General features: G+C 42.9%; 1 protein-coding gene across 1 annotated transcript; it reads right to left on the bottom strand.

The window, feature by feature from the left end:
* Positions 1 to 26,725: 26,725 nt before the first annotated feature.
* LOC126215211 (probable cytochrome P450 304a1) lies at positions 26,726 to 65,134 on the bottom strand. Its single transcript, XM_049941875.1, has 9 exons — positions 64,991 to 65,134; positions 54,972 to 55,220; positions 50,831 to 50,994; positions 44,027 to 44,320; positions 41,752 to 41,869; positions 36,205 to 36,385; positions 33,505 to 33,622; positions 30,758 to 30,899; positions 26,726 to 27,148 (listed from the first exon to the last, which is right to left on the bottom strand). Exons 1-9 carry the CDS (start codon positions 65,088 to 65,090, stop codon positions 26,973 to 26,975), a joined length of 1,542 nt encoding a protein of 513 aa, XP_049797832.1. The 5' UTR covers positions 65,091 to 65,134; the 3' UTR covers positions 26,726 to 26,972.
* Positions 65,135 to 72,089: the final 6,955 nt, after the last annotated feature.

Here is a 72,089-nt window from a genome sequence, read left to right as displayed (position 1 = left end):
TTCTGTGTTAATTCGTCAATGTGAAGGTCTGAGGGATACAGTAAAGAAGAAATAGTGCATCGGAAAGGAGATACTCGACCCCAAAAGAAAATCCTGTCGTTTCCATAGAAACGTTCCTAGATTGGGAAACAGAAGGCATGGAACCCAGAGTAACTCATTGCGACGCCATTTCTGTGTTAATTCGTCAATGTGAAGGTCTGAGGGATACAGTAAAGAAGAAATAGTGCATCGGAAAGGAGATACTCGACCCCAAAAGAAAATCCTGTCGTTTCCATAGAAACGTTCCTAGATTGGGAAACAGAAGGCATGGAACCCAGAGTATTTCATTGCGACGCAATTTCTGTGTTAATTCGTCAATGTGAGTGTCTGAGAGATACAGTAAGGAAGAAATAGTGCATCGATAAGGAGACACTCGACCCCAAAAGAAAATCCTGTCGTTTCCATAGAAACGTTCCTAGATTGGGAAACAGAAGGCATGGAACCCAGAGTATTTCATTGCGACGCAATTTCTGTGTTAATTCGTCAATGTGAGTGTCTGAGGGATACAGTAAGGAAGAAATAGTGCATCGATAAGGAGACACTCGACCCCAAAAGAAAATCCTGTCGTTTCCATAGAAACGTTCCTAGATTGGGAAACAGAAGGCATGGAACCCAGAGTAACTCATTGCGACGCCATTTCTGTGTTAATTCGTCAATGTGAAGGTCTGAGGGATACAGTAAAGAAGAAATAGTGCATCGGAAAGGAGATACTCGACCCCAAAAGAAAATCGTGTAGTTTCCATAGAAACGTTCCTAGATTGGGAAACAGAAGGCATGGAACCCAGAGTAACTCATTGCGACGCCATTTCTGTGTTAATTCGTCAATGTGAGGGTCTGAGGGATACAGTAAAGAAGAAATAGTGCATCGATAAGGAGACACTCGACCCCAAAAGAAAATCCTGTCGTTTCCATAGAAACGTTCCTAGATTGGGAAACAGAAGGCATGGAACCCAGAGTAACTCATTGCGACGCCATTTCTGTGTTAATTCATCAATGTGAGGGTCTGAGGGATACAGTAAGGAAGAAATAGTGCATCGGAAAGGAGATACTCGACCCCAAAAGAAAATCCTGTCGTTTCCATAGAAACGTTCCTAGATTGGGAAACAGAAGGCATGGAACCCAGAGTATTTCATTGCGACGCCATTTCTGTGTTAATTTGTCAATGTGAGGGTCTGAGGGATACAGTAAAGAAGAAATAGTGCATCGGAAAGGAGATACTCGACCCCAAAAGAAAATCCTGTCGTTTCCATAGAAACGTTCCTAGATTGGGAAACAGAAGGCATGGAACCCAGAGTAACTCATTGCGACGCCATTTCTGTGTTAATTCGTCAATGTGAAGGTCTGAGGGATACAGTAAAGAAGAAATAGTGCATCGGAAAGGAGATACTCGACCCCAAAAGAAAATCCTGTCGTTTCCATAGAAACGTTCCTAGATTGGGAAACAGAAGGCATGGAACCCAGAGTAACTCATTGCGACGCCATTTCTGTGTTAATTCGTCAATGTGAAGGTCTGAGGGATACAGTAAAGAAGAAATAGTGCATCGGAAAGGAGATACTCGACCCCAAAAGAAAATCCTGTCGTTTCCATAGAAACGTTCCTAGATTGGGAAACAGAAGGCATGGAACCCAGAGTAACTCATTGCGACGCCATTTCTGTGTTAATTCGTCAATGTGAGGGTCTGAGGGATACAGTAAAGAAGAAATAGTGCATCGGAAAGGAGATACTCGACCCCAAAAGAAAATCCTGTCGTTTCCATAGAAACGTTCCTAGATTGGGAAACAGAAGGCATGGAACCCAGAGTATTTCATTGCGACACAATTTCTGTGTTAATTTGTCAATGTGAGGGTCTGAGGGATACAGTAAAGAAGAAATAGTGCATCGGAAAGGAGATACTCGACCCCAAAAGAAAATCCTGTCGTTTCCATAGAAACGTTCCTAGATTGGGAAACAGAAGGCATGGAACCCAGAGTAACTCATTGCGACGCCATTTCTGTGTTAATTCGTCAATGTGAAGGTCTGAGGGATACAGTAAAGAAGAAATAGTGCATCGGAAAGGAGATACTCGACCCCAAAAGAAAATCCTGTCGTTTCCATAGAAACGTTCCTAGATTGGGAAACAGAAGGCATGGAACCCAGAGTAACTCATTGCGACGCCATTTCTGTGTTAATTCGTCAATGTGAGGGTCTGAGGGATACAGTAAAGAAGAAATAGTGCATCGGAAAGGAGATACTCGACCCCAAAAGAAAATCCTGTCGTTTCCATAGAAACGTTCCTAGATTGGGAAACAGAAGGCATGGAACCCAGAGTATTTCATTGCGACGCAATTTCTGTGTTAATTTGTCAATGTGAGGGTCTGAGGGATACAGTAAAGAAGAAATAGTGCATCGGAAAGGAGATACTCGACCCCAAAAGAAAATCCTGTCGTTTCCATAGAAACGTTCCTAGATTGGGAAACAGAAGGCATGGAACCCAGAGTAACTCATTGCGACGCCATTTCTGTGTTAATTCGTCAATGTGAAGGTCTGAGGGATACAGTAAAGAAGAAATAGTGCATCGGAAAGGAGATACTCGACCCCAATAGAAAATCCTGTCGTTTCCATAGAAACGTTCCTAGATTGGGAAACAGAAGGCATGGAACCCAGAGTAACTCATTGCGACGCCATTTCTGTGTTAATTCGTCAATGTGAAGGTCTGAGGGATACAGTAAAGAAGAAATAGTGCATCGGAAAGGAGATACTCGACCCCAAAAGAAAATCCTGTCGTTTCCATAGAAACGTTCCTAGATTGGGAAACAGAAGGCATGGAACCCAGAGTAACTCATTGCGACGCCATTTCTGTGTTAATTCGTCAATGTGAGGGTCTGAGGGATACAGTAAAGAAGAAATAGTGCATCGGAAAGGAGATACTCGACCCCAAAAGAAAGTCCTGTCGTTTCCATAGAAACGTTCCTAGATTGGGAAAGAGAAGGCATGGAACCCAGAGTAACTCATTGCGACGCCATTTCTGTGTTAATTCGTCAATGTGAGGGTCTGAGGGATACAGTAAAGAAGAAATAGTGCATCGGAAAGGAGATACTCGACCCCAAAAGAAAATCCTGTCGTTTCCATAGAAACGTTCCTAGATTGGGAAACAGAAGGCATGGAACCCAGAGTAACTCATTGCGACGCCATTTCTGTGTTAATTCGTCAATGTGAAGGTCTGAGGGATACAGTAAAGAAGAAATAGTGCATCGGAAAGGAGATACTCGACCCCAAAAGAAAATCCTGTCGTTTCCATAGAAACGTTCCTAGATTGGGAAAGCGAAGGCATGGAACCCAGAGTAACTCATTGCGACGCCATTTCTGTGTTAATTCGTCAATGTGAAGGTCTGAGGGATACAGTAAAGAAGAAATAGTGCATCGGAAAGGAGATACTCGACCCCAAAAGAAAATCCTGTCGTTTCCATAGAAACGTTCCTAGATTGGGAAACAGAAGGCATGGAACCCAGAGTAACTCATTGCGACGCCATTCCTGTGTTAATTCGTCAATGTGAGGGTCTGAGGGATACAGTAAAGAAGAAATAGTGCATCGGAAAGGAGATACTCGACCCCAAAAGAAAATCCTGTCGTTTCCATAGAAACGTTCCTAGATTGGGAAACAGAAGGCATGGAACCCAGAGTAACTCATTGCGACGCCATTTCTGTGTTAATTCGTCAATGTGAAGGTCTGAGGGATACAGTAAAGAAGAAATAGTGCATCGGAAAGGAGATACTCGACCCCAAAAGAAAATCCTGTCGTTTCCATAGAAACGTTCCTAGATTGGGAAACAGAAGGCATGGAACCCAGAGTATTTCATTGCGACGCAATTTCTGTGTTAATTCGTCAATGTGAGTGTCTGAGAGATACAGTAAGGAAGAAATAGTGCATCGATAAGGAGACACTCGACCCCAAAAGAAAATCCTGTCGTTTCCATAGAAACGTTCCTAGATTGGGAAACAGAAGGCATGGAACCCAGAGTAACTCATTGCGACGCCATTTCTGTGTTAATTCGTCAATGTGAGTGTCTGAGGGATACAGTAAGGAAGAAATAGTGCATCGATAAGGAGACACTCGACCCCAAAAGAAAATCCTGTCGTTTCCATAGAAACGTTCCTAGATTGGGAAACAGAAGGCATGGAACCCAGAGTAACTCATTGCGACGCCATTTCTGTGTTAATTCGTCAATGTGAAGGTCTGAGGGATACAGTAAAGAAGAAATAGTGCATCGGAAAGGAGATACTCGACCCCAAAAGAAAATCCTGTAGTTTCCATAGAAACGTTCCTAGATTGGGAAACAGAAGGCATGGAACCCAGAGTAACTCATTGCGACGCCATTTCTGTGTTAATTCGTCAATGTGAGGGTCTGAGGGATACAGTAAAGAAGAAATAGTGCATCGGAAAGGAGATACTCGACCCCAAAAGAAAATCCTGTCGTTTCCATAGAAACGTTCCTAGATTGGGAAACAGAAGGCATGGAACCCAGAGTATTTCATTGCGACGCAATTTCTGTGTTAATTCGTCAATGTAAGGGTCTGAGGGATACAGTAAAGAAGAAATAGTGCATCGATAAGGAGACACTCGACCCCAAAAGAAAATCCTGTCGTTTCCATAGAAACGTTCCTAGATTGGGAAACAGAAGGCATGGAACCCAGAGTAACTCATTGCGACGCCATTTCTGTGTTAATTCGTCAATGTGAGGGTCTGAGGGATACAGTAAAGAAGAAATAGTGCATCGATAAGGAGACACTCGACCCCAAAAGAAAATCCTGTCGTTTCCATAGAAACGTTCCTAGATTGGGAAACAGAAGGCATGGAACCCAGAGTAACTCATTGCGACGCCATTTCTGTGTTAATTCATCAATGTGAGGGTCTGAGGGATACAGTAAGGAAGAAATAGTGCATCGGAAAGGAGATACTCGACCCCAAAAGAAAATCCTGTCGTTTCCATAGAAACGTTCCTAGATTGGGAAACAGAAGGCATGGAACCCAGAGTATTTCATTGCGACGCAATTTCTGTGTTAATTCGTCAATGTGAGTGTCTGAGGGATACAGTAAAGAAGAAATAGTGCATCGATAAGGAGACACTCGACCCCAAAAGAAAATCCTGTCGTTTCCATAGAAACGTTCCTAGATTGGGAAACAGAAGGCATGGAACCCAGAGTAACTCATTGCGACGCCATTTCTGTGTTAATTCGTCAATGTGAGGGTCTGAGGGATACAGTAAAGAAGAAATAGTGCATCGATAAGGAGATACTCGACCCCAAAAGAAAATCCTGTCGTTTCCATAGAAACGTTCCTAGATTGGGAAACAGAAGGCATGGAACCCAGAGTAACTCATAGCGACGCCATTTCTGTGTTAATTCGTCAATGTGAGGGTCTGAGGGATACAGTAAAGAAGAAATAGTGCATCGATAAGGAGACACTCGACCCCAAAAGAAAATCCTGTCGTTTCCATAGAAACGTTCCTAGATTGGGAAACAGAAGGCATGGAACCCAGAGTAACTCATTGCGACGCCATTTCTGTGTTAATTCGTCAATGTGAGGGTCTGAGGGATACAGTAAAGAAGAAATAGTGCATCGATAAGGAGACACTCGACCCCAAAAGAAAATCCTGTCGTTTCCATAGAAACGTTCCTAGATTGGGAAACAGAAAGCATGGAACCCAGAGTATTTCATTGCGACGCAATTTCTGTGTTAATTCGTCAATGTGAGTGTCTGAGGGATACAGTAAAGAGGAAATAGTGCATCGATAAGGAGACACTCGACCCCAAAAGAAAATCCTGTCGTTTCCATAGAAACGTTCCTAGATTGGGAAACAGAAGGCATGGAACCCAGAGTAACTCATTGCGACGCAATTTCTGTGTTAATTCGTCAATGTGAGGGTCTGAGGGATACAGTAAAGAAGAAATAGTGCATCGGAAAGGAGATACTCGACCCCAAAAGAAAATCCTGTCGTTTCCATAGAAACGTTCCTAGATTGGGAAACAGAAGGCATGGAACCCAGAGTAACTCATTGCGACGCCTTTTCTGTGTTAATTCGTCAATGTGAGGGTCTGAGGGATACAGTAAAGAAGAAATAGTGCATCGATAAGGAGACACTCGACCCCAAAAGAAAATCCTGTCGTTTCCATAAAAACGTTCCTAGATTGGGAAACAGAAGGCATGGAACCCAGAGTATTTCATTGCGACGCAATTTCTGTGTTAATTCGTCAATGTGAGTGTCTGAGGGATACAGTAAAGAAGAAATAGTGCATCGATAAGGAGATACTCGACCCCAAAAGAAAATCCTGTCGTTTCCATAGAAACGTTCCTAGATTGGGAAACAGAAGGCATGGAACCCAGAGTAACTCATTGCGACGCCATTTCTGTGTTAATTCGTCAATGTGAGGGTCTGAGGGATACAGTAAAGAAGAAATAGTGCATCGGAAAGGAGATACTCGACCCCAAAAGAAAATCCTGTCGTTTCCATAGAAACGTTCGTAGATTGGGAAACAGAAGGCATGGAACCCAGAGTATTTCATTGCGACGCAATTTCTGTGTTAATTCGTCAATGTGAGTGTCTGAGGGATACAGTAAGGAAGAAATAGTGCATCGATAAGGAGACACTCGACCCCAAAAGAAAATCCTGTCGTTCCCATAGAAACGTTCCCAGATTGGGAAACAGAAGGCATGGAACCCAGAGTAACTCATTGCGACGCAATTTCTGTGTTAATTCGTCAATGTGAGGGTCTGAGGGATACAGTAAAGAAGAAATAGTGCATCGGAAAGGAGATACTCGACCCCAAAAGAAAATCCTGTCGTTTCCATAGAAACGTTCCTAGATTGGGAAACAGAAGGCATGGAACCCAGAGTAACTCATTGCGACGCCTTTTCTGTGTTAATTCGTCAATGTGAGGGTCTGAGGGATACAGTAAAGAAGAAATAGTGCATCGATAAGGAGACACTCGACCCCAAAAGAAAATCCTGTCGTTTCCATAAAAACGTTCCTAGATTGGGAAACAGAAGGCATGGAACCCAGAGTATTTCATTGCGACGCAATTTCTGTGTTAATTCGTCAATGTGAGTGTCTGAGGGATACAGTAAAGCAGAAATAGTGCATCGATAAGGAGATACTCGACCCCAAAAGAAAATCCTGTCGTTTCCATAGAAACGTTCCTAGATTGGGAAACAGAAGGCATGGAACCCAGAGTAACTCATTGCGACGCCATTTCTGTGTTAATTCGTCAATGTGAGGGTCTGAGGGATACAGTAAAGAAGAAATAGTGCATCGGAAAGGAGATACTCGACCCCAAAAGAAAATCCTGTCGTTTCCATAGAAACGTTCCTAGATTGGGAAACAGAAGGCATGGAACCCAGAGTATTTCATTGCGACGCAATTTCTGTGTTAATTCGTCAATGTGAGTGTCTGAGGGATACAGTAAGGAAGAAATAGTGCATCGATAAGGAGACACTCGACCCCAAAAGAAAATCCTGTCGTTCCCATAGAAACGTTCCCAGATTGGGAAACAGAAGGCATGGAACCCAGAGTAACTCATAGCGACGCCATTTCTGTGTTAATTCGTCAATGTGAGGGTCTGAGGGATACAGTAAAGAAGAAATAGTGCATCGGAAAGGAGATACTCGACCCCAAAAGAAAATCCTGTCGTTTCCATAGAAACGTTCCTAGATTGGGAAACAGAAGGCATGGAACCCAGAGTATTTCATTGCGACGCAATTTCTGTGTTAATTTGTCAATGTGAGGGTCTGAGGGATACAGTAAAGAAGAAATAGTGCATCGGAAAGGAGATACTCGACCCCAAAAGAAAATCCTGTCGTTTCCATAGAAACGTTCCTAGATTGGGAAACAGAAGGCATGGAACCCAGAGTATTTCATTGCGACGCAATTTCTGTGTTAATTTGTCAATGTGAGGGTCTGAGGGATACAGTAAAGAAGAAATAGTGCATCGGAAAGGAGATATTCGACCCCAAAAGAAAATCCTGTCGTTTCCATAGAAACGTTCCTAGATTGGGAAAGAGAAGGCATGGAACCCAGAGTAACTCATAGCGACGCCATTTCTGTGTTAATTCGTCAATGTGAGGGTCTGAGGGATACAGTAAAGAAGAAATAGTGCATCGATAAGGAGACACTCGACCCCAAAAGAAAATCCTGTCGTTTCCATAGAAACGTTCCTAGATTGGGAAACAGAAGGCATGGAACCCAGAGTAACTCATTGCGACGCCATTTCTGTGTTAATTCGTCAATGTGAGGGTCTGAGGGATACAGTAAAGAAGAAATAGTGCATCGATAAGGAGACACTCGACCCCAAAAGAAAATCCTGTCGTTTCCATAGAAACGTTCCTAGATTGGGAAAGAGAAGGCATGGAACCCAGAGTAACTCATAGCGACGCCATTTCTGTGTTAATTCGTCAATGTGAGGGTCTGAGGGATACAGTAAAGAAGAAATAGCGCATCGATAAGGAGACACTCGACCCCAAAAGAAAATCCTGTCGTTTCCATAGAAACGTTCCTAGATTGGGAAACAGAAGGCATGGAACCCAGAGTATTTCATTGCGACGCAATTTCTGTGTTAATTCGTCAATGTGAGGGTCTGAGGGATACAGTAAAGAAGAAATAGTGCATCGATAAGGAGACACTCGACCCCAAAAGAAAATCCTGTCGTTTCCATAGAAACGTTCCTAGATTGGGAAACAGAAGGCATGGAACCCAGAGTAACTCATTGCGACGCAATTTCTGTGTTAATTCGTCAATGTGAGGGTCTGAGGGATACAGTAAAGAAGAAATAGTGCATCGATAAGGAGACACTCGACCCCAAAAGAAAATCCTGTCGTTTCCATAGAAACGTTCCTAGATTGGGAAACAGAAGGCATGGAACCCAGAGTAACTCATTGCGACGCAATTTCTGTGTTAATTCGTCAATGTGAGGGTCTGAGGGATACAGTAAAGAAGAAATAGTGCATCGATAAGGAGACACTCGACCCCAAAAGAAAATCCTGTCGTTTCCATAGAAACGTTCCTAGATTGGGAAACAGAAGGCATGGAACCCAGAGTAACTCATTGCGACGCCATTTCTGTGTTAATTCGTCAATGTGAGGGTCTGAGGGATACAGTAAAGAAGAAATAGTGCATCGATAAGGAGACACTCGACCCCAAAAGAAAATCCTGTCGTTTCCATAGAAACGTTCCTAGAATGGGAAACAGAAGGCATGGAACCCAGAGTAACTCATAGCGACGCCATTTCTGTGTTAATTCGTCAATGTGAGGGTCTGAGGGATGCAGTAAAGAAGAAATAGTGCATCGATAAGGAGACACTCGACCCCAAAAGAAAATCCTGTCGTTTCCATAGAAACGTTCCTAGATTGGGAAACAGAAGGCATGGAACCCAGAGCAACTCATTGCGACGCAATTTCTGTGTTAATTCGTCAATGTGAGGGTCTGAGGGATACAGTAAAGAAGAAATAGTGCATCGATAAGGAGACACTCGACCCCAAAAGAAAATCCTGTCGTTTCCAAAGAAACGTTCCTAGATTGGGAAACAGAAGGCATGGAACCCAGAGTAACTCATTGCGACGCCATTTCTGTGTTAATTCGTCAATGTGAGGGTCTGAGGGATACAGTAAAGAAGAAATAGTGCATCGATAAGGAGACACTCGACCCCAAAAGAAAATCCTGTCGTTTCCATAGAAACGTTCCTAGATTGGGAAACAGAAGGCATGGGATCCAGGGTAACTCATTGCGACGCCATTTCTGTGTTAATTCGTCAATGTGAGGGTCTGAGGGATACAGTAAAGAAGAAATAGTGCATCGATAAGGAGACACTCGACCCCAAAAGAAAATCCTGTCGTTTCCATAGAAACGTTCCTAGATTGGGAAACAGAAGGCATGGAACCCAGGGTAACTCATTGCGACGCCATTTCTGTGTTATTTCGTCAATGTGAGGGTCTGAGGGATACAGTAAAGAAGAAATAGTGCATCGATAAGGAGACACTCGACCCCAAAAGAAAATCCTGTCGTTTCCATAGAAACGTTCCTAGATTGGGAAACAGAAGGCATGGAACCCAGAGTAACTCATTGCGACGCCATTTCTGTGTTAATTCGTCAATGTGAGGGTCTGAGGGATACAGTAAAGAGGAAATAGTGCATCGGAAAGGAGATACTCGACCCCAAAAGAAAATCCTGTCGTTTCCATAGAAACGTTCCTAGATTGGGAAACAGAAGGCATGGAACCCAGAGTATTTCATTGCGACGCAATTTCTGTGTTAATTTGTCAATGTGAGGGTCTGAGGGATACAGTAAAGAAGAAATAGTGCATCGGAAAGGAGATACTCGACCCCAAAAGAAAATCCTGTCGTTTCCATAGAAACGTTCCTAGATTGGGAAAGAGAAGGCATGGAACCCAGAGTAACTCATTGCGACGCAATTTCTGTGTTAATTCGTCAATGTGAGGGTCTGAGGGATACAGTAAAGAAGAAATAGTGCATCGATAAGGAGACACTCGACCCCAAAGGAAAATCCTGTCGTTTCCATAGAAACGTTCCTAGATTGGGAAACAGAAGGCATGGAACCCAGAGTAACTCATTGCGACGCCATTTCTGCGTTAATTCGTCAATGTGAGGGTCTGAGGGATACAGTAAAGAAGAAATAGTGCATCGGAAAGGAGATACTCGACCCCAAAAGAAAATCCTGTCGTTTCCATAGAAACGTTCCTAGATTGTGAAACAGAAGGCATGGAACCCAGAGTATTTCATTGCGACGCAATTTCTGTGTTAATTTGTCAATGTGAGGGTCTGAGGGATACAGTAAAGAAGAAATAGTGCATCGGAAAGGAGATACTCGACCCCAAAAGAAAATCCTGTCGTTTCCATAGAAACGTTCCTAGATTGGGAAAGAGAAGGCATGGAACAAAGAGTACCTCATTGCGACGCAATTTCTGCGTTAATTCGTCAATGTGAGTGACTGAGGGATACAGTAAAGAAGAAATAGTGCATCGGAAATGAGATACTCAACCCCAAAAGAAAATCCTGTCGTTTCCATAGAAACGTTCCTAGATTGGGAAACAGAAGGCATGGAACACAGAGTATCTCTTTGCGACGTAATTTCTGTGTTAATTCGTCAATGTGAGTGTCTGAGGGATACGTTAAAGAAGAAATAGTGCATCGGAAAGGAGATACTCGACCCCAAAAGAAATTCCTGTCGTTCCCATAGAAACGTTCCTAGATTGGGAAACAGAAGGCATGGAACCCAGAGTATCTCATTGTGACGCAATTTCTGTGTTAATTTGTCAATGTGAGGGTCTGAGGGATACAATGAAAAAGAAATAGTGCATCGGAAAGGAGGTACTAGACCCCAAAAGAAAATCCTGTCGTTTCCATAGAAACGTTCCTAGATTTTGAAAGAGAAGTCATGCAACCCAGAGTATCTCATTGCCACGTAATTTCTGTGTTAATTCGTCAATGTGAGTGTCTGAGGGATACAGTAAAGAAGAAATAGTGCATCGGAAAGGAGATATTCGACCCCAAAAGAAAATCCTGTCGTTTCCATAGAAACGTTCCTAGATTGGGAAACAGAAGGCATGGAACCCAGAGTATTTCATTGCGACGCAATTTCTGTGTTAATTTGTCAATGTGAGTGTCTGAGGGATACAGTAAAGAAGAAATAGTGCATCGATAAGGAGATACTCGACCCCAGAAGGGAATCCTGTCGTTTCCATAGAAACGTTCCTAGATTGGGAAAGAGAAGGCATGGAACCCAGAGTATCTCATTGCGACGCAATTTCTGTGTTAATTCGTCAATGTGAGTGTCTGAGGGATACAGTAAAGAAGAAATAGTGCATCGGAAAGGAGATACTCGACCCCAAAAGAAAATCCTGTCGTTTCCATAGAAACGTTCCTAGATTCGGAAACAGAAGGCATGGAACCCAGAGTGTCTCATTGTGACGCAATTTCTGTGTTAATTCGTCAATGTGAGGGTCTGAGGGATACAGTAAAGAAGAAATAGTGCATCGGAAAGGAGATACTCGACCCCAAAAGAAAATCCTGTCGTTTCCATAGAAACGTTCCTAGATTGGGAAACAGAAGGCATGGAACCCAGAGTATCTCATTGCGACGCAATTTCTGCGTTAATTCGTCAATGTGAGTGTCTGAGGGATACAGTAAAGAAGAAATAGAGCATCGGAAAGGAGATACTCAACCCCAAAAGAAAATCCTTTCGTTTCCATAGAAACGTTGCTAGATTGGGAAAGAGAAGGCATGGAACCCAGAGTAACTCATTGCGACGCAATTTCTGCGTTAATTCGTCAATGTGAGTGTCTGAGGGATACAGTAAAGAAGAAATAGTGCATCGGAAAGGAGATACTCGACCCCAAAAGATAATCCTGTCGTTTCCATAGAAACGGTCCTAGATTGTGAAAGAGAAGGCATGTATAATGGGATTTATCCTGTAAGTGATGAATGTATGTGAATGCAGCTTGCCGCTAACTTGGTGTAATGTCTCTCACACATGAACCTGTACAGCAAAGTAAGGGCCTCCTGTTTCTATCTTTAGGCTGATCCGTGATAAGACAGACAAAGAATTATATTAATGGAGGATTCTGTGTATTTTCTCTAATTTCATTCACTCCCTCTCTCTCTCTGTCCTTTATCTATATACAGATTTAAATATATTATTTAATTACGCGAACTCAGCCCAATAGAATCTCTGGTGGAGCCCTTCGTCTTAATATTCAGCGGCTGGCTTGCTGTAAAAGATCTTTATATCTATTATTTTTGTTAAGCGCTGCATTCAGTTGGTAAAATCGATCGTTTGAACAATTCGTTCATTTTACGACAGATTTAGAGTTTCAGATGTGTCCGAAGCCTTTTTGGACGATTTTATAAAATAGCGGTGTTTGCAGGCTCTCTTCGTCACAACTGAAACTTCCCCACTAATTACAGGGCCAAGACAATCATCAATGATTCAGACAGAGAACTCATTCGTCATTCACTCTAGAATAAAAGGGTCACAAACCTTATTTCTGAGGAAAAATTGTATATTCAATCCATCTCCAGTACATGTTCCGTTTTCTGTTGATTCCAAGTCTTACTTAATTTGCGTTTACAGTTTTTCTCTCTCTTCAAATAACCCGCTAGTGGCACAAACGTTAATAGCTCGCTTTAGCGAGAAGAAGAGCAAATATGTCTCTTTTAGCAGCCCGACAATCTTCCAACAGATACTTCCGAAGCTATTCCAGTTATACCTCCCTAACAACCATGGAGAATACATATATGTATCTCTGTTCTTCCAAAGAATAAACGTACTAGAAAAATACCTTGGCGTCGACGAGCTGTCGGCGCGTATATTGCTAGAAAATCCGATCAGATACTTTCCAAAAGTGAATAAATGTGGATGATTTGATTGATAATTATTAATTATTGCTTGGTAGAGGGTAATTTTCCGTGGGGAGATTACAACGCCCCTCGCAGCGAGCGAAGTTTGTGAGTTCAATTTTTATTTGCCGAACACACTTCGCGAGCTATCTATTAGTGTGGATAACCCGGAAGTGATAATTGTCAGTCCTCCGACTGAAAAAGAATATTATACTTAAGACAGACGAAGAAAAGAAATATTGAAAACAGAAGAAATGAAGAGACAGGTACCGCGGCTGTATTGCTTTTACGTGCATCAAGGTGTTATGTCTGCTGTGCACAACCAAGGAAGATGATCTTTCATGAAACTGTTATCAGGGTCTACCCATTCGGGAACTTTCTTAAGCAGGGAAACCTTGGAAAACCTCTTAAGCCTAGACCCATAGCTTACGGTACATAGAAGATAGGAAAGCCTGTAGAAGAAAAAAATAATAATTTTGGAAATAGATCTCTAAAGGAAGGATAGTGATCGATTTATATAACGCTTTGGAAAAGAGTGATTTGTGCCTCTAGCAAAAAAAAAAAAAAACATTTTACAATAAATAACGTAAGCTTTCGTTTTACAATCTTGTTCCTAGGACAATCTCTTGCGGTGCTAAAACTCCCCCCGGGTCTTGCATGTCCCCGACGTCCACATTTGTAGTCGGTCTTCCACGCGGCCCACTTTGTAGTCGGTCTTCTACGTGGTCCCCAATGGGAAGAGTAGAAGGAACAGGGATACCCGATTTCACATGCAACATTCATTCCGAAAGAATTAGCAATGACCAAAGGTGAAACTCTTCCTGTAAGAGAACTGGTTAGGTTGCACCGTCCAAGATTCTCCTTTTTGAAAGCAAAATCCTTATGGCTTCATGCATCCTTTTTTTTACGACGTACTTCAAGGAATTTCACCATTAACTAATGCTGTTGCCAAAACATCCTCATATTTATTCTAGTTTGAATACTCTTTCGGACTTTGCATCCCCACTGGTGCTTATAAGTCCGAAAATTCTGACACATTTCTGTCAGTGATTTGTTCTTCGTAATTTAAAGGATTCATGCAACTTACAGTAGATTTTGGATTCAAATCATCGAATAATGGAAAGTGTGGTTCATTTTATACAAAGACATAATCCCTCATTTCCTTGAAAGTCATATAATTTATCTATACTCAAAAACTTTTTATCTTAAATACACATATTTCTCCAATTGATTGTTGAAATGTAAAAGTTATTAGCATTGAGGAATGCGGATTCACTTCTTTCATTTATTCTCTGATTCATACGGCGTTCACACATGCACATGTATGGAAATGGATTTTTTCTCTTTCAAACAAAAATTCCAAACGAACACGATCCATTAAATAACTACTAATTCTATGAATATTACTTTCTTTAAACATTCAATAACAAATTAAAAACTCTTAACTTCTAATTATAACACCTTTTCCTTTTAAAGTTCAACATGAATCAGTTTACCCTCGCGTTTGGTGCGAGTCTCTTACAAAGCATATCTGTGTCGTCTATATCGATTCTAACTCTCGCGCCGACGTCAACTGTTTTGCGCGGGAAATTATCTTTGCGGCGTTAACCGTCACTCATGATTCACTGCCTTAACACATCCCTTCACACGTTTACACATCTAAGTGTGCACTTGAAATTATATATGAACCTTCACTCGGAACCTCTTTTGATTATTCAGCGTCATTTACGGGGAACATTTCATTGTTCTTGAAGGTCAGTTAGATCCTTTATAAATCTTGATGACATTAGCAATGCTAAAGTTCCATGTTCACCCAAACACAGGTGAAGCCTATCTTCACTATCTTCTTTGCAACACTCGATAGTAATAGTTAGTCACTATTTCTATAGTCTATGTCACTGATTAATTATTTCAATTTAAAGTTTTCTAACACTACACACACAGTTTATTGTTATGTTTTTTACGAGCGTTCATCTCTGTCACTCGCAACACCATTCCTCCCTATCTTCTAATCTTCATTAAATTTTTTCAAGTCGTTATGGGAAAATAACCCTTTTATTTTGTTCGATCCCGGGTATGCTAATAGATAAGCCCCAGGATTCGTAATTTGTAGGATAATGTATGGGCCAGTATATAGCAACTCCCATTTCTTTATACTTTTCTTTATTAAGGATGATTTGGTATGTCTTTTGACTAGTACCTTTTCTCCGACCCAGTATGTCTGTACCCTCTTGATTAATTTGTCAAATTGTTGTTTTCTCTGATCAGCTTTTTTCGTCATATTTATGATGGCTTGTCTTATTTTTTCTTCCCAAGGCATCTCAGATTCCTGAGTTTTAGGCATATGGTCAGTCCAGAAGTTTTCCTCTTTTGCTTCGAACATCAATTCGTGAGGTGTATATCCAGTTGAGGAGTGGGGCATGTTATTGTATATCTGCTCAAACTCTTCCACATAATTTGCCCACGCAGTCTGCTTATTATGGCAATACGTCCTCATAAATCGATTGAACTTATAAAATAAATAAAAATAAAATGGAATAAAATATTAATGATTAATTATTCTGTATGTATGATGATTGGTTGTAATTGGTATTTGCTTATCTGGAACGTGGACGTTTAATTATTCGGTATCAGACGCTTGACAATGGCTATTTGGAAAAGGCAATGTAACTCGTAGTTGACCATGAAAGAAAACTGAAATAATCGGACTTCGTAATTCAAAAATGGTTCAAATGGCTCTGAGCACTATGGGACTCAACTGCTGTGGTCATAAGTCCCCTAGAACTTAGAACTACTTAAACCTAACTAACCTAAGGACATCACACACATCCATGCCCGAGACAGGATTCGAACCTGCGACTGTAGAGGTCGTGCGGTTCCAGACTGTAGCGCCTTTAACCGCTCGGCCACTGCGGCCGGCGGACTTCGTAATTAAATCGTTTCCAAAGACTGCTGCGGTAGGTACGGACTCATGATCTAATCTCAATATTACAATGATTTGCCAGCCATGCCAATACGTCGTACAGAGGTGATTGTCTACTAAACATAAAAAAGTTACACAGTTAGTTAAATCAGATATATTCAATGAAATAGCCTACAGTTCATAATCCTACTTACTTTTATAAATATAAATTCATTACAGAATCGAGTGCCTAGTGTGGTTGCAACTCGCAGTATTCTTCTATAACATGAAAATATGGCGGTGTGCCAGACAATAAAATAAAATACGTGCTTCTCGCACCACTTCTACCTGAGCTCTCTCTTCTCTTAAACAGACATAAGAGTAACGTAATTATTCTTTTGTCTTTATCAGCGACACAGCGCTGCAGTTGTGTGCCATAGGCTTTATTTATTAGTCACTGATTATTTATTTAATTAATATTTCGCGTTTCCGCAGAAACTCACGCTTGGCATGCAAATGTGCCTTTATAAACTCTCTAAAAATTCTCTCAACCAAATTGCCTTGTGGGTGGTAAAATGATGTTAGTATGTGTTTCACACTGACTTGAGACAAAGTCTGTTTCCATCGGAGTCCCGTGAATATCTTGGCATTGTCTGTTATGATCGCTTTAGGGGTACCAACATGTGGAAGATAATCCCTTATCAATCTTAATACAATTACTTTGGCTGTAGCCGCCTTTATCGGGTATAGCTTTACGTGTTTCGTACACACATCGCGAAAAGCCAACACATATCTAACACCACCTCTTGAAGTAGGTAACGGTCCACACAGATCGCACGAAATTAATTCTTTTGGTTCTTGGACTAATATAGAGCATAATGGGTGCTTACTCCCTTTTGAATCCGGCTTTGTTTTTTGACAGATTATGCATTTCTTTAAAACCTCATGCACTCTGCGCTTTATGTTGGGAAAATAACAGTACCCACTTATCTTGTTTGCTCATTTTGTCGCACCGAAATGTCCCCAGGTTAAATGGGTGAACCATACAAGTTTCTCTATTTGCGCCTCAGGTATACAAACACACCAACGGACTTTGTTTGGCCTTCCACAGCGGAAAAATAATACGCCATTTACCAGTTTGTAATAATTTGCCATCTGATCCGAAGGTTGGTGTAGTAACCTTTGAATGACACTTCCCCATTGAGCATCTCTTTTCTGCAACTGGGCCATATGCGCACACAAATTAACGTAGTACGTCTTAAATGGATTTTCCTGCAGCAGCAATACAGGGAGTTCTGAGTTATTATTTACTTCAATCTCTTTTGTTAAACCCTGCGGTGACCTTGATAGAGCGTCAGCAATAATGTTTTGTTGTCCTGAGACATGCACGATCTTAAATTGGTATTGTTGCAAAGCGAGAGTCCATCTAGCCAGTCTGGGGTGCAACAGTTTACACGTTTGTAAAAACGTTAATGATTGATGATCGCAATATACGATAGTCTTTGACCCATATAGATAATAATGAAATTTTTTAAAACCCCAGACGACCGCAAGAGCCTCTAATTCTGTCGTCGTGTAAGTTCGTTCACAGTTGGACAAAACACGACTGGCAAACGCAATAGGACAGAAGGTGAGTTGTCCATTTATCTTGCGTACTTGGAAAAGGCACGCTCCAAGACCCACATTCGACGAATCTGTTGACAAGTAAAATTCTTCTTGCATGTCCGGATGGTACAAAAGTGGTGCATTTACTAATTGCTTCTTTATCTCCTCGAATGCTTCTTGACACTCTAATGTCCAGAGCCAGGGCACATCCTTCTTCAGCAAACTATTTAGAGCTGCTGCATTCATGGCCTGATTTGTTATAAATCTTCTAAAAAATGAGGCAAGACCCATAAACCCTTTTAATTGCCTCCTATTTCTGGGTGTTGGAAACTTACTAATCGCAATTAGCTTCTCCTTGGTTGGTAAAATTCCCTTTGCGTCAATTATATGCCCCAGGAACTTGATTCTGTTTACTGCAAAATGGGATTTCTGTAGGTTAGCAGTTATTCCCATGGTTTTGAACACGTCTAACACCCGACTCAGTAAGGTAATATGCTCTTCCCAAGTCTTCGATGCAATAAGCAAATCATCAACAAACACTGTTATCCTGGTTCTTAGTTCTGGGCCTAGTGCATAATCTAGAGCTGCTATAAAGATTCCGGCACTAATGTTGAGTCCGAAAGGAACTACAGTAAATTGGTAACTTCTTCCAGAATAAATGAAAGCCGTATATTTCCTTGATGACTCATCCAGCTTGACTTGCCAATAAGAACTCCGCAAATCAATGCTTGTCAAATATTGGACATCCTGGAACCGTTGTATAAGTTCGTCTATGATTTCCGGATGTGTTCTCACTGGAATTATAATTTTATTTATTTCTCTGGCGTCGAGTACCAGTCTCACAGTCCCATTTGCTTTTGGCACGACCAACAATGGGGAGCAGTATGGGCTTGTAGAGGGTTCGATCAAACCCCATTTCAACATGCGATCTATTTCTTTCTGAACTTGAGCCTTTAACCTCCAGGGAACAGGATAGAAAGTTTTACAATACGTTTCGTGCGGCTTAACGTAGAGATGGCATATGTATCCCTTAATAACTCCTGGCCTTTCATCAAACACGTTTTTATACGCTAATAATAATTCTTTTAGCTGCTTCTTCTGATCTCCAGTAATGCAGTCGGATTCATTTAACTTCTCGTACACTAATTGACCGAAATCTCCTTTGACTTGGAACTCACTAATTACATGCTGTTTAGAATTTTGTGCCGTCCTGATTACTTGCACACTGATCCCACAATCATATTTTCTCGTAAGGCTTTCTTTTTTCAACAACTCCAACTCAATTTTTTGTTTATTAACATTCAACCAAATTTTTCCTGTTTTAAAATCTATTCTGCATCCGTATTGACGTAGGCTGTCGACTCCGATAATGCAATCTACCACCAAATTTTTCACAACAAGGAATGTGCTTAATATTGCTACATTTCCGACTTCTACACTAAGTAGTGACTGCACTTTTACATTAGCCGATCTAGCCCCAACGGCGCCTATTATTCTGCAATTTTGAACTGGAAAAATTGGTACTCGTCTTAAAAAAAAATGGTTCAAATGGCTCTGAGCACTATGGGACTCAACTGCTGAGGTCATTAGTCCCCTAGAACTTAGAACTAGTTAAACCTAACTAACCTAAGGACATCACAAACATCCATGCCCGAGGCAGGATTCGAACCTGCGACCGTAGCGGTCTTGCGGTTCCAGACTGCAGCGCCTTTAACCGCACGGCCACTTCGGCCGGCTGGGTAGTACTCGTCTTATATTTCTGATCTTGTTGAATAGTGCCTCCGAAATAACATTTGTGGTTGCAGCTGTGTCTAAAACTGCCACTATAGGTACAGTCTCCAAAATGACTTGCACTTCGGCTACTGCCACCTGTTCCTTATCCTCATCCTGTGGTTCCAAGTCCTCGGTCAGTTCATCTGCCAGTAATCGTCCATCATTATACGTTAGCATGGGTACACATATCCTGTTGCCCCTCAACCAATTGTTGACCGCTCCTCTGGGGCACGAGTGGGTCCTTACAAGTTGGATTTTGATTTACCTGCTGGTTGACATCATCCGTCACTTCGGTAATTACCGGTTGATTCGTAGATGTCCGTCGCCACTGATGTTGGTTATTTGAGTTCATTCCCCCCGGTTGATTCCACTTTCTATTACTGTTATTATTCCAGGCTTGAGGTCTGAAATTCCTTTCGTTCCCCGACACAGGATTGTATCTTTTCCCATTCCTGTTGTTCCTTGGATAGCCCCTCGCAAGACTATTGCCGGTATTACTATTGAGATTTTGAGGGGTTTCTCCACTATTCAACGATCTCTGTCCATTCCCTTGCCTACCGTTTGGCGGAGGTTCTATCTCCCTATATTGGAATCTGTTATTACGGGCTTTCTGGTTGTTCTCTTCAATAATATCTATATGGTCTAACGTCGTGAGGAACGACTCCAAGTCTTTATCATTGCCGAAAATCAATTGATTCCGGATGCTAATTGGTAGTCTTGCCTTAAGTATGTTTATTATGTCTGGCAATGGCATAGGTCTGTCCCAGTATCTAGTTTTATTTATATATTTTTCAAAATACTTCCTAAGGCTTCCTTTTGAAAAGGAGAAAGACTCTGGGTAGAGCACCTCCTGCCTTAGGCGTTCCTGTACCCCTTCTGACCAGAACTTTGCTAAAAACGCCTTCTCAAAATCGTCATACGTCGAGCAAACAGAAGTCATGTCCGAGGCCCAAATCGCCCCCGAACCTTGTATATATCCTGTAACGAAACTGATCTTCTGTCACTCCGACCAAGTTCTGGGTAGCACTCCTCTGAAACTTCGAATAAAAACAATTGGATGGACCCCCTTTTGTCCGTGTTAAAAATCTGGAATTGCCGATGCTTTATCATTTTTTCTTCGGCATGGCAAAGGCTTTCGTAATCTCCGTTAGATAAGACTTCACGCGAACAACTAGCTCGAGGCAATTTCATGTTTGAGTTACTTGCACAAGTCGGTATCGTGTGCGAATGTGCAGTAACTGGCTCTATAGTCGCTGCCAACTTCTGCTGCTGGCCTGTATTCATTTGTTCTGAGCCTTGTGAAACGCGTATCGACTCTTCTATCGTTTGTTTCCAATGCTCGAAATCAGCACCTAACTGCTGTCGCACTTCCTCAAGTCCTTTCGCAAACAAATTCTCTTCCTGTTTGCCAGATAGACTCTGGAATGCTGCCTTAACATTTTGCTCAACGTTTTCACACATTAGCCTTTTGTTTTCTAATGTGATTTCGGATAATTTACCCGTTAATACATTAATTTGGTGGTCTATAACATCTTGACGCTCTGTCAGATGTTCAGCACTTTCCTTTAGGTTAGTCTGCGTACGTGCCAATTCAGGAAGTGGCGCAATTGCACATGACATGGCATCTTGCTTTTGTACTAATTGCGGAACCATTTCCACCTGTTCCCGTACGGTATCTATCTTATAGCCACATACTCCTTCATTTCTACACGTGCGCGGCGAGTAGATTCCTCACATTGAGCTTTCACCAATTCTATTTGTGCAGTTAATTTTCGTTCCGTCTCTTCGGCCTGATCTTTAAGTTCCTCTGTCTTCGCCTCTATCCGCTGCTCTAATTCGGAAAAACTGTCTTGTAACTGCTGCTTAATCTCAGTTTTCAAATTTTCCTGCCCTTCCGTAACTGAGGCTAATTTCGCGTTAATGTCGGTTTTCAGATTTTCCTGCCCTTCAGTAAGTGAGGCTAATTTTGTATTCATATTATTCATGCTCTCGGTTATCATCTGCATCTGTCTCATGATAATGACCAATGGATCTAACCCATGTTGCCTACTTGCCGTTTCATCTCCAGCCGTATCTACAGGGCGTTCTATTGCGCTATCTGTAGCGATCGGTTCTACAACACTTCTTACTACATCATTATTATCAGTGCTAACAGCTGAAGGCTGTTGCGTGCTGCTCTGCTCTGCTTGACTCATCTTAAATATTGCCCTAGTTAAAACCATATAAATGTTCTACCGTCAAGTCTATAATTTTATTATTAAAACTTGTTAGTCCCAGTCGCATTTATCTGTATAAGTACAGTAAGAAACTAGCCACAGAAGTACTCTTGTGTGAACGGAGTTACATATACTGACAGTAGAAGGGATATATACATATATATATATATATATATATATATATATATATATATATATATATATATATATATATATATATATACATACACTCCTGGAAATTGAAATAAGAACACCGTGAATTCATTGTCCCAGGAAGGGGAAACTTTATTGACACATTCCTTGGGTCAGATACATCGCATGATCACACTGACAGAACCACAGGCACATAGACACAGGCAACAGAGCATGCACAATGTCGGCACTAGTACAGTGTATATCCACCTTTCGCAGCAATGCAGGCTGCTATTCTCCCATGGAGACGATCGTAGAGATGCTGGATGTAGTCCTGTGGAACGGCTTGCCATGCCATTTCCACCTGGCGCCTCAGTTGGACCAGCGTTCGTGCTGGACGTGCAGACCGCGTGAGACAACGCTTCATCCAGTCCCAAACATGCTCAATGGGGGACAGATCCGGAGATCTTGCTGGCCAGGGTAGTTGACTTACACCTTCTAGAGCACGTTGGGTGGCACGGGATACATGCGGACGTGCATTGTCCTGTTGGAACAGCAAGTTCCTTTGCCGGTCTAGGAATGGTAGAACGATGGGTTCGATGACGGTTTGGATGTACCATGCACTATTCGGTGTCCCCTCGACGATCACCAGTGGTGTACGGCCAGTGTAGGAGATCGCTCCCCACACCATGATGCTGGGTGTTGGCTCTGTGTGCCTCGGTCGTATGCAGTCCTGATTGTGGCGCTCACCTGCACGGCGCCAAACACGCATACGACCATCATTGGCACCAAGGCAGAAGCGACTCTCATCGCTGAAGACGACACGTCTCCATTCGTCCCTCCATTCACGCCTGTCGCGACACCACTGGAGGCGGGCTGCACGATGTTGGGGCGTGAGCGGAAGACGGCCTAACGGTGTGCGGGACCGTAGCCCAGCTTCATGGAGACGGTTGCGAATGGTCCTCGCCGATACCCCAGGAGCAACAGTGTCCCTAATTTGCTGGGAAGTGGCGGTGCGGTCCCCTACGGCACTGCGTAGGATCCTACGGTCTTGGCGTGCATCCGTGCGTCGCTGCGGTCCGGTCCCAGGTCGACGGGCACGTGCACCTTCCGCCGACCACTGGCGACAACATCGATGTACTGTGGAGACCTCACGCCCCACGTGTTGAGCAATTCGGCGGTACGTCCACCCGGCCTCCCGCATGCCCACTATACGCCCTCGCTCAAAGTCCGTCAACTGCACATACGGTTCACGTCCACGCTGTCGCGGCATGCTACCCGTGTTAAAGACTGCGATGGAGCTCCGTATGCCACGGCAAACTGGCTGACACTGACGGCGGCGGTGCACAAATGCTGCGCAGCTAGCGCCATTCGACGGCCAACACCGCGGTTCCTGGTGTGTCCGCTGTGCCGTGCGTGTGATCATTGCTTGTACAGCCCTCTCGCAGTGTCCGGAGCAAGTATGGTGGGTCTGACACACCGGTGTCTAAGAAACTAGCCACAGAAGTACTCTTGTGTGATAAATGCGACTGGGACTAACAAGTTGTAATAATAAAAGTATAGACTTAGCCTTCTCTCTGCGCCTAGCGTGTTGTTTTATGTTCTTATTTGTAGATCCACTTAATGTGACTGCGAGTATTTCTTCCTTTTTTCCAAGTGTCAGTTAAGTTGGCTCGTCGTAGTTCACATGAAACAGAGAACAAAATTATTTTAACAACGTCCAAAAACGTGTCCTGTCACGGATTGGCCATTATAATTGGATTCTAGTGTAAATGATGAACGTATGTGAATGCAGCTTGCCGCTAACTTGGTGTAATGTCTCTCACACATAAACCTGTACAGCAAAGTAAGGGCCTCCTGTTTTTATCTTTAGGCTGATCCGTGATAAGACAGGCAAACAATTATACTAATGGAGGATTCTGCGTATTCTCTCTAATTTCATTCGCCCTCTCTCTCTCTCTCTCTCTCTCTCTCTCTCTCTGTCTGTCCTTTATCTATATACAGTTTTAAATATATTATTTAATTACGTGAACTCAGCCCAATAGAATCTCTGGTGGAGCCCTTCGTCTTAATATTCAGCGGCTGGCTTGCTGTAAAAGATCTTTGTATCTATTATTATTGTTAAGCGCTGCATTCAGTTGGAAAAATCGATCGTTTGAACAATTCGTTCATTTTACGATAGATTTAGAATTTCAGATGTGTCCGAAGCCTTTTTGGACGATTTTATGAAATAGCGGTGATTGCAGGCTCTCTTCGTCACAACTGAAACTTCCCCACTAATTACAGGGCCAAGTCAATCATCAATGATTCAGACAGAGAACTCATTCGTCATTCACTCTAGAATAAAAGGGTCACAAACCTTATTTCTGAGGAAAAATTGTAAATTCAATCCATCTCCAGTATATGTTCCGTTTTCTGTGGATTCCAAGTCTTTCTTAATTTGCGTTTACAGTTTTTCTCTCTCTCCAAATAACCCGATAGTGGCACAAACGTTAATAGCTCGCTTTAGCGAGAAGAAGAGCAAATATGTCTCTTTTAGCAGCCCGACAATCTTCCAACCGATACTTCCGAAGCTGTTCCAGTTATTCCTCCCTAACAACCATGGAGAATACATATATGTATCTCTGTTCTTCCAAAGAATAAACGTACTAGAAAAATACCTTGGCGTCGACGAGCTGTCGGCGCATATATTGCTAGAAAATCCGATCAGATACTTTCCAAAAGGGAATAAATGTGGATGATTTGATAGATAATTATTAATTATAGCTTGGTAGAGGGTAATTTTCCGTGGGTAGATTACAAGTGTAGCCATGTATGGAAGTGAAACATGGACGATAAATAGTTTGGACAAGAAGAGAATAGAAGCTTTCGAAATGTGGTGCTACAGAAGAATGCTGAAGATTTGATGGACAGGTCACGTAACTAATTAGGAGGTACTGAACAGAATTGGAGAGAAGGAGAATCTGTGGCACAATTTATCTAGAAGAAGGGATCGGTTGGTAGGATATGTACTGAGGCATCAAGGGATCACCAATTTAGTACTGGAGGGCAGTGTGTAGGGTAAAAATCGTAGAGGAAGACCAAGGGATGAATACACTAAGCAGATTCAGAAGGATGTAGGTTGCAGCAGTTACTTGGAGATGAAGAATCTTGTACAGGATAGAGTAGCATGGAAAGTTGCACCAAACCAGGCTCTGGACTGAAGACAACAACAATTGAAAATCGTCCTGAGTACGAAATACGTACAGTGATTCGTCTTCTCTCTGCGAAAGACGTTACAGTGCAGATTATCACCGGCAGACAAAAGAAGTTTATGGGGAAAAGTGCGTGACCGGTGCATTGGTAAGAAGGGCGTTTAGAGACGGCAATGCTGATGTTTGACGTATTGTGAAGTGGGCAACCATCTGTTCAAATCTTCGTATATCCATAATTGAAACGGATGACTTGGGACGTCAGCTAGTATAATATACCGGGTGATCAAAAAGTCAGTATAAATTTGAAAACTTAATAAACCACAGAATAATGTAGATAGAGAGGTAAAAACTGACACACATGGTTGGAATGACATGGGGTTTTATAGAACCAAAAAGAAAAGTATTGCTAGACGGGTGAAAGATCTCTTGCGCGCGTCGTTTGCTGATGATCGTGTGCTCAGCCGCCACTTTCGTCATGCTTGGCCTCCCAGGTCCCCAGACCTCAGAACGTGCGATTATTGGCTTTGGGGTTACCGGAAGTCGCAAGTACATCGTGAGCGACCGACATCTCTAGGGATGCTGAAAGACAACATCCGACGCCAATGCCTCACCATAACTCCGGACATGCTTTACAGTGCTGTTCACAACATTATTCCTCAACTACAGCTATTGTTGAGGAATGATGGTGGACATATTGAGCATTTCCTGTAAAGAACATCATCTTTGCTTTGTCTTACTTTGTTATGCTAATTATTGCTATTCTAATCAGATGAAGCGCCATCTGTTGGAAATTTTTTTTAACTTTTGTATTTTTTTTTCGGTTCTAATAAAACCCCATCTCATTCCAAGCATGTGTGTCACGTTGTACCTCTCTATCTACATTATTCTGTGATTTATTCATTTTCAAATTTATACTGACTTTTTGATCACCCGGTATGTTAAAAAACGACGAAATTCCTCCAGCTGTATTAAGGTGTTCGTTTTATTGGCAACTAGTTTCGATGTTGTTACATCATCATCTTCAGGTCCATACTTGTTGACAGCAACCGTACGTGTCCTAACACTAGTAGTCAGTGGTGACATAGGTATGTTGCATGCGGAAGGCAGGTAGTAACCGTAGCGGTCGCGCGGTTCCAGACTGAAGCGCCTAGAACCGGTCGGCCACACCGGCCGGCGCAAATATGTCATTGCCAATATTTTGTGCAGGAAGTTGACGGAGATGCTCAACGGTGCATTTCGTCCACGTCTAGTGAGTTTTCTGCAACTTCAAGGTGTGTTCGTTTTATGTCAAGGAAATGACTATGACCTCATACTGGTCATTCAGTGCTGCTCGACAAATACGGTCGCAGATTTCTATAAGGAAGATTTTCAGGTGCCTTTGTTTGTAGTCATAAGTGCCTTAATATAAGTGAAAAATTTTATTGAAAATTACATTACAGTACAAGCTTTGGTGCAAGGATAAAATGTTTTAAAATACACATGTTTTTTTTTTGTAAACAAAGGATACATACTTTTAAAAAAATCATGCCTCCTATATATTGAAAAGCAATACAGAAACAGAATCTGTCTGCCAGCAATAAGGCTAATATTTCCATATTCGATGTCACGGAAAACTGTTTTTGTTCAGTGTATAGTGACAGTATTTTTTAACATGTATGCACCTTCTGCCTGTGTTGTGAGACAGGCGGTGTTGTTTGTTAGTCTGGAGTCGGGTGCACGCACGGTGCACCTATCGGGCCTGGAACTCGACCCACAGGGCGGGCGGCGTCTCGACCACCCCCGGGATGTTGCTGATGCAGGGGGGCGGCACCCCGTCCGACCGGATGAAGAAGTTCTGCAGGATCGCCGCCAGCATCAGGAACATGTTCTGCCGCGCGAACGTCTCCCCGGGGCACACGCGCTTGCCTGCAAACACCAAGACACATCAGTGCAGTGACTTTCCCTAGACATCCCAGAAAAGTTGCTGGAGGACATCGGACACAAATGAGACAAGAAAAGCACGGCATAAATGTCTCTTTCCTTTCAGGTGTTTGCTTGCTGAATTTCATGTAAAGAGGTCACTTTAAACTTATTAGTTCACTGATGTGAAACTTCCTGGCAGATTAAAACTGTGTGCCGGACCGAGACTCGAACTCGGGACCTTTGCCTTTCGCGGGCAAGTGCTCTACCGACTGAGCTACCCAAGCACGACTCACGCGCCGTCCTCACAGCTTTACTTCTGCCAGTACCTCATCTCCTACCTTCCAAACTTTACAGAAGCTCTCCTGCGAACCTTGCAGAACTAGCACTCCTGAAAGAAATGATATTGCTGAGACATGGCTTAGCCACAGCCTGCGGGATGCTTCCAGAATGAGATTTTCACTCTGCACTGATACCGTTACTGAAGACTGCTCAGTGCAAGCTACTATGGAAAACACCCAGCGTCAATGATGCAGAATATGTTGTGAAGTGCTGTGACAAGAAACTGGAGGAAGACAGGGAAATTCATTATCCTGCCCTCTGTTTAATATAAACCTTGCAAAACGTCATAAGAGGTACAGGCATCAATAAGAGGGAAACTGCCCTGGGCACATCAGTTCAGGGGTTGCCATAGCTATTGCTTTTGATATAATTACAAGAAAAACAAGTACACTTTAGAAGTCTTGAAAGAGCTGCTAGAAAGATAAGCCTACATATAAAGAAACGGAAAACTTTGCACGAGGGACATTCAATAATTAGTGGCCCACTGATGTAGAAAAAAAACAGTGTATTTTTACAAAACATAATTCCCGCCAATCTTAAAACACTTGTCCCAACGATGAACTATATTTTTCCTACATGATGCAAAGAACTCCTTGTCTTGTTGTTTGAACAACTTTCCCACAAATTCTTTCACCTTCTCGTCGTTGCCGAACTTTTTCTCAACGTAATGCTCCTTGAACGGACCAAACAAATGAAAATTTTGTTTAAAGAACAATCCCCTTGGCTTTCATAGCAATTTTCCAAGTCTGTACACACTCTGAGTCTTGTTTCCTACCGAGCGAGGTGGCGCAGTGGTTAGCACACTGGACTCGCATTCGGGAGGACGACGGTTCAATCCCGTCTCCAGCCATCCTGATTTAGGTTTTCCGTGATTTCCCTAAATCGTTTCAGGCAAATGCCGGGATGGTTCCTTTGAAAGGGCACGGCCGATTTCCTTCCCAATCCTTCCCTAACCCGAGCTTGCGCTCCGTCTCTAATGACCTCGTTGTCGACGGGACGTTAAACACTAACCACCACCACCATCTTGTTTCCTTGCGTTGTTCCGTTAACTCTTTCGGCACCCACTTTGTACTTGTTCTGTTGAGCTTGTTACAGACTGCGTTATGAACTGTGCCAACACTTCCTGCAACTGTCTTTGCTATACGTTAAACTGTAATACATCGGTCTTTGCCAATAATGTCGTCATTGCAGGTTTCTAGCGAGGCAATTGACATTTCAACTGGCTATCAGTCACTGAGGATCGACCGTTTTTGAACTGTTCCGCTTGCTTAGAAAAGTTTCTGTTGCTCATATAGCTTTCACCACACCGTAAAATCATTCGAGAAAAGACTTTAGGCGGTTTTTCGTCTTCAGTAAGCAAAGTACGGATCACTGAACACTGTTCGACTAATGCGGAGACTTCAAGGATGAGTGGGTTTACCTCAGAATGCTATTTTCTATGTTTCACAGTACCTGCAACTTAGTATAATTCAGCAGGTGATATATTTACAAACACTGTCGAGAATCGCTGCTGTGAGACATTAATTTTTGCCTATCTTTAACTACAGGTTTGTTTCAGATGAACTGCCATTATCGAATGAACTGCAGTACAGTGTGGGTGACGTTATTTTCATTATACAAACTCATTATACATAGTTATGTTATGGTACGACATTGAGCACGGATTACTACTTACATATATATTGTCTAGATAGATTGACATGTATATATAACATCGTTCTTAGCTGTATTTTTACTGTCGTTCTATATTTGTTGAAGTAACACAGTAATTACTTTTATTATGAGAGTAATTTGACAGTTTTGGAGCTATGATGTCATATGTTTACAAAGTATGAGCACTTTTATACAGGTGATTATGGTTCTAGATGTAGGAGGTGCATTAAAGTTCTAAGGCCTCCGATTTTTTTCCTCCGGACTGGAAAGAGATAGAAACATGCGCATTGTTTTAAAATGAGGCTGCGTTCATTGTCAATACATCCCAGAGATGGCAGCACCGTACGGCAGATGGAATTTTACCGCCAGCGGCGCGAATGAGAACTGTTTTAAATACTTAAAATGGCGACGTTTTCCTTACTTGAACAGCGTGCAATCATTCGTTTTCTGAATTTGCGTGGTGTGAAACCAATTGAAATTCATCGACAGTTGAAGGAGACATGTGGTGATGGAGTTATGGATGTGTCGAAAGTGTGTTCGTGGGCGCGAAAGTTTAATGAAGGCAGAACATCGTGTGACAACAAACCGAAACAACCTCGGGCTCGCACAAGCCGGTCTGACGAGACGATCGAGAAAGTGGAGAGAATTGTTTTGGGGGATCGCCGAATGACTGTTGAACAGATCGCCTCCAGAGTTGGCATTTCTGTGGGTTCTGTGCACACAATCCTGCATGACGACCTGAAAATGCGAAAAGTGTCATCCAGGTGGGTGCCACAAATGCTGACGGATGACCACACGGCTGCCCGTGTGGCATGTTGCCGAGCAATGTTGACGCGCAACGACAGCACGAATGGGACTTTCTTTTCGTCGGTTGTGACAATGGATGAGACGTGGATGCAATTTTTCAATCCAGAAACAAAGCGCCAGTCAGCTCAATGGAAGCACACAGATTCACCGTCACCAAAAAAATTTAGGGTAACCGCCAGTGCTCAAAAAATGATGGTGTCCATGTTCTGGGACAGCGAGGGCGTAATCCTTACCCATTGCGTCCCAAAGGGCACTACGGTAACAGGTGCATCCTACGAAAATATTTTGAAGAACAAATTCCTTCCTGCACTGCAACAAAAACGTCCGGGAAGGGCTGCGCGTGTGCTGTTTCACCGAGGCAACGCACCTGCACATCGAGCTAATGTTCCGCAACAGTTTCTTCGTGATAACAACTTTGAAGTGATTCCTCATGCTCCCTACTCACCTGACCTGACTCCTAGTGACTTTTGGCTTTTTCCAACAATGAAAGACACTCTCCGTGGCCGCACATTCACCAGCCGTGCTGCTATTGCCTCAGCGATTTTCCAGTGGTCAAAACAGACTCCTAAAGAAGCCTTCGCCGCTGCCATGGAATCATGGCGTCAGCGTTGTGAAAAATGTGTACGTCTGCAGGGCGATTACGTCGAGAAGTAACGCCAGTTTCATCGATTTCGGGTGAGTAATTAGAAAAAAAAATCGGAGGCCTTAGATCTTGAATGCACCTCGTATCTATGGTTGCCGCATGTTCGAAGTAGTCTGTTGATATGATATCGTAGCTCCAAAACTGAAAATACTGGAAGAAGGAGTACGTACCAGTGCTAAATGGCAGAGTGTAGTCCTTGTTGGTGATCTTCCCATCTGGGCCGAGGAACCTGTCTGGCCTGAACCTATCCGGGTCTCCCCACACGTCCTTGTCCATGTGCATGCTCCACAGGTTGGTCACCACTACAGTTCCCTGTAACACAAAACTACTGTGTCATTTATCACATTACACTTGGCTATCACATAAAAATAGCGACATTGAGAGAGTTGGTAATTTGAAGAAAAAATGTTTTGTTATGAAATAAAAGTTCTTACCGTCGTATTGCCATCCTTTTAGTGACACCATTTATTTGATAAGCTAGTAATATCTGACGATCACATGACGCAGTTAGTTTCCTCGGAATTGACGTTTATGTTCTGGTTTCCGTCCTAAGACTGGTTTAATGCTGCAATGCATGCTAATCAATCCTGTGCAAGCCTCTTCATCTCTGCATACCTAATGCGACCTACATTCGTTTGAGTCTCCATACAGTCTTCACGCATCCCCCTTCAAACGTAAGTCCTCCCTCCCACTCCCCCACTTCAACTCTCTCTCTCTCTCTCTCTCTCTCTCTCTCTTCACTGCATTATCATACTGACGAATCTCCGAAGCCTGACGATGTGTTCTGTCAACTGATTCCTTCCTTTAGTCAGGATCCCCCATAAATTTCTTTTTTCCCCAATTCTGTCCAGAAGCTCCTCATTATTTACTCGATCTACCCACCTAATCTTCACCATTATCTGTAGCACCACACTACAAAAGCTTCTGTTCTCGTCTTGTCTGAACTGCTTATTTACTGCAGTTCACTTTGTGCATGACTACCCTGCAGCAAATACTATCAGAAAAGACTTCTTAACATTTAAACTGATATCAGATGTTAATAAATTCCCCTTTTAGAGATATGATTTTCTTGGTATTACCAGCTTGCATTTTATATACTCTCTACTTCAGCCCTCATCAGTAATTTTACTGTCTAACTGGCAAAACCCATTAATTACTTTGAATGTCTCGTTTCCTACTCTAACTCCCTCCACATCGCTTGATTTAATTCGACTATGCATATTATGTTTCTCGATGTTTTTAACATCGTATTCTGTTTGTAGGCAGTGCTATTCTTGTTGAGCAGTCTGTTGCAAGGCTGCACCAATGAGCGTATGTGCCCGAGCGCCATGCAGTTCTTCAAATGGTTCAAATGGCTCTGAGCACTATGGGACTTAACGTCTGAGGTCATCAGTCCCCTAGAACTTAGAACTACTTAAACCTAACTAGGGACACCACACACATCCATGCCCGAGGCAGGATTCGAACCTGCGACCGCAGCGGTCACGCTGTTCCCTACTGAAGCGCATAGAACCGCTCAGCCGTCAGCTTGCAGTTCTTCTGCTGACTGTGGTGGATGGTGCAGGCAACCCACAAGATGGCCAGTTTTCATGTGTTGTGCACACACCCAACCAGCTTGGGCACCCCTGCTTAGCTCGGCCAGTGGACTACATTATGGCCTAGCTGCCGGATGGTCCTACACGGCATCCTTTTGCCCATTCCTGCCTGCCTTCTGTCTGTGCCCGTTCAGCTGGCCTTGGAAGGGCACGCGAACTTGAACAGCCTGGTGTGGAGATTCACATCATCTTTGATTGCTGTTGGTCTTTACCATTTTGTCTATTACTTCGAATTTATTCTAAGTCCTCTTCACATATAGGGAGACAATTATTAAACTTGGAAGGTAGGAGACGAGGTACTAGCAGAAGTAAAGCTGTGAGGACGGGGCGTGAGTCGTGTTAGGGTAGCTCAATTGGTAGAGCACTTTCCCGCGAAAGGCAAAGGTCCCGAGTTCGAGTCTCGGTCCAGCACACAGTTTTAATCTGCCAGGAAGTTTCAATTATTGAGCTATATGAAATAAAATCGTCATAACTTCTGAACGGTATTTGAGGGACTGAGAATCAGCATTTCGCGGTCGGGAAGTCTCTTTACCCTCAATGTATGACTGTGTGCTGTGCAGTGTCCAGTCACAGAATAAATGGTGCGATTTTCCTAGATGCCACGGTGACTACCGAATGGTGATTACCGAACAGTGTGTGAAGGTTTTGGGAGATGATTTCATCCCCATTATCCAAAGTGACCCTGATTGTGACAACATGTGGTTCATGCAAGACGGAGCTCGACCCCATCGAAGCTAAAGAGTGTTTGATGTCCTGGAGGGGCACATTGGGGACCGCATTCTGACTCTGGGGTACGAGGAGGCCACTGGCATTGGCCTCGATTGGCAGCCATATTCTCCAGGTCTGAACACATGCGCCTACTTTTTGTGTGGTCATATTAAAGATAAGGTGGACAGCAATAACCCCAAAACCATTGCTCAGCTGAAAACAGCCATTCAGGAGGTCATCGACAGCATCGATGATCTGACACTTCAGTGGGTCATGTACAATTTCGCTATTCATCTGCATCACATCATCGCCTATGATGGCAGGCATATCGAAGATGCCATAGCCTAAATCCAAATATCTGCAGTGACGTTTACATTTTGAATAAAGTGTGTGCACACTGAAGTCTGTAATAATTTACGCTTGTTTTTTGTATAGTTTAACAATTGTCACCCCGTACCTGTTTCACCTCTGCATGGTATCAGCAAGTATTGTCTCCACTTGGTGGCTCTTTTTGAAGTAACACACTGATCTCAGTTTGTAAGTTTTCCTCCACCTACTTCCTTTCTGCTCTCATACTCCCCACCACTGATCTGCGAGTAGCGACTGGGACTGACCTTGGGTATGTTGTAGCCCTTGACCTTGGCGTCGTCCAGCGCCAAGTGGGGAATTCCTATCGGCAGCAGCGTCTGGAACCGCATCGTCTCGCGTAGCGTCGCCTCCGTGTATGGCAAGCTGTGGAAGACAGTAATATAGTCAGAGCAGAGCATCATGAAAGCGCACCTCTCCAACCAATCATCAAAAGCTTCCTCACATAGCAGAAAAGTTTCATTCCTGATCTTTCCTTGAGTTGTGAGTTCCTTACAGAACAGAGGCGTAGGATATGAGAGAAATTGGAAATATGAAGAATATCACAAATCTGTATCTTTAAAAAACAAATATACATGTCTATGTCTTTTCCAACATAGCTGTTGAACACCTTCAGCAACTTCAGCTAGGTTTGGTACATGTGTGGTAGATGTGTGACTGACACATTTGTGATTTTCCACCACATGACACTTACCATGCTGATGAAACACCCCTAGAATCGCTGTTTGTGGGAGGATTGAGGGGTGGGCTGTAAGGGTGGGAAAGTGTTGCCCTGAAGGCTTAACAATGGAATGCCTACAGTGGAGGAGGAGGAGATTAGAGTTTAACGTTCTGTCGACAACGAGGTCATTAGAGACGGAGCCCAAGCTCGGATTAAGGAAAAGTGGAGAAGGAACCATCCCAGCATCTGCCTTAAGCGATTTAGGGAAATCACTGAAATCCTAAACAAGAATGTGCAGACACGGGTTTGAACAGATGGCCTCCTGAATACGAGTCCATTGTACTAACCACTGCTCTAGCCAGCTTGGTAATAGTTACAGTAAGTTCATATATATATGATACATATGTATGAGTTACAGTTCGGCTTTGAGTAGAGGAGGGGGATAAATGCACCACAGGGGCAGTTCTGGCATTGTTCGTATTTATGGGAGCAAGAATAAATAGAAATCAAGGCGCATTCCTAGGATCTGTCGATACAGAGAAAACCATTCCACAATGTAAAATGGTGCAAGACGTATGGATTCAGAGAAATGTATATTAGCTGAAGGGAAGGGCAAATATTACAAGATGGGTAACAACAAGAATGCAAGACTGAATGAAGTGATTCGATTGAAAAGGGTCATATGAAGGGATGCAGGATTTTGCCCCTGCTCTTCAGTCTGTGCATCGAACAAGGAAACTAGAACTTGCGACTACAAAAGATCAGTCACAAGATTTACTGATGACATTACAGCCCTCATTAAAATGGAACAAGAATGTACAAGACCTGGTGAATAAATGAACAGATTAATGAACACATAGTATCGAGTGACTGTAAACTGAATAGAAGGGAAAGTAATGGTGAACCCCAATGAGATTCTTGATAAACTAGAGAACCACGAACCAGGTACAGTGAAGGGATTCTGTTTCCTTCCAAGCAATTTACGTATGATGGAAGAAGGATACAGGAAACAGATCAGCACAAAGAAAAACAAACTGGGAAAATTGATGAAGAGTGCAAAAACAAATGGGTTAAGGCAGGGCTTAACAACTGGCCGGTTTTGAGCGCGAGTACTCGCGTCTGCTCAGGCACGTGCTCACGAGCAGGTGCAAGGTCGCGGAGTAGGGAGGGTGGGGAAATGCGCGCGCACGTTTGAATGTGATCTTGCGTTCTTAGCAGATTTAACTAGCCATCTGAATGCTTTGAACATTTTACTACAAGGTAAAGATCTGCTAATTACTCATTTCATAGATCAAATACGAGCTTTTAAAATGAAATTTACACTTTGGGTGACTCAGCTGGAAACAGGAAACCTAGCTCACTTTCCTAAATTATCATCCATGCAAGATGTTCACAAAGACTGTGAACGTTATTCACATAGTTTAGTTGATCAGCGCTTTGAATATCTGACAGCACTAGACAGTGATTTTGATCTGTTCTCTCCATATTCAGCGAATATTTAAGAGATTCGTCCTGAGCTGCAGGAAGAAATTATTGACCTGCAGTGTGACAGAGAATACAGAGACAAATTTCAGAATAAGAAAAACATTTTGGAATTCTACAGACACTTCCCTCAGGATAGATTTCCTCGTTTGCACAAACTGGCGGCTACAATAATATCAATGTTCGGTTCCACGTGTGTTTGTGAACAACTGTTCTCTGCAATGAAATGTAACAAGACGCGCCTGAGAAACGTTCTGTCTGATCGAAATTTAAACTGCACACTGCGCCTAAAATGCACAAGAACAATTACTCCGAACACAGACGCAATTGTAAATGGCAAAAAGTACAAGATAACCGAGAATCCCACACTTCAGTGACACCTTTTATTGTGTAACAGTTCACAAAGTAATGCGAATATAGAGGCATACACTAAGCTAATAAAATTATGTGGCATGTGTACATTCTCCTTTATTTCATTTGTTGCAGTAATAATTCGTGAGTGATAACCCTGCAGGTGGCCGCGGATTTACATTGACTGGCGGCAGCTGTTGTGTGCCCCACGTGACTTTCCCCACTCTCCGCTCTGGTCCGGTAGTGGGGGTAGCGTGCTCGCGCTGCTCCGTGCTCGCGCCTTGCTGCTCACAGCTCGCTCCGCGAGCACGTATGTTGTGAAGCCCTGGGTTAAAGCATCATCAGGTGAGTTGGTTACAAGAACACTCCACTAATTTGGACAACAGGAATGGTTTGATCCACTTTGAGCCATAATCAGCGGACTGTCCAGAGAAGAGTTGAATGAGGAACTCACTTTGGGCGGTCGTTGAGGTTGGGCAGCCTGGAAGGCCCGATGATGGAGTCGAGCTCCTGCTGCACCCGCTTCTGCACCTCGGGGAAGAAGGCGACGTACATGAGGGCCCAGGTCAGCACCGTGGACTGCACCATGGACGAGGGCAGGAACGTGTCGAACATCATGACGCCCAGCTGGTCGGCTGCGAACAAAACGTGGGTAGCTGGTTAACCACACACCTGCACCATCACAGCAGTCATAACTACTTGTAGTTTTGTGTCCTCACCAACAGGTGATGTCGATCTGGACTCTGCAAGCTGGCATAGAAACTGTTAGGTGCCACAACACAAAGAAACTGGTACACTTGCCTAATATCGTGTAGGGCCCTCGCGAGCACGCTGAAGTGCAGCGACATGACATGGCATGCACTCAGCTAATGTCTGAAGTACTGCTGGGGGGGGACTGACACCATGAGTCCCGTAGAGTTGCCCCTAAATCCGTAAGATGGAGAGGAGATGTCTTCTGAACAGCACTTTGAAAGGCATCCCAGATATGCTGAATAATGTTCATGTCTGGGGAGTTACGTGACCAGCGGAAGTGTTTAAACTAAGAAGAGTGTTCCTGGAACCTGTCTGTAACAATTCTGGATGTGTAGGCTGTCACGTTGTCCTCCTGGAATTTCCCAAGTACGTTTGAATACACAATGGACATGAATCGATGCAGATGATCAGGCAGGCGTGTCACCCATCGGAGTCGTATCAGGGGTCCATATCACTCCGTCTGTACACGTCCCATACCATTACAGAGCCTCCAATAGTTTGAACAGTCCTCTGCGACATGCAGGATCGATGAGTTCATGAGGTTCGCTCCATACCGTTACACGTCCATCCCCTCGATACAATTTTAAACGGGACTCGTCCGACCAGGCCACATGTTTCTAGTCATCAACAGCGCAATGTCGGTGTTGATGGGTCCAGGCGAGGCGTAAGGCTTTGTGACGAGCAGTCATAAAGGGTACACGAGTGGCTCTTCGGCTCCGAAAGCCCATATCGATGATGGTTCGTTGAATGGTTCGCACGCTCACACTTACTGATGACTCAGCATCGAAATCTGCAGCAGTTTGCAGAAGGGTTGCACTTCTGCCACGTTCAACGATTGGTCGTCGTAGGTTCCGTTCTAGTAGGACCTTTTCCCAGCCGCAGCGATGTCGGAGATCTGATTTTTTACCGGATTCCTGATATTCATGGTGCACTCGTGAAATGATCGAACGCGAGAATCCCCACTTCATAGCTACCTCAGAGATGCTGTGTCCCATCGCTCGTGTGGCGACTAGAATGCCACGTTCAAACTCACTTAAATCTTGATAACCAGCAATTTTAACAGCAGTAACCTATCTGACAACTGCGCCAGACACTCGTTGTCTTATATACGCGTTGCCGACCGCAGAGCTGTATTCTGCCTGTTTACGTGTCTATCTATTTGAACACAGTTTATTTGGCGCTTCAGCCTATGTGTCTAAGGGTGCACACAGAGAATACTGGAGGTGAAGAAGTACCATCATGAGTAGAACGTCGCAAACACTATGTCTGCTTTCCAGTGTTTCTCATTAGATTTTAAAGAAACTATTCAGTACAAAAATTTGACACCTTTGCATGTTGTAGCTTCATGCGTCAGTTTCATGGTGAAGTGCCTATCATTTCGATATTTTGCATTTAAGTAACAGACTGTGTGAAATTAATATAGATTACAATAAAAAATATTAGTCACTGTGAGTTTACGTTTTATACATGTTAGGTTTTACATTGCTGCGTATGAAATTTAGCTAAAATACTGAAATTATCTGTAAACTTGGGAGGAGATCTATTTTAACTCCGGTCTCGAAAATAGGACTGAAACTAGTGGGTTCACTTCCGCTCTCACACACGCTAACGGTGAGTGAAAATGAAAATATTAATGACATCCATTGTACGAGCTGCATTCAAGTTCTAAGGCCTCCGATTTTTTTTCTCCGGACTGGAAAGAGATAGAAACATGCGCATTGTTTTAAAATGAGGCCGCGTTCATTGTCAATACGTCCCAGAGATGGCAGCACTGTGCGGCAGATGGAATTTTACCACCAGCGGCGAGAATGAGAACTGTTTTAAATACTTAAAATGGCGACGTTTTCCTTACTTGAACAGCGTGCAATCATTCGTTTTCTGAATTTGCATGGAGTGAAACCAATTGAAATTCATCGACATTTGAAGCAGACATCTGGTGACGGAGTTATGGATGTGTGGAAAGTGCGTTCGTGGGTGCGACAGTTTAATGAACACAGAACATCGTGTGACAACAAACCGAAACAACCTCGGGCTTGCACAAGCCGGTCTGACGACACAATCGAGAAAGTGGAGAGAATTGTTTTGGGGGATCGCCGAATGACTGTTGAACAGATCGCCTCCAGAGTTGGCATTTCTGTGGGTTCTGTGCACACAATCCTGCATGACGACCTGAAAATGCGAAAAGTGTCATCCAGGTGGGTGCCACGAATGCTGACAGACGACCACACGGCTGCCCATGTGGCATGTTGCCGAGCAATGTTGACGTGCAACAACAGGATGATGGGACTTTCTTTTCGTCGGTTGTGACAATGGATCAGACGTGGATGCCATTTTTCAATCCAGAAACAAAGCGCCAGTCAGCTCAATGGAAGCACACAGATTCACCGCCACCAAAAAAATTTCGGGTAACGGCCAGTGCTCAAAAAATGATGGTGTCCATGTTCTGGGACAGCGAGAGCGTAATCCTTACTCATTGCGTTCCAAAGGGCACTACGGTAACGGGCGCATCCTACGAAAATGTTTTGAAGAACAAATTCCTTCCTGTACTGCAACAAAAACGTCCGGGAAGGGCTGCGCGTGTGCCGTTTCACCGAGACAACGCACCCGCACATCGAGCTAACTTTACGCAACAGTTTCTTCGTGATAACAACTTTGAAGTGATTCCTCATGCTGCCTACTCACCTGACCTGGCTCCTAGTGACTTTTGGCTTTTTCCAACAATGAAAGACACTCTCCGTGGCCGCACATTCACCAGCCGTGCTGCTATTGCCTCAGCGATTTTCCAGTGGTCAAAACAGACTACTAAAGAAGCCTTCGCCGCTGCCATGGAATCATGGCGTCAGCGTTGTGAAAAATGTGTACGTCTGCAGGGCGATTACGTCGAGAAGTAACGCCAGTTTCATCGATTTCGGGTGAGTAGTTAATTAGAAAAAAAATCGGAGGCCTTAGAACTTGAATGCACCTCGTATCTTCTAAACGGTTAAAGAATTTGAAAGAAGGTTTTGCAAAGTATTGCAGGTAAGAAAGAGAGCATTTGTCCATGAACTTAACATGTGTAACTTTCTTATTTAATGTGGTGCTGTTTCAGTATTGTGTGGCAACTGCAACTGATTTAACGTGTTAGTGAGATGACACTGTGTGAAATCCGCTTTGTTCTGCCTAAAGAAGCTAATTATAAAATGACTGCAAAAGATATGTGTCACTGACTATTCGTCACTGATGACGCTTCTCTGAAAGTAAAAAGTCGTTAACAAGACAGACGAAAATAAATAGCTACTTTTGTAAGAAATTTGGTGAAATTCTTTCGCCCAGCGTGTCTTTAATAATGAACAGCTAGTACTGAAACTTATGCAAGTATTTTCTTTCTGATACTCAATTATGTGAGAAATATGGAAAAATTCACACTAAATTGTGCACCATCTTTCCGATCCTATGAGGGAGCAACTCAACTTATTCACGTCATCCGTCTTACAGTTTCTCAAAGGCGCTGCTATTCAGTTCCCCTCTTGATGTGTAGCTGACAGGATTCTACTGGCTGTCGGCGTGATATCAGTTCCAAGGTTAGGAAACGCATTGTCTCAACAAGAACTACTATTTGCCACTAGAATAGTAAATGGACTGGTTTTTCGAAAACTACCGTTAAACACTTACTTGTGTACGGTATAACCGAAACTTGCGGCCATATTGCATTAATAAAGTATACATATACGCTCCTGGAAATGGAAAAAGGAACACATTGACACCGGTGTGTCAGACCCACCATACTTGCTCCGGACACTGCGAGAGGGCTGTACAAGCAATGATCACACGCACGGCACAGCGGACACACCAGGAACCGCGGTGTTGGCCGTCGAATGGCGCTAGCTGCGCAGCATTTGTGCACCGCCGCCGTCAGTGTCAGCCAGTTTGCCGTGGCATACGGAGCTCCATCGCAGTCTTTAACACTGGTAGCACGCCGCGACAGCGTGGACGTGAACCGTATGTGCAGTTGACGGACTTTGAGCGAGGGCGTATAGTGGGCATGCGGGAGGCCGGGTGGACGTACCGCCGAATTGCTCAACACGTGGGGCGTGAGGTCTCCACAGTACATCGATGTTGTCGCCAGTGGTCGGCGGAAGGTGCACGTGCCCGTCGACCTGGGACCGGACCGCAGCGACGCACGGATGCACGCCAAGACCGTAGGATCCTACGCAGTGCCGTAGGGGACCGCACCGCCACTTCCCAGCAAATTAGGGACACTGTTGCTCCTAGGGTATCGGCGAGGACCATTCGCAACCGTCTCCATGAAGCTGGGCTACGGTCCCGCACACCGTTAGGCCGTCTTCCGCTCACGCCAACATCGTGCAGCCCGCCTCCAGTGGTGTCGCGACAGGCTTGAATGGAGGGACGAATGGAGACGTGTCGTCTTCAGCGATGAGAGTCGCTTCTGCCTTGGTGCCAATGATGGTCGTATGCGTGTTTGGCGCCGTGCAGGTGAGCGCCACAATCAGGACTGCATACGACCAAGGCACACAGGGCCAACACCCGGCATCATGGTGTGGGGAGCGATCTCCTACACTGGCCGTACACCACTGGTGATCGTCGAGGGGACACTGCATAGTGCACGGTACATCCAAACCGTCATCGAACCCATCGTTCTACCATTCCTAGACCGGCAAGGGAACTTGCTGTTCCAACAGGACAATGCACGTCCGCATGTATCCCGTGCCACCCAACGTGCTCTAGAAGGTGTAAGTCAACTACTCTGGCCAGCAAGATCTCCGGATCTGTCCCCCATTGAGCATGTTTGGGACTGGATGAAGCGTCGTCTCACGCGGTCTGCACGTCCAGCACGAACGCTGGTCCAACTGAGGCGCCAGGTGGAAATGGCATGGCAAGCCGTTCCACAGGACTACATCCAGCATCTCTACGATCGTCTCCATGGGAGAATAGCAGCCTGCATTGCTGCGAAAGGTGGATATACACTGTACTAGTGCCGACATTGTGCATGCTCTGTTGCCTGCGTCTATGTGCCTGTGGTTCTGTCAGTGTGATCATGTGATGTATCTGACCCCAGGAATGTGTCAATAAAGTTTCCCCTTCCTGGGACAATGAATTCACGGTGTTCTTATTTCAATTTCCAGGAGTGTACTTGCCATTGTTCCTGAGGATTTTAGAGGCTGCTGTTCCTTTTGTCATAATGGCTACAAATACAAAACGTATCTTAGCTGTAGTTTAGTAGTGTGTCACTCAGTCTGGGTTTACTTACTGGAGTAAGTGCTGGGTTCACCAGTCTTCTGTCTCTCCTTTATCTCCTTGAGGTATCTGTCGATGAAGTCCCTCATGTGGTCGTCAGAGTATGTCTTCTCGTGTTCTTGGATGACTTTCTGTAAAATGTAAACCAACAATAACTTGAACTAGCGCAAACTGATGAAGGGAAGATAACTGAAGCATAGCTTTTAAAATTATCAGACGTCGAATATCAATGATACGTTATGACTGTCACAGCACAATGACCATCGATGGGGAAGTAAACACTCATTCAGGAACGAGGCAGTAATTCTCTCAGTGAGAGTGAAACAGACCAAGAGAGAAAAATTTGTCACGTGAATTTTGCGACACCACTTTTATTTTCAAAGTATTTGACGCCGTTTCAGTTTGAGAACGCTTGATGCATATTTCTAAAGGAATACACGATACAATTGAGTTCCTGTGACAATATTTTCCTACATGTTCATAACTGATGCAAATAAATTTTAGCAGTCACAACACCTCATCATAATACTTTTAAGAGGTTGTCATGCTATTAGTTCCGTTTCAAAACAGAAAAATATGACTGTGAATACAATTCTGAAGATAAATGTTTCTTGAGAAACATTGTAACTTTCTATCATTTAATTTGTTCACATCATATAAAATGTCAATTAAATTATGACATTTTATTTCCGCTGTTCCATAATCTAAATTGCATCACACTATTGCTTCACTACACCGGAGATATTAACCAAAGTGTGGGATGAATTGGATTTTAGATTGGATGTGTGCCACCTACAATGGAGTGTGCACATGCTGAACATCCGTAAGAGAAACGAGTTTAGTTGACCTTCATTTTGATGTATTATTTGTTTCAAAAAGTCTAAACTAGTTTGGCACCCATTGTTTCACTCACATAGGCTCAATGGTCTGCAGAGTTATTTTTGTTTCCTTTTAATCCAATTTTGTGTTAATCACAACTTGCGATAGCTTTTAAACTTTTCATGCTAATTAAGGTTATAGAAGCATTATCGTTTCCGAATGTACTTCTGAAAAAAAGGCAATTCCGGTAACTGGAGTCCAAAGTTTTGTTACACATGCTGTTTGGTTTCTTGTGATATTTCTGCAGAAACTTTAACCTCATAACACATATTTCTTTAAATATTAGCAAGAAATGGAAAAACCAGTTCTTCATAGCATCAGATTTTTAAAAAATTTTAATCTAACAAAACATCTCCTTAAAAATTTTGATCTCCTGCTTGAATTTCCGAAAACAGTGAAATGATAATTTTTTTTCATTTCTGACACAGAATCCAAGTACAAATTTTCTTACTTTCGACAATGCTTGTATAATAAAATAGTTCCATAAAAACTTTCATTTCCTCTTTCAGCCCAACAAGGGTTGAATTTCCAAAAAGCAGTGAAACATGTATTATTATTTCTAACTGAGAAGTCAAATACCAGTTTTAATCGATGTAACTTTAAAAATGCTTTAGTTGTTAAATATAAATGTAGGCTTCCGAGACCGTTGTCATAGTCAATAAATTTTTTCTGTGTTGGTAACTGCATTGTCAATATGTAAAACTACCTGTTTCAAGTGACCTTCTGCAGGGTGTTTTTGTTTACTGCTGCAAGTGACCTTCTTCAGGGTGTTTTTGTTTATTGTAAACAAACACAACCCGAACAAAGTCACTTGGAACAGGACCAAAACGTCAGTAGTTTTACGTATTGATAATGCAGTCACAAACCCAGAAAAATATTTTGACTTTAGTAGGTCTTTAATAATGACTTTCTTTCAAAAAGACATTCACCAACTATTTCACCCCCATAGGGGTTAAATTTCAAAAATGGTGAAACATATATTTCTTTATTTCTTACTGAGAAACCAAATACCAATTTTCGTTGGTCCAGTCTTTATTGCGACAGATTTTCACAAAGCCTTTCATCCTCTATTTCACCCTTTAAGGGGCGGAATTTCGTGCTATCCCTTGTTGAACCATACCTACAGTTTAAATTCGCACACTCTCCAAATTTCAAGTTTCTATCCATAGTGGTTTTGGGATGGGTGATGATGTTTCAGTGAGTGAGTAAGTCAGGACATTGCCTTTTATACAGAGAGCTTAAACTGTTTTAACCTACTTAGAAAGTGGGACATTCTTTTACAGACACACTGTATTTCGCCATTGTGGTATGGAGATTCTCATACATACTCTAGATATGGATTTGCTGCATTCACTTTACAAAAATATGCCCTTGGGAGAGAGCACAGGAGCAGGCATGTCAGTACTCACGCGGAAGTAGCCCAGGATCTTCTCGGCTGACTCGACTGTGTCCCAGTAGCCGGACATCTTGGGGGCGATGCTGCTGAGTGTGGGGTGCAGTGTGAGGAAACCACCAGTGGCGTCCCCAGCCCTGGCTGCCTGCAGGCCCGCAAGCCCAAGATGGCGGCACGTCCCGTCAGCTGACCTCGGCAGCCGGCTACCGGCCACCACTGGCATGAAGCCGTTGATGAAGCCGGGGAACAGCGCGTCGGGCAGCAGCACGCGCCGGCAGCCTTCTCCGTATGATGATGGTTGCATCACAGCCTGTCGAAATGTCACCAGTTACTTTCTGCCCCCCCCTGGTACTCAGTAGTACATGCCATAGTCCTCCATTTCACACAATGTGTAATTGTATACAGCAGTGTTAGGTTAGAGACTGAATCCTATATCATCTACAGAAAATCTTCGAGTGTATATCATAAATATATAGCGAATAAATCAACCTCATCTGAATGTTGCTTTAGATAGGCAAGTGTGTCCAAAAAAATCACTATCTCATAGCTAATGGTCTCCCAGTTTCGTTATTTAAGGGTTTCTGGAGGGAAACATATTGATGCACTAGTAATTTGTTGAAGGTTTGAGTCGTTTCATGAGGCGAGCTAACATGTCCCAGATGGCAACAACTAAATGCAGGTAACTACATTCTAACCATCTTCCAGCATACTGCTTCAGCTTGTCACAGCTGCTCACTTGTGTATGTACTTCATTAAGGTATGACAGCAAGTAAACTCAGTAAAATATTATTGTTTCATTCCTTTGAAATCCACCACTACCAAAGAACAGCAGTGGCTCTATTTTTTTTCTAATTACCCTACCCTATCCAATAACTGTTCACTGCTTGACATATTGCCCAATCGTTAGCTGTCTAATAGTCTGCTCAAGAAAGCTCAGTGCCTGACTGTGGAGGTACCTATTTTATACCCTGTAGAACATCTATAAATGAATCAAGAACAATATGTTCAATCACTAATCTCTAGTTAACAGTCCTATTAAGGGCAAATGTAGCTGAATTTAAAGGTTTTAGCACATACACTATACACATTTCCAGTTGCTAGTTTTCATTCACACACCCAGTAAAGAGCTCGTACCTACTCTCCCTTTCCAGGCTCTTGTTTGTACACAGTTTTTATAAAACTGTCTTGTCCTTTTTACTTTATAAAACTGAGTGGGCATTATTTTATTTTCTAAGCTTACAGAGTGTTCATTTATGCAAAATCGGTTGGTAATTTTTGTGAATTTTCTGTCAATTTTTGTTGGATCTATCTTTTTATGATAACGCTGATATCATCTGTGAAAAGGATTAGTAGAACCTCTAGATCTGACATAAAATAGGATCTCATACCTACAGAGAGAAGAAGCACTGGCAACAGCATTGAACCCTATGGAACAGTCATTGTAGCTTCTCACAATGTAGATAATGTGGTGACCCTCTGAAAATTTCCTGAATATTTTTACCCCACTCCTATATAGCAAAATCCTGTATGAAGGTAATGATAGCTTTATTTCCGACTCTGCTTTCACTGGTGTGTAGTCTGTCTGTACTATGGCGCCACCACCAAGTTCTCTCAACAGACTTGGCAGACACAGGGAGGCACATTTCCAACCACTGAAGTTTCCCAAAAGACCAGACCATAGCTTTCTCACACCAGCTGACCCAGGTAACGACGGTTCAAAAGAGGTGCTAACTAAAACGAAAAATTTATATCTCAACAGGACCGAAAATGTACAATATTAGAGAGACTAAACAATAAACAAAAGTGAATACTATTAGAATGGAACATTTTCCACGTATGTGTGTTTCTTTTACATTGGGAAATGTGATTGTTACACAGTAGCAATTAAGGATGCTAACAAATTATTTGAGTGGCAAGAGAGACAATCAGAGCTGGTTAGTCAGATATAAGGACAATCTCAGACAAAATTTTGCAGACCTCTGAGAGAGAGAGAGAGCATCCTAGATGCAGTTAAATTTGTAAATGTACATGTAGCTGTGTGTGACACTTTGGTTCTAAGCCTGGTATGAGACACTTCCAGTTCTGCTAGGAGGTGGCTCAAGACTTTGTTCTGTGTGCAAGCAGTGACTGCCACCCACAGCTATTGCTAGTTGTTGGCCGAGTCTAATGCAGCTACTGAATGCATACTTGACAAACGTTGCAGATGCTGCACCCCAGTAAAGGTCTGTCTGCCAATAGTCGGCATGCTTTGAAGTGACACCTAGGAGGGTGGTCCTGAGATTTCCAGTAATATAGTGGTCTTACTGCTGTTTTCATTTTAATTTTAGTTTGTGAAATTGTGTGTAAATGCTGTGTCTTGTGAAGAGAGGCTGCTGTGATTTTTAACCACAGTCCAAAAGTAAGTAAATTCGATGCTACTAAGATAGTCTTAACATAAAAATTGCTGGCGGATTAAAACTAGGTGCCACACTAAGAGTCTAACTCGGGACCTTTGCCTTCTGCAGGCAAGTGCTCTATTAACTGAGCCACCCAATGATGACCCAACGCGAGTCTTGAAGGTACAGACAAGATACAGGCGGAAATAAAGCCCTGAGGGCGACAGGAGGTGTCATGGTTTGTTAACCAGTCATGCTTTTGTAACTCAGTTGGTGGAGCACTTCCCACTTGAGGCAAAGGTCCTGAGTCTCGATCTGGCACATAGCTTTAAATTCACAAGAAGTTTCTTATCAGTACACACACCACTGCAGAATGAAAAATTCATTCTGCAGGTGTAATATACACTGCTGGCCACCGTAAATGCAACACCAAGAAAGACAAGAGGTAGCACAACAAAATTTATTTTGTAGATAACATGTTGACCAAGTATCAAATTATTACGTTTACAGACGTCTGTGACATGTGGTTCCTGCCAGAATCAGTAGCCAGACTAGCCGCCATTGTTGGAGATCCGCTGCCACACGTCTCGGCATTGAGTCAAAGAGACGTTGGATGTGTTCCTGGGGTACAGCAGCCCAAGCAGCTTCCACACGTTGCCAAAGATCATCTGGTGTGGCAGCTGGGGATGTAATCTGGGTCACTCGTTGAGCAACCGTGGACCACATGTTTTCTATCGGCAAAAGATACGGAGAGCGAGCCGGCCAGGGAAGCAATTCAATCTGGTTATTGACGAAGAACCTTTGGACAATGCGTGCCACGTGTGGTCGCGCATTATCCTGTTGAAATATGGCTGTGGCCGAGCCCTGAAGGTAAGGAAGGACAACTGGCTCCAGCACCTCGGATATGTAGCGCCGGCTATTTAAAGTACCGGCAATGCGTACTAGAGGCGTGCGAGAGTAATATCCAATACCGCCCCATACCATAATACCCGGTGCAAGACTAGTGTGGCAGTGCATAATGCAGCTGTCCAGCATCCTCTCTCCACGGTGTCTCCACACTCGAATCCGACCATCGTGGTGCTGCAGACAGAAGCGTGCCTCGTCAGTAAAGACAACGTCATTCCATTCTGCCGTCCACACCCGTCTGTCATCACACCATTGGCGACGGAGACGTCTGTGGTTCTGCGTCAATGGTAGACGAAGCAATGGACGTCTTGCGGACAGACCACTCTGCTGTAAACGGCGTCGAATGGTACGCGCAGACACTGGATGATGCGTTACAGACGCAATGTGCTGTGCTACGGTTCGGGATGTCACTGAGCGATCCGTCACTGCCATGCGCACAATTTGCCTATCAGCACGTGCAGTGGTGCACCGAGGTGAATGCGATCGACCACGTCGGTCCGTCGTACCCTCCTGCATCCAACGGTCACACATCCGCATTACAGTTGTTTGGTTTCGTCCAACACGACTAGCGATTTCTCTGTATGATAATCCACAATCTCGGTAAGCCACTATTCTTCCTCTGTCGAACTCGGATACTTGATCAAAAGATGTTCGCTGTTGTCTACGAGGCATAACTGATCGTCTTGTGAAACAACCACAAGGTAAACACACGTGTCGAACGTACACTCGTCGAAATCGCCAAGCCTTAAATGGCGCTATGAGGTGGCGCCACAGGCGCGCGTGATGTGCGTCTGCGCTGAAATTCTAATCAGTTGCATATCTCATCGCTACAAACTCATGGTGTAAATTTCACTTGATTCGGATGCTTCCTTCAGGGTGTTGCATTTACGGTGGCCAGCAGTGTATTTTAAGAACATTTATTAGTCGCCCATAGCACTCTTATTTGTTTTTGACTGATAAATGAAAAACTTATATGCTTCAATAATGGTGTTCTATAATTACTAAACTTTTTTCATTTGACATTAATCTTGAATACTCGCATTTTTACTTGATTTGATATTTAAAAAACGTTATTTCTTTCAATAAATTGTGTTCCTGCTACTGAACATTGTGTATCATGACAGCAATAAAATTCAAATGAATCTGTATGGAAAAGTGTGTAACCAGCAACTCTGAGACTTATACAGTGGACTGTTCCATCTCACGTGCCCACAGGGATGCAGCATATGGGAAATGGGATCAGCAGACCTGAAGACTGTGGGCCCAGCCATCTGGGCAGTACTGCACTGACTGAAAGCACGTGGACCGGGGTGGCCAGTTGCCTTGCAAGTGCAGAAAGTGTGCAATTTCGGTTACCTGGAGGGTGTCCTATACTAGTTGCACTTGTCAGCAAGTAAGATGGGGTGAGGGGAAAACGTTCAGGAGTTCCTCTGCACTAAGCGGCAGTGTTGGACCAGCCAGTTATCTGCAATGTACTTCCAATAAGCAGCTCTGTTACAAACGTTTTATACTTTCACACTAAAGAGCACATGCAAACTGTTTTCGAGAAGTGTGGCACACAACATTATAAAACTGATGTCCAGGCACTTACTTTCAAATCACCTCAGAATGAACAAAATCGAAGAGTACAGAGCACTCTGTGAGACATTCTCACAATGCCTGAACTTTTTGTAAACACTGCAACTAATCATCATCATCATCATCATCAGTTTCCAGCCCAAGGCTGGGTATGTTTGGGGTATAAGCCTCGCCATCTAGTACTGTTTTCCCACAATCTTTCTGTATTCACTCTGGTCCAGACCTCATCACTTTTTTTCAAAACATTCCTTTATGTCTTTCAGCTGTACACCCATTTATCATTTCGTGTGTCTTCTTGGGAATCCCCTTGTTTTCCATTCTCTTTAAGTATCCATACCATATTACCCTTGATGTTTCTATCCTGCTCTGCAAGGGTGCCTCGTTCACTACTTCCCTTACCAGTTCTTTCCTCGCCCTATCTCTCCTTTTTAATGCTATACTCCTTCTGAGGAACTTCATTTCACATGCACGTAATGTACTTCCTTCTCTTTCCTTCATTTCAGACACATAGATTAATTTTGGGATGTAGCTTCTATGTATTACATTTTTGCTTTTTTGTGGGGAATCCTTGTACGAATCCAGGCTCCTGAAATTTTGCAAGAGTGTTTCTGCCTGTCTGTGACTTTCACTGATCTCGCTCTCATTTCTGCCATGATCCTCTGTCACACTTCCCCAGTAACTGACACTTTCCATCTTCATCACTGTTCACCTTCAAGCTTTTCTGTATTTTTTTCTAGTTGTAATCTCACATTTGTTTTCATTAATTTCATTCCATACTGTCTCACAGTTTCCCCCCAAGCATGGAGCAGTTCTTGAATCTCCTCGTCCTTGTTTCCGCAGATCATTCAGTCATTTGCAAACACCACCGCTTTCATCTTTTCTTAACTGTCACCTTAATCATTATCTCATTCAAGACCAAATGAAGAGGAGAGGTGACAATGCATTGCTCTCTCTCACACAACTCGTTTGCTGGAAGAAATTGTGCCTTTCATTTCCCACACTCTTATGACTTCCACACTACATCTCCTCCACTCTCTTATTGTCTCTTTATTCACTCCTTTCTTTTCTAGTGCTTCCTAGACCTTCCTTCTACAGACACTATCAAGTGCCTTTTCTACATCGAGAAAAGCCGTCATGAAGTCTTCCCAGCTCCTGGAGTTGTCTCATTGCAAATATGAGGTCAACAGTTTACCCTCCAGATCTGAAGCCATGCTGTTCCTCTCTCATTTTGTTCTTGACCCTTGTTCAGAGTCTGCTCTCCAGGATCTTTTCATGTATCTTGGTACCATGTGGTATCAGTGTGACTCCCCTGTAGTTTCTACAATCCCTCCTGCTTCCCCTCTCGAATACACAGCCGATAAGTTCCCTCTTACAATCCTGCGAAGTCTTCACCTCATTTCATCACACCACCCTCGTCATACAATACAGCCACTGTTTCCTAAATGTTTCAAATGGCTCTGAGCACTATGGGACTTATCTGAGGTCATCAGTCCCCTAAAACTGAGAACTACTTAAACCTAACTAACCTAAGGACATCACACACATCCATGCCCCAGGCAGGATTCGAACCTGTGACCGTAGCGGTCGCGCGGTTCCAGACTGTAGCGCCTAGAACCCCTCGGCCACTCCGGCTGGCCACTGTTTCCCAACCTCCCATGCCACCTTCACCATTTCGACATTTATTTCTTCCACACCCAGTGCCTTTCCTCCTTTCGTCTTGTGCCATTTATTTCCTCGCAGGTCCTTGTCCCATTCTTAGTCTACTTCTACCTCCTTTAGTCCATTATCCTCATCTCCCAGACCATTTGGGCTACTAATCAATATAACTGTTGCATGGTCACGCTCAGATATTATGCTATAACAGTTGATGTGCCTACTCCCTGTACCTATCCCCTGGGCCAGATCGTTTTTAACCCTACAGTGTGTGCCGTGCAGTGAGGCAGTACAAGTAGGACAGCCACCTTGTCCCCAGTGCCACAGCGGATGAGCTCCACCAGCTCCCTCATCTCGGACTCGATCTCTGCTTCCAGCCGGTCGGATCGCCGCCCGAAGCCGAAGTCTCGCAGGTACCTCAGCATGAAGCGGCGCTGCTCCATCGCCTCCTCGCCCTCCAGAAAGTTGATGCCTGCACAGTGGAGGGCTCGACAGTCAGAATCCACGCCAAATTTTTTAGCATCCGATACAAAATAAATTGAACTATTAATTTAATTTATTTACATTTAAATTTTAAATTCAAGAATTTTGAATATATTAGGAGCATGTTGCAGAGCTGCCTCGAATATAATGTCGCTGACATGCAAGGACAATATTGCAAGATACCTCTCTAGTACCCCTTCACAGCAGCATAGGACGTCAGTACTGTGCAACACCACATAAATACAGGGTGATTCAAAAAGAATACCACAACTTTAAAAATGTGTATTTAATGAAAGAAACATAATATAACCTTCTGTTATACATCATTACAAAATTTAAAAAGGTTTTTTTTCACTCAAAAACTGGCCCCCTCCAGACACACGAGCAATATGAACCCGATACTCCAACTCGTTCCACACTCTCTGTAGCATATCAGGCGTAACAGTTTGGATAGCTGCTGTTATTTCTCGTTTCAAATCATCAATGGTGGCTGGGAGAGGTGGCCGAAACACCATATCCTTAACATACCCCCGTAAGAAAAAATCGCAGGGGGTAAGATCAGGGCTTCTTGGAGGCCAGTGATGAAGTGCTCTGTCACGGGCTGCCTGGCGGCCGATCCATCGCCTCGGGTAGTTGACGTTCAGGTAGTTACGGACAGATAAGTGCCAATGTGGTGGCGCTCCATCCTGCTGAAATATCAATTGTTGTGCTTCTTGTTCGAGCTGAGGGAACAGCCAGTTCTCTAACATCTCCAGATACTGTAGTCCAGTTACAGTAGCACCTTCGAAGAAAAAGGGACCAAAAACTTTATTGGCTGAAATGGCACAGAAAACGTTCACCTTAGGCGAGTCACGTTCATACTGAGTTGTTTCCCGCGGATTCTCAGTGCCCCATATACAGACATTGTGACGGTTGACTTTCCCGTTAGTGTAGAAAGTTGCTTCATCACTAAACACAATCTTTGAAACGAAAGATTCATCTGTTTCCATTTGAGCAAGGATAAAATCACAGAAATCGATTCTTTTAATCTTATCAGCTGCAGACAGTGCTTGAACCAATTTCAGACGATAAGGTTTCATAACTAACCTTTTTCGTAGGACTCTCCATACAGTTGATTGTGGAACTTGCAGCTCTCTGCTAGCTCTGCTAGTCGATTTTCCTGGGCTGCGAACAAATGCTTGCTGGATGCGTGCTACATTTTCATCACTCGTTCTCGGCCGTCCAGAACTTTTCCCTTTGCACAAACACCCTTTCTCTGTAAACTGTTTATACCAACGTTTAATACACCACCTATTAGGAGGTTTAACACCATACTTCGTTCGAAATGCACGCTGAACAACTGTCGTCGATTCACTTCTGCCGTACTCAATAACACAAAAAGCTTTCTGTTGATCGGTCGCCATCTTAGCATCAACTGACGCTGACGCCTAGTCAACAGCGCCTCAAGCGAACAAATGTACAACTAAATGAAACTTTATAGCTCCCTTAATTCGCCGACAGATAGTGCTTAGCTCTGCCTTTTGTCATTGCAGAGTTTTAAATTCCTAAAGTTGTGGTATTCTTTTTGAATCACCCTGTATTATTTTGGTCAGTGTTCAAATTTCCTGAATAATATCCTAAATATATGAATAGAAAATGTGACCTCATGATTATTAACAATAATGAATGATGGATGGTCCACTGCATATGATGCACAGTTTTCAGCTGCTCAGTTCAATAGTCCAACAGCACATAAATATAATTTTCTGCCTCTGTAGCTGAGCACTCAGCACAGCTGACTGGCAAGCAGTCGACTGGGCTCGATTCCCACTACCGCCGTGCATCGTTCCTTAGTGAGAGGACTGGTGCATCGTGCACTCAGCCTCATGATGTCGACTGTGAAGGTACTCGCCCGATTACTGTCGCTGCCAACGTCAAGAAACCACATGTCCCTCCACACCACATCTGATGACGCGTCTAGCCACTTTCTGCCACTCTGAGTAGAACTGTCACACCTTTCCTTCCTTCGTGCTGACTATTCACTCAATCCCTATAGTCTCTTCCCACACACTGCACTCACCTTCCACCCCACATGCTCGTGTACTACACCACACTTTTTTCTTTTTATTCTTTTGATTTGTTATCTCAGAAGCATCCATAAAACCAAGCTCCTCTTGGCCTTTGTGTACCTTCTACCCCTCTGCAGTGATGGGTCTTCCGATGTGTATTTCATGAGATAGCTATCTTCCAGATGGAATATCAAGTGAATAGGATCTCTTAATGTGCAGTGGCAGTAATCTATGCTGCGGCTATAATAAGAATCCATAATATTTTCCATGTGACTTTTGTATCTAAGTAGTCCCTTTTTTTGCTCACGCCATTACGAAAATTACAGAACGAAAATCCACGTCTAATAATATCTCCATTTTGCTGTTCTCTCTGAGAGAGCTGGTAAGAACACATGTACGCATTGGCGCTGAGATACACTATATTGTGATCCATAAGCTACATGGTGAACTATTAAAAAATAAGTGATTTTTTTTCATATCTGACATGCTTCAGTTAACTATTATTACTTTTATCTTTGACTTTATGGTTGGGAATTGGAAGTGATCTTGTAATGTATGATATTTGTCTATCTGATGCTGCAACAAATCAAGACGTGGAACTCTCGTTCCTTTTTAGCATATTTACGCAGCTACAACCTCCTGACTCTGTCTGAGGATTAATTTTATTGTAACTTATCTAATTAATATATGAGACGTTTGTGTCTATCTGACACAGCAACAAATTTAGACACTGAATGCTCATTATTTCTTTGTATTTTTTGGAATCTTCTACTTTTTTTATTAGAACTTTGAACATATTTATTTATATTATATTGTATAAAATATGTGTGAGTTGTTAAGGGACCAAATTGCTGAGGTCCCTAGACTTACACACTACTTAAACTAATTTACGCTAAGAACAACACACACACCCATGCCCGAGGGAGGATCCACATCTGGTGAGATCATTGTATAACTCATCAGGTAGTACACATAATTTTTTTCACATCTCACACACAAAACCCACAAACCTTAATTTTGAAAATGAAAAGTAACACCTTTCAGCTGGCAACCCATGTCCGTTTGGCATTAACAAATAGTTCCCAGAGCTCCTACAGTTCCATAACTACTCCCCAGATATTGGATAGGGTCGTAGCAAACACCACCGTGGGCCAGTTTAGTTTGCTCTGTCCAGTGCATCAGCAAGCCTACCCTCCAACTTCATCATGCTACTGTACAATACACACCTCTTTAACTGGGGACTATTCCCAACGGAGGTATTTTTCTCCCTGATAGATGAATAACATAATTGAACCCTTTCAACTAAGTCATTTACATAATATTTCAACTATTTAACAATGTTGCTTGCATCATTTACAAATAAGAGGTACTTTAGAGCAATCTTAATGTAATAAACAAATTTTTTAGAAGTTTTTATCAATAAAAGCTGTGGTCTGCAAAAAGACCACTGCGGTAGCCGCACTTCAAAGGGTTCCAACAGATTCATACTTCATAATGCTAAATTTTAGTGGGTAATTCTAAAAGTTGTTATTGTCTTGTATGGATAATTCACACAACAACACATCGTAATAGATACTGGCGTGTGAACAGTATCCTACTAGAAGAATTACTGAAGGTTGGTTGGTTGGTTAGTTGGTTTGGGGAAGGAGACCAGATAGCGTGGTCATCGGTCTCATCGGATTAGGGAAGGATGGGGAAGGAAGTCGGCCGTGCCCTTTCAGAGGAACCATCCCGGCATTTGCCTGGAGTGATTTAGGGAAATCACGGAAAACCTAAATCAGGATGGCCAGACGCGGGATTGAACCGTCGTCCTCCCGAATGCGAGTCCAGGGTCTAACCACTGCGCCACCCCGCTCGGTAATTACTCAAGAAACTATTACATAGCAGAGAAGGTATTGTGAGTTAAATCTGCACTTACCGAGTTCCCTGTGTGGCATCCTCTGCTTGATGGCGACGTTGGAGATCCGGCCCTGCAGAGCGGGGTTGTTCAAGGCCTCCTTGGCGGCCTCGTAGTCGCTGATGACCACCACGGGAAGAGGCCCAAAGTAGAAGCCCACCAGTTTGGACTTGTAGCGGCGCGTGAAGGCGTGCATCACTTTGTATGGGAACTTGTAGTTCTCCAGAAGCAGCTGGATGTAGCTGCCCCATATTGGTATTCTAGGGGGGCCTACAAGATTGAGTACTATGTATTACATATGCTTAGCAACACACTGTGAGACTCAGATGGACTGCACTACAATAACATTTTTTTGTATTCACCACAGTTCTTATAGGTTTCTATACAGCTTGTGCATTTCGGTATTATGCCATTTTCAAAGGATCCAATATGTGACTCCTTGCATTGTGGGTCAACAAATCGAATTTCTCAATAAAAACTGCAGTCAAGAAAACAGTTATTACAGCTCAAGACCTCATAAAGTATTTATAAAATGTATCTGTAAGATGAACTGCCCTGAAGTATTCCTGTCTGACAGATGGGACTTGCACGAGCGATGGATGGATGGATGTATGTATGTATGGATGGATGGATGGGTGAGTGTATTAATGGTCCTGCAGAAATTCCTGATAGTATATATTGAGACCCTTCATTAGTAAAACATCGTTTATTTATTTATATACCTGACCTATTTGATATCTACCGATTACCTCTTACAGACGTTCGTATCAGGAACCTTTTTGTAAGGTGTTATTGGCTACTGCGTAGCAGCCTCTTACTTATTCAGGAATTGATGGCATGTGAAGTTGCAAAATCATTAAAGAGTGAAGGGAATATGCAAATACAATGATAGTAATTCGTGGTACTGTATCAGTGACTCAGAAAAAGTCGCTGATGTAGAACACTTTCGCGAAAATAGCAACAGTGGATGCTCCAAAAGTCAAAACGAAGGATCTCGTTAGATTTCCCATCGAGATTTCGCGAATTTCTATTGTAGCTGTACAGTGTTCAATGTTCTCTTGTATACGCAAGTGACCTTCGACGTTACAGCAATAAACCAAAAACAATGCTATTTAGTGATGAATCAAGCATCATAACATAGCCAATGCGGATGTAACAACAGAAGAGAGAATCGATGAAGTACATGTTATGATTAAAAGTCAGTCAGCTCACTATATGTTGGTTTCTGTTCACCAGTATGTACATTAGAACTGACAGACCTTTTTTCATATAGTAAATATTTTCCACTGGCACTGTGTTACAAATGAAACCTCTGGAGATTGGTTAAAACGTTAATGACGTACACAGAAAAACACTGCACTATTCTTCATGATGGCACATCACTTAACTTGAAAGATTCTCAGTTCATCCAGTTCTCTGCCAGGCAGGATGTACGAGCAACATTAACAACAGACAATGTAGGAAAGAAAGTACGCAAAATTGACTGTTCAGGATTCCCGCATTGAACAGAACTTGAGTTGGAAATCACTTATTATTATAGCTTTGTAACTGATGAGTTTGGTGTTGAAACCAACAGGTAGTTGGATTACTTTGTGTACTTCCAGTCATTAGTATTACTTTGGATAATTGTATGCAGCAGTTTGCAATGAGCCATGCAGTATTCAGTGTACAAACATATGCTATAGGGAAACTGTCTGCTGTTGTCCTCAGCCTTCATGTAAGTTACTGTTAGAAAAAAAATAAGGCAAAAGCCATTTCGCTTGTATGATGTCTGTTGTGCGGAATCAGGCATTCTTTGAAAACAAAGGCAGATTACATAAATGCAAGACTAGGAGTATAAGCCGATTTCTAAGTCCACATCTTAATGTTGCAAAGAATAGAGTAAACGTACGTAGACATAAAAATTAGTTGACCGCCTCCCTCGTGAATTTCAGGTGATGACAGGCAATGGAAACGGTTTTAAAAACATATAGAATTCATACTAGTGGAAATATCCTTCTACTGTATAGGTGAATTTGTGAATATGTAGTGTTCGTACGCGATTGGTTTACATTTTAGTAAAGTGTTACTATAGATTAAAGTGGAACACACATAGCCATAATAGCACTGAGAAGATGTAAGTTAATTGTTACCTACCAAACAAATATTACCGAACTGAATGTTCCCTGATGTGTGCGGTTTGGACGAACCAAAGTAGCTCTTCTTAACGCAAGTTGTGACGTAAAAGTCATTTTTCCGTAGCGCCACATTTCAAAACCCGTCTTCCCCACTTTTCCAGTATTGATAATAGTCCATATTTTATTCCCATACGTAGTTACAACGTAGGCGAATACCGTCAGAAAATACTTTCTGGCAGTTGACTTGTATTCTTGACTTAACACACTTCTCTTTGTCAGAAGTAAAATTCTTTCGCTATTTTCTGTGAATATTTTCTATTCTGTTGATTCGTGTAGCTGTTGGTTTATTTGCTGGTCAGTTATCAAATCTCGTGTACTGGTTTTAGCGTCTCATTTCCTCATCTGAGTTCCCCAACATTATCTGGCTGAATTTGCTCACACTCCATTACCTTTGTTTAACCTATATTGATGTCCGCCGGCCGAAGTGGCCGTGCGGTTAAAGGCGCTGCAGCCTGGAACCGCGAGACCGCTACGGTCACAGGTTCGAATCCTGCCTCGGGCACGGATGTTTGTGATGTCATTAGGTTAGTTAGGTTTAACTAGTTCTAAGTTCTAGGGGACTAATGACCTCAGCAGTTGAGTCCCATAGTGCTCAGAACCATTTGAACCATTTTTTTGATGTCCATCTTCCAGCCTGTTTCTGAGATACTTCTTCTGGACAAGACATTACAACCGAACACATAAAGGAAGTGTTAGTACCGGTTACGGGCCAGCTATGAATACTAAGTGATGAGAACAGGCGCGCCTGGCCTATTACCGGCGCTGTGTTACTACGGTATATATCAAAACAGAGAAACATCGAAAATACAACGAAAACTTCATAAGATTTTTTGTACTAAGTATGCCGTATTATTTTATTAAATTTTAAAACACTTGCACCACAAAAAGGTAGAAAGTGCAATCGCAGCAAAAAGAGGCCGACATTATCGACTTTATGAATACTAAGTGATGAGAACAGGCGCGCCTGGCCTATTACCGGCGCTGTGTTACTACGGTATATATCAAAACAGAGAAACATCGAAAACACAACGAAAACTTCATAAGATTTTTTGTACTAAGTATGCCGTATTATTTTATTAAATTTTAAAACAATTGCACCACAAAAAGGTAGAAAGTGCAATCGCAGCAAAAAGAGGCCGACATTATCGACTTTATGAATACTAAGTGATGAGAACAGGCGCGCCTGGCCTATTACCGGCGCTGTGTTACTACGGTATATATCAAAACAGAGAAACATCGAAAACACAACGAAAACTTCATAAGATTTTTTGTACTAAGTATGCCGTATTATTTTATTAAATTTTAAAACAATTGCACCACAAAAAGGTAGAAAGTGCAATCGCAGCGAAAAGAGGTCGACATTATCGACTTTCAGATGATGTACATGAACGGTGGTAACAGACTACCTTCTCAGGGTTCATAAACGTAGCTCGATAATTTAGATATGGAAAACTGAAGTGTCTACATATTAACGATGTATCTAATCATCGTGAAACTGAGTTTTTTCCGTTATTTTTTTATCCAACTGTGTGAAATATTGTTCACAAAAGAGACATGATCTATTCCGCTTAACTAATCTTCCACGTCATTTGCTGTCATTAGGAATTATGCCTCACATGATTCATGAAACATGCATATGGATACCAAGTGACAACAAACCCGCGTTTTTTAAATGTTGATAAACAAGATTTTTGTAATTTTTAGATAATAGTGTTTAGAGACGTAAACAGTAACTAATCAACACAGAAGAGATTCCAATTTTTATATTTATTAATTTATTTCGATTTCCTTAACGGGTAGCACTACTACAGAATTTTCGAACAAGCAGTTTCTTTATTGGCTTAAAATATGCTTTGAAGCTTCTAAAATATGAGGCAAAAATTCTAATCCCTGCAAAAAAAGTGTTCTACGGAATTCGAAGCCGCGCCTCTAGCGCCTCGGATGACACAAATCGATCGACCTGTGCCAATTCGATACCCCCTGTAGTGTCTGGGTTTAGTTAGAAGCATTTCAGAACAATAATACGTTAGCTTGGCGCCAGCAAAGATCAGTGAGTGTACGAATCATGATATTTGTGAGCAGTATTTTCTAATGATAGTTTATTTGTGATCTTATAGTATACAGTTTTGTCTTTCAAGTAAGAGTGAGTGGTAAGTAAGTGTACTCGGACAGAAAAGGTGCGAAAATATCGTATCCGACGCGGCGTCGAAGCAGTATGTCATCAAAGCGTCCGAAGAATACATATGAGGCTGAGAGAAGTTCAGGATGACTCAGCGCCTCCGCTACGAAATTGAAAGACAGTGACACGGATTTCGCTGTGCATTACGGATTGAGCTATAGGATTATAAATGTTATTGCCGTTTTCTCTGTTATTTCTCAACACGTGAAATGTAAAAAATCACGTTGTTAGAACGAAATCTTCGAGGCTTGGGCTCCACGATAATTATTGCTTGTTCAGACTGCCCAGAAGCCGTTATACCAAGTAGTAAGTTTATACGGAACGCATATGAAATCAACCGGCGAATCGTCCGAGCAATGCCGTTGCCTGGAGCAGGGCTAACGGAATTATAACGTTTTGTTCGCTCATGAAACTGCCTCGGCCGATATTTCAACCGTTCTGTGGTAAACTACTGGATATGTTTTCGGTCGGATGTGCATTTCGGATTGAGCTATAGTATCGTAAATATCCTTGCCGGCTTCTCTGTTATTTTTGAATACGTGAAATGCAAAACTTACAATGCAGATATCACGTTGAAAGAACGAGGTACTCGAGGCTTGGGCTTCATGATAATTGTCGCTTGTCCAAATCGTTCACAAGTTGTTATACCAAGTAATAAGTCTATACGGAACGTGTATGAAATCAACTGTCGAATCGTCGTAGCAGTGCGCCTGTCAGGAGTGGGGTTAAATGAAATAGTACAGTCTTGTACCTTCATGGAATTGCCTCGACCGATATTTAAACCGTTCTATGATAAACTACTGGATATAATTTCTGTCGGAACGGCAACAGTACGACAAGCCAGTACTGGAATAGCGGATTACTAGCAAGGGTTTTCTAACAGTAGAATTTCTTCATCTGTTCATGTCTATAACACATTTCAAAACTTCAAACACGTTTTTCTCGTAATACAATTTTTCGAAACGACACGTAGTATAACTCCAACAATTTTTAATCTTTTTAACTGAAAATTTAACCACAGCTTTGAAATAACAACGTAGGGAATTTTCGATTAGGTAAATTTAAACAATATTTATTACCAAATGACTGTCCGTTTTTTGGTGGAAATAGAATGACTTTATTCAAACATTCGCCAACTACACAAAAATAAATATTTCTAAAATCCCCTGTGTGGTTCACTAGCTACATTCATGTAGATTACTTAGATTTTTTTTTCTTTTTCCAGATTCAAAGTGGCACCAGTGTATGGCGCAGATCACCTCAAACTCAATAGGATAATCTGTAATATTTCGCGACAAACTCCTTTGTGATAAAAAAAAGAAGCGCTTTTCTTAGGCCGTCACAGTGGTGTTACCCCTTAAGTATGTTACCCCTTAAGTATATATTAAATGAGATATACTCTTTGAGCTTCTGTAGGTAGCTGGGTAAAATACAAGGAGCGAATGTATACCTACTACTTGTACAGGACTTGAACTGTAGTTATAACAACGATGGACATGGAGGGGAAGTAGTAGTTGAGGAAAAAGTGAGATAGGGTTGTAGCTTAGCCCTGATGTTATTAATACAATGAGGAAGCTCTGAAGGAAACCAGCGGTAAAAGTGAAAAGAGGATTAAAGGCCAGGGAGAAGAAATAAAAAAAAACTTCAAGTCCTGCCTATGACGTTCTAATTCTCTCTGAGAGGGCAATAGACTTGGATGAGCAGTAGAAGCGAATAGGCAGTATCTTGAAATGATGTTATAAGATGAACGTTACCAGAGGAAGACAAAGGTAACGGAATGCAGTCGAATTTAGTCAAGTAGTTCTGTGGAAACGAGATTAGGAAATGAGGCATTAAAGTTCTGCTATTTGGACAGCAAAATGGCTGCCGATGTTCGAAGCAGGGACGATGTTAAGTGCACGCTTCCAGTAGCAAGAAAATCAGTTTTGAAAGGGACGAATTTGTTAGCATCGAGTATAAATTTAAGTATCAGCAGGTTTTTTTCTGAAAGTATTCGTCTGCAGTTTAGTTTTGTATGGAACTGAAACGTGAACGATAAACAGTTCATGCAAGAAAGCAGTAGCAGCTTTCGAAATGTGGTGCCATCAAAGAATGATAATGGTTAGATAGGTACTTCGAATAACTGATGAGCGGGTACTGAATTGGTTGGGAAAGAAAGATATTTATGGCGTGGCTTGAGTAAAAGAAGGCGTGGTTGATGGTGTAACACATTTTGTGTGCTATCTATCTTTTCACTGTATAATCAGATCGGTGGTCATGGTCCAAAAGTAAACAGGCTAGGTATCGAGAAACGCAGTCGATACTTTTACGTTATGCGTTAGAGATTAAGACTCGTAATTGGAATGACAACCTTCTCTATGCTATCCGGGATACTGACATAGAATTAACCTCATCCAACTGGCAATGTTTGATTACAAGCTAAAATTTTCTAATATGGTTAAAACTACATAATAATTCAATACTGATAGACACCGAAGCAATTAGAAGCGCAGTGGTTCATAATCTAATCTCTTATTGGCCACGCCTCACAAATAACTTGCACTGATCCACAATCTAATCTCTTATAGACCGCAGTTCGTAAACATTCTCCAGTGTTACCAGAACATGGAAACAACACTGAAATTCAAGAAACACATAATTTACGAAAATTCGAATTACAAAAATTATTTATCCTTTATGATATTGGTATGTCACTACAAACCACAGGTAACGGAGATGCAGCAAAACTTCCTTTACAGCACACTTGCTGGATTGGGGATTAATTGAAGTAAGTAACAATTACATTGCATCGTAGACAACATTTTCAAAACACAACTGATTCGCCTTGATGTTAATACCAACATTCCACCTATATTTTTCTACTATTAAAATAACTGAAGAGCTCCGAAGGTCACGGCTTTAAGAAAAGTAGCTTGAAATCGTAATGCTGTCAAAATGATCCAAAATTTTTATCTCTAGTCAGACCACGTGTACTGTTAAGAAAGGAAATCGTGTAAGGGACGTCCAAAAAGTTTCCGGTCGAAGGTCGCACACCCTATAATCGGTACGCCAATGAGGCAAAATCACCGTGAGCATTGAGGCAATAATCCCACCGACACATCAGATTGAAGATACCCGTTTGGTAAAAACCGTGTCGTGCTGTGTGAAGAATTCGGTAACTGCTTGCTGCACATCCTCGGCCACTAGGAATCGTCGACCCTTCGAGACCTTTTTTAAGGGATCGAAGTCGTGATACTCACGTAGGGAGAGATCAGGGCTACAGGGCAGATAATCGAGTGTCTCCCACTTGAATTGTCGTAACTCATACGTAACATTTGCGATATTGGGAAGTGCGTATTCACGAAGCAGCAGCAACCCTTGTCGCAATTTTCCACAACTGTGGTTTTCGACAGAAATGCTGCCCCAGACACATTCTTCATTCTTCGGTGGATATCTGCCAGCGTTTGTCCTTCGGCAGCCAAGAAAAGAATAACAGCACGTCGGTTCTGTGGCTCTGAGCACTATGGGACTCAACAGCTATGGTCATCAGTCCCCTAGAACTTAGAACTACTTAAACCTAACTAACCTAAGGACATCACACAACACCCAGCCATCACGAGGCAGAGAAAATCCCTGACCCCGCCGGGAATCGAACCCGGGAACCCGGGCGTGGGAAGCGAGAACGCTACCGCACGACCACGAGATGCGGGCGTCGGTTCTGTGCGTATGCATTTGGTAATAACGTCGTCATAGTAAACGTTTCTTCATTTGCGGCACACACGTCGGAATGACACGAATATTACACTAATCCCTTGCCTACGTGTCGATGCTTATATATCCGCATTGGAGTTGTACTACTTAGCATATATACTGGGGCAACGCCCCCAAACGCTAAGTTTTGGATCTCCCGCCCCTTATAGAGGCATATTTTTATAACTAAGATTCTACAAGGTGTACAACTTTGCTTCCGCCGTTTGCCGATACGTGGCGACAACGGTAAGTAGCGGTCGAAAGAAACAGATCGCAGACGTGAGGCAGTTAGTTTGGACCTCGGTCAACATAACCTCATTCAAACATCAGTCGATTTGTCTCTGCATCATAAAGTTGTTCTTGATTGAAAATATCAGTTTACGAACCCAATTCTCGTCATTTGCGTGAGGTGTTGCTGTTTTGTTTCAATATCAAGAAAACAGCTGCTGAGTCCCATCGAATGCTCTCAAGTATGTATGGTAAGGACGCTATTAGTGAAAGAATGTGAGTGGTTTCAACGCTTCAAGAACGGTGATTTTAACGTCGTAGACCGGCATAGTGGTGGAAGAGAGAATGTTTTCGAAGATGCAGAATTGGAGACATTGCTGAGTAAAGACTCGCGTCAAACTCAAGAAGAATTGGCAGGATTAGTGGCAGTGACACAGCAAGCCATTTCAAAACGTCTCAAGACTATGGGCATATTCAGAAAGAAGGAACTTGGCTCCCGTGTGAGCTGAAACCAAGAGACGAATTAATGCGTTTGAGCAGAGCATTTAAACACAAACGGACGCAATACAGCGAGAAGCACGATATAGTGATTTTGCAGCACGACAACGGTCGACCCCACGTTGCAAAAGAGGTCAAAACATACTTGGAAACGTTAAAATGGGAAGTCCTATCCCACCCGCCGTATTCTCCAGACATTGCTCCCTCTGGCTATAACCTGTTTAGATCAATGACGCATGGTCTGGCTGACCAACAAAATGTGGTTCAAATGGTTCTGAGCACTATGGGACTTAACTGCTGTGGTCAACAGTCCCCTAGAACTTAGAACAACTTAAACCTAGCGGTCGCGCTGTTCCAGACTGTAGCGCCTACAACCGCTCGGCCACTCCGGCCGGCTGACCACCACTTCCGATCTCATGAAGAAGTCACAAATTGCATCGATTCGTTGATCGCTTCAAAAGATGAAGAATTTTTTCGAGGCGGAATTCGTACACTGCCCGAAAGATGGGAGATAGTAGTGGACAGAGATGCAAACTACTTTGAATAATACCAGTGTAACCAATTTGTTTCATTAAAGCCTCAAATGTTGGGGAAAAAAAAGGCGGAAGCCAAGTTGTACACCTTGTGTATAAAAATATTTAATTTATTTAAAAGACCCACTAATATCTGTTCTGTTTTTATCAACAATATTGTTCTTTGTTAAATACGTGTGTGTAAGAAAGTAAGTTTGTGGCACATCATTTGGTATCGGAAGTTTTGCTGAGACATAAACTTTTCTTAGGAATAACTGATTTGCAATGTGTACACTCTTGAGCACAGATGTGTCTATATAGAGTTCGTGAATTTAATACTGGAGGGTAAAGATTGCAGAAGGAAAAACGAGGATCGAATGCAGTGAATCAAATGGACGTAGGATGGAGTAGCTATTTAGAGGCAAAGATGCCTGCACAGTGTAAGGTGGCGCGAAGAGCTGAATCAAACAAGTGTTTGGACTGGAGACCATAACAACAACAACAGCAACAACAAACCTCAAAGCTAGCTAGTGGTTCTACATACCGAAGCGAAATAATAATAAGTTGGATAGGAAGGTTGACTGTCATACTCTGCAGCAGCTGTACATTTCCCATCTTATTTCTGTCGTGTTTCGCAACAGGTAACCACATTTCCGAAGTGTTAAGCTTACGACCACCTAGTCGGAATAATTCACCGCCGTGAGACTGGGTACGTACCTGGTGGGAAGTTGGGGGGCTTGTCATAGGCCGCCTTGATGACGTGGTAAGCGAGCAGCCCCACAGCTAAGACAGCGAGCAGGATTCCGGCAATCGCCATGGTCGATAAGCACAGTGTCTGCACGGTACACTCCTGCGAGATACTCCGACGCAACACAACTTAACCCACCAGCAGCTGGGCGGGTGGTTTTAAAGGCAGAGCCGACCGAAATGTCGCTCCAGCGCCCTTCCCCCTACCCGTATCGTACCCCCACCACCACCCACTCCACCTCCTCCCTCCCCCCCCCCCTCAATAAGACCTATCTCGCTACCTGTGATGAGTAAACACGCTTCTGTAGTGCCAGCATCTCTAGACAATGCTGACGTCATCACACGCTGCAGTTCGGGAGGAAGCGAGGTTGTCATTCTGCAGAAGCGAAACCAACAGACGCCTGCAGCATAAGAATCGCTCTCCTTTCTCATTCTTGTTTTGCATGGCTCGCGACTTATCTCGCTACCTGTGATGAGTAGGCACCTATCTGGAGCACTAGGCGTCCCCAGCGACCTTCGCGTCATCGCGTGCGGCCTATTGAGGCACCGCTGCCGTATCGTTCGGAGGAAAGGTAAACACGGGACGCAAGTCACGTGGTATATCAATATCGGCTCATGTCACAAGCGAAAGCTATTTGCGTCGTCAGGAAGTTGAAACAGCTTCGCAAAACCTCTTACACTCGCATGGTTCTTGAATCTCCCTTCAGTGCGGAGTTCTGCATCTAAAATCTTCACTCCTGCACCTACATCTACGACATCTACAAGCTAGCTTACGGAGTGGGGTAGTTAAGGTACCACTATAACTCCCGATATTCTGAGTTCCGCTGGTGCCTGGTCAGTTAGTTAGTTACCTACCCAAGTGTTATTCGCCGATTCCGATTGTAATATTAGTGGATTTCAGCTAATTTTCATGTGAGATATTTGTCATTAAAAAAAAGAACAGCCAACGAGCTGTAGTTCGTAAAGATGCTAAGCATCACGGCGCGAGAGTAAAGAGATGAAATATTTTTTTTAATGTGCGCCTATACCAAAACGCGCGTCCAGCGTTTAAATAGTCTAAATAAACACTTTGACCCGCTCGGCGCAGATATTTAAAATCATTGCCGCAGCGCTTGATAGCAAGAAGCTGCGAAACAGAAGAAAGAACAATCTATCTTTTGTTAAGAAATACTCTAGTGACTTCATTATCCCTTGTACTTTTGGTCGCCGACATTTTAAAATGGCTCTGAGCACTATGGGACGTAACTTCTAAGGATATCAGTCCCCTAGAACTTAGAACTACTTAAACCTAACTAACCTAAGGACAGCACACACATCCATGTCCGAGGCAGGATTCGAACCTGCGATCGTTGCGGTCGCGCGGTTCCAGACTGCAGCGCCTAGAACCTCTCGCGACATGTTAAGACGTACTACATAGCACTGCTACAAGTTCCATTTTTATTTTGTGTAAAAACCATGTGAAACGACGAACAAACATTTCAGTAACTCGGGTGTGGATACAATGTACTTACGTACGCGCAAGGACATTTAATTTTAAGGAGGAACGGACTGACAAAGCAGCGATTATTGGATTGCGCCATTTACAAAAGAAATATGAGATGTAACTCATGCATTTGTTGTGCATTTGTCAATGTCTAGATGCTTAAAGCCAATTTGTTCAAAATATATTAATATCTTACGGTGCAGTAATTTTCTTATTATTCTTTTCTTTCATTACCCAAAAATGATGTTCAAATTGTATTTGAGTTTTGATGCAGGTTCGCTCTTTATCGCGGTGTCTCGATTGTATTTGGGAGACCACTATTGTGTTCAACTTCCGATCTGTTAATCTTTGTCTTACAAAATTCCACTAATTTGCTTTCATTTCAATTTTTATATTCAAATAGGTTCCTTACGTATTTTCATCATAGATTCTGATTGCGTGAAGGCAGTCGGGGTCAAAAGGTCAATTATTCGCGTAATCAATCCGTACGTCTCCTGAACACAATCGAGAACCGACGCATCGGTGATCAGTTAATAATCTCTCCCTCTTTTCAAGTCGTACTGAAAAACGGATAACCGTAAGTACGCAATCTGGTGTTAGGTTGCATTTTGCCAGTAAAAATTACCAACCAACAGTTACAGCATCACAATTATTAATAATCAAGTTCCTAACGCCGGACGATATACTCCGAATATGTTGTAGTGCAGGTCAAAATGTGAGACACATATCTTTTCATAAGTGCATAGATCCTGAGAAATCAGCACCCAGAACAACCACCTCTGGCCGTAAGTACTGACTGGCGTATTCTGACGACCCAGTTGCTCGGCCACCATTGACCAGACGTTTTCAATTGGTGAGAGATCTGGAGAATGTGCTGTATCCAGAAAGGCCCGTACAGGACCTGCAACATGCGGTCGTGCATTATCCTGCTGAAATGTAGGGTTTCTCAGGGATCGAACGAAGGGTAGAGCCACGGGTCGTAACACATCTGAAATGTAAAGTCCACTGTTCAAAGTGCCGTCAATGCGAACAAGAGGTGACCGAGAGGTGTAAGCAATGGCACCCCATAGCAACACGCCAGGTGATACGTCAGTATGGCGATGACGAGTACACGCTTCCAATGTTCGTTCACCGCGATGTCGCCAAACACGGATGCGACCATCGTGATGATGTAAACAGAACCTGGATTCATCCGAAAAAATGACGTTTTGTCATTCGTGCACCCAGGTTCGTCGTCGAGTACACCATCGTAGGCGCTCCTGTCTGTGATGCAGCGTCAACGGTAACCACAGCCGTGGTCTCCGAGCTGATAGTCCACGCTGCTGCAAACGTCGTCGAACTGTTCGTGCAGATGTTTGTTGTTTTGCAAACGTCGAGATGTGGCTGCACGATCCGTTACAGCTATGCGCATAAGATGCCTGTCATCTCGACTGCTAGTGATACGAGGCCGTTGGGAACCAGCACGGCGTTCCGTATTACCCTCCTGAACCCACTGATTCATATTCTGCTAACAGTCATTGGATGTCGACTAACGCGAGCAGCAATCTCGCGATACGATAAACCGCAATCGCGACAGGCTACAATCCGATCTTTATCAAAGTCGGAAACGTAATAGTACGCATTTCTCCTCCTTACACGAGGCATCACAACAACGTTTCACCAGGCAACGCCGGTCAACTGCTGTTTGTGTATGAGAAATCGGTTAGAAACTTTCCTCATGTCAGCACGTTGTAGGTGTCGCCAGCGGTGCCAACCTTGTGTGAATGCTCTGAAAAGCTAATAATTTGCATACCACAGCATCTTCTTCCTGTCAGTTAAATTTCGCGTCTGCAGGACGTCATCTTCGTAGTGTAGCAATTTTAATGGCCAGTAGTGTAGCTATCCTAAGATGAAGAGATTGACACAGGAGAGGAATTCGTCGTGGCGCACATAAAACAAGTCAGAAGATAGATGATTCAAAAAAACTACAATTTGAACAAATTTTTATCGAAATTATGATGATTATTAACATTAGTGATTACATTTTTTTTAGCTGTACGCATTTACATTGAAAACCAATTTTTTGACATAATATCAGTTTTTAAATAAACGTTCGTCTCCGGAATGGAAAGAGTTGTCCAGATGAAATGATTTTAGCTTTGATTTAAAATCTGCCTTGCTGCATGTCTGACGTGTAAGTTATTGATCAAATTTCCAAACATTTTTGTTGCTGCATATTGAACTTGTTTCTGAGCCACTGATAGCTTTAATACTGGGTAACAAAGGTCATGTTTTCATCTACTGTTGTACTTGTGGCCATCATTGTTCTTCTCAAATTTTGACGGATTATTTATGACTAATTTCATTAGCGAATTGTTATATACTGTGAAGGTGCAGTTAACGTGCACAACTCCTTGAAGATGTAGGGCACAATGCTCATCCTATGATTTGGCGATCTCTTGGCTAAGTTGCAATTGATCTAGGACCGCCAGAATGACAGGGTGTACAGTAACAGTATCCTCCTACGTACCTGATCTTTCTTTTTTCATTCTCGTTGGACAAAAGGAAAGCATCCAAATAATCAATAATCTGAATAATCTGTATATCCGTGTGCACATTGTGCCTGACGGGGTAGAGGATAGCGGCCAAACAGATAAAAAGAGTTAAATAAATTGAGAAAACCAGTTTTACGAGGGTCGTTCAATAAGTAATGCCCCACATTTTTTTAAAAAGCGATTAATATACATAGACAAACGTCCTTGTTGGTGCTTCACATTTGATATTTGTTCCCTACGCCGGTGAAGTTTTCAACCGTTCTGGCAGATGGCAGAGCCGTAGTACAGCGTCATGTTACAAGCAGCGTGCTGTTATTGAATTCTTGTGTGCAGAAAAAGAAACCGTGCTGAACATCCATAAATGTCTGTGTGCAGTGTATGGCGATGCTGCAGTTGATAGGAGTACAGTCGGGCGATGGCTAAATAAAGTCACAGGATACGCAGAAACACAGCTCCACGCTCGGGACGTCCTGTCAAAGCCACTGCTCCAGACGTGCTGAATCGTGAGGATGCCATTATTCGCTTTGGACTGCTTAAAGATTCTCTACGGGGAACACACTTTGAAGATGACGAGAGTGTCAGTGATGCTATGCCTACAGGACAAGAGCTTTTATCAGCAAGGAATACATGCTGTTCCACAATATTAGCTTACGGCCACAGAACGTGATGGAGACTACGTAGAAGAATAGGACATCGACAAGACATGATGTATATTGTCACCAAATTCTGACTCTTCACAATAATTATGTTCTGAGAAAAAAATGTGGGGCATTACTTATTGAACGACCCTTCCAACTTTAAAAAAGTGTACAGAGAAGAAAAGTACGTACTTAAAATGACATGTCGAGAGTGAAAAATTAATTGCATAAGGTGAATCACTTTTTCACGAGAACTTTATCATTACTACAGTAATTACTAATATTATTAACTTTTACTATTATTACTAAAGTAAAGGGACTCAAAAAAATTTAAGCAAAGTTTTTGCACAAATAGTCACATTCGATCTTTGTTGGCTCATCATGGACAGGGGACATCGGCTCGTAAAGTAGTTGTCAATGTCAATGAAATTCACGAACAGCGTGTAATTAAAGATGTTGTTTTATTTTATTTTGATGGCAACCACTTTCAGCATTTCGCTATGCCATCTTCAGGCCCCATACACATCTCTCCAAATAAACGAAAACGTCATATACATCTACATCTACATTTATACTCCGCAAGCCACCCAACGGTGTGTGGCGGAGGGCACTTTACGTGCCACTGTCATTACTTCCCTTTCCTGTTCCAGTCGCGTATGCTTCGCGGGAAGAACGACTGCCGGAAAGCCTCCGTGCGCTCTCGAATCTCTCTAATTTTACATTCGTGATCTCCTCGGGAGGTATAAGTAGGGAGAAGCAATATATTCGATACCTCATCCAGAAACGCACCCTCTCGAAACCTGGCGAGGAAGCTACACCGCGATGCAGAGCGCCTCTCTTGCAGAGTCTGCCATCTGAGTTTGCTAAACATCTCCGTAACGCTATCACGCTTACCAAATAACCCTGTGACGAAACGCGCCGCTCTTCTTTGGATCTTCTCTATCCCCTCCTTCGACCCGACCTGGTACGGATCCCACACTGATGAGCAATACTCAAGTATAAGTCGAACGAGTGTTTTGTAAGCCACCTCCTTTCTTGGTGGACTACTTTTTCTAAGGACTCTCCCAATGAATCTCAACCTGATACCCGCCTTGAAAATAATTAATTTTATATGATCATTCCACTTCAAATCGTCCCCCACGCATACTTCCAGATATTTTGCAGAAATAACTGCTATCAGTGTTTGTTCCGCTATCATATAATCATACAATAAAGGATCCTTCTTTCTATATATTCGCAATACATTACATTTGTCTATGTTAAGGGTCAGTTGCCACTCCCAGCACCAAGTGCCTATCCGCTGCAGATCTTCCTGTATTTCGCTGCAATTTTCTAATGCTGCAACTTCTCTGAGTACTACAGCATCATCCGCGAAAAGCCGCATGGAACTTCCGACACTATCTACTAGGTCATACAGTCATATATCTCTCTGTGTCGTGAATTCAGTCGTTACACTAATGCTTCGTTCGAACACTTGAGCCACGCGGGGTAGCCGTGCGATCTACGGCTCCTCCCGTCGAGGTTCGAGTCCTCCCTCGGACATGGGTGTGTGTGTGTGTTGTTGTTAGCGTAAGTTAGTTTAAGTTAGATTAAGTAGTGCGTAAGCTAGGGACCGGTGACCTCAGCAGTTTGATCCCATAGTCATTTCCACAAATTTCCAATTTCTAAGACTTGATAGCAACCTGTCAGATCGTGAATTCAGTCGTTATTCTAATGCTTTATTCGAAGACTTGATAGCAACCTATCAAGTCTTCGAATGAAGCACTAGTGTAACGACTGAATCCACGACATCCAGTGATTTATAACTCTACATGACATTTTCGTTTATTTGGAGAGGTGCATATGGGGCCTGAAGATGGCACAGTGTAACGCTGAAACTGGTAGCCTTTAAAATAAAATAACGTCTTAAGTTACACGGCTGTTGGTGAATTCCATTGACACTGACAATAGCCGCGCGCGTTTTGTGGGCCTCCAATCCATAACCTGGGCACCTGACCATGACCTCAGCCTGGGAAACTTTTCTTGTACACCAACAATCCACCCCTTTCCAGCCATCCTGGTCCTTTTTTTACAATTATGCGCAAAATAAATCCTCTCGGACAGTTCCCCAAATGCTGTGTATTGTAGATTCTCAAATGTCATGCAGAAAACTCTTTTCCTCTTACAACAAATGGTTCAAATGGCTTTGAGCACTATGAGAGTTAAAATCAGTCGCCTAGAATTAGAACTACTTAAACCTAACTAACCTAAGGACATCACACACATCCATGCCCGAGGCAGGATTCGAACCGGCGACCGTAGCGGACTGAAGTGCCTAGAACCGCTCCCTCCTACGACAGGATATGGTCGTAAATGTCCGTAGGCCTATCCTCTGCCATGAACTTCAAAGTGGTTTGCAGATTATAGATACAGAT

This window comes from Schistocerca nitens, chromosome 12 (assembly GCF_023898315.1).
Source record: "Schistocerca nitens isolate TAMUIC-IGC-003100 chromosome 12, iqSchNite1.1, whole genome shotgun sequence".
NCBI classification, from domain to species: Eukaryota; Metazoa; Arthropoda; class Insecta; order Orthoptera; family Acrididae; genus Schistocerca; species Schistocerca nitens.
This window is presented reverse-complemented; position numbering and strand designations above follow the sequence as displayed.

What these genes read in the sequence shown, in the direction of transcription:
- LOC126215211 (XM_049941875.1), bottom strand. Translation starts at nt 65,090, where the DNA reads ATGGCGATTGCCGGAATCCTGCTCGCTGTCTTAGCTGTGGGGCTGCTC. An exon ending in AGGGCTACAACATACCCAAG is followed by an intron (nt 30,900 to 33,504) that starts GTCAGTCCCAGT and finishes TTTGTGTTACAG; the next exon opens with GGAACTGTAGTGGTGACCAA. An exon ending in CACTCTGCCATTTAGCACTG is followed by an intron (nt 27,149 to 30,757) that starts GTACGTACTCCT and finishes TGGTGTTTGCAG; the next exon opens with GCAAGCGCGTGTGCCCCGGG.